The sequence below is a fragment of the Patella vulgata genome, chromosome 3 (assembly GCF_932274485.2).
Source record: "Patella vulgata chromosome 3, xgPatVulg1.2, whole genome shotgun sequence".
Classification (NCBI taxonomy): Eukaryota; Metazoa; Mollusca; class Gastropoda; family Patellidae; genus Patella; species Patella vulgata.
In genome coordinates, this window is record NC_065881.2 from 11,546,018 (window position 1) to 11,618,106 (window position 72,089).

The window sequence follows — 72,089 nt, forward strand, 5'->3', positions numbered from 1 at the left end:
GCACACTGTATGGCGTATGCTCGTCTTCATTAGTCCAGTTTGGAGCAGAACAGTAGGACGTTAAACCCCATTTCATTTTATGCTATAACTGTAAACGTTTGTTGTTAAATGTGCAATATTGTAAATATCAACACCGTGAATGAATAAAAAAAATCGTAAATCTGATCAAGATGCGTAAGAACGGTGTATATTATATTTCTTTTTTCGTTGTAGCCTGCTTACTCTACAAATTGAATAAATACCGATCAATTAACATGCTATGGTTTATGTGTGTGGGGGGGGGGGGGGGAGGGGGGTCTTTTTGTTTGTTTTTTTTTTTTTTTTAGGGCTGGACGATATTTGAAATTTTAATTATTGCTATAAAAATATAAAAATTATTGCAATATACTTCAAGAAAAGATACCCGAAAAGGGAGGCGGGCGGGGGATAAACCCATCAAATAGATTTCTATGAGACGCATGTGATTTAAATCATTGTAAGGTCAATCTTACATATATTTAGAAAAATATAATATACCTTCATTTAAGGAAACATACGGTCAAACGATATAATGGATTATTGCAGTATTCTAATGTTATAATAACATACTGTCAATAAAATTTACATAATAATATAATATATTGATTTAGTGAAATCATTGTTCAGCGCTGTCATACATCTGCATTGTTGATAATATTTTGTCTGTAAAAATAGGCCTATCTATAGTAATAGAACGTTCAATTGTTATGCAGTGTGTGTAATGTAGATATTCTGGAACAGGGATACAATAAAAATATTACAATGTGTTTTACTTCCGTGTCATTTTATAACTTTGTGTATAAAGGTCTGCAGTATGTAAGATAATATTGGTCTGTCCATGTAGAATTGTGAGATTAAGGTTTTCATATTCGAGAAATAATAAAAAAAAACTTTAATTGTCTTACTTAAAATTACACTCTGATTAAAATACAGATCATCTTTGTTTTTTTATACTTTCCATGGTCATACGAGCAGCTTTTGACCTTATGACGTCAGGCATTGATTAATCAAGCAGCATTGACGTTTCTAGTGGTTTACCCAAAGTTCCGTGCACCTCACCCCGCAAAAACTCGCAGTAACAGACCGTTTCATTGGCTAATCCCTCAAATCATCCAGAACGCGGATTATATAACAGCTCTTCTAGATCGGTGTAGTAAAGACAAGTAAAACGAAATTTTGCACTATAAAAACGAAACAAAATAGGATCTGTGGTTTAATGAGATTGTTGAAATTCTATATATCGGTAAAATTACAATTTTGAGCATATTCTCATTGTGAAAGGATAAAAGCCAACGAGGCAAAATAATCATAAGTGTTGGGTAATTTGTCAGTTGAACAATAAAACTTTTATTGTCAGTACTATGTAAATTAATTGTTTTCAACTCATTTGAGACAAAGCCTTTTTAACTGACGGGAAATGAATAATGACTATTATATGGAGATGTGAAGAGGACACAAATTAATCAAGAAATAATAACCACGGACATGTCTAAATTTATCTTATCGTCCATTGATCCTAAAATTCCACATTGCGAACTAATCATCTACCAAACATTTATGAAATAAAAAAAAAATGTTTTTAGAGAAACAAAATAAAATTTACTGATCCTATGAGGTTTTGGAAAAGAAACAACGTTCTCAATGGAGGTTATTTAAAGCTTCTATTTACAGTAAAACAGGATAGATTTATTATACCCCCCCCCCCTCACTCTTAAATGCATGTAATTAAATTCACACATTGGATATACGGCTACCCCAATAATATCTTTCTATTATTGGCCAAAATATGTTCATCTCATTATGTGCCTGTGCAGTTTGCTCCTACTATTTAGATGTATTTCACGTTACTTTCATAGTTATGTGGCATGCCTATTCTTTATAACCTAATTACGGCACCTGATGAATGCCCGACCCCAGAGTGATGCCACGTCCATTTTTTGTGTATAGCCTACAGGGCGCAATTGTTTGCAAACTTTTTCCTTATACCCGAAGTACGGCAACTATAAATTTTGATGGGTGCACGACCACCAGAGTGGTACAACTTCGAATTTATTGTGTGTATTGCCTACAGGGTGCAATTCTGAATGGATTAACTTGGAACATAGCATACGTTTTCCTAATATCCCAAGGACGGCAACTATAGATTTTGATGCATGCCCGATCCTCCAGAGTGGTACAACGTCGAATTTATTGTGTGTATTGCCTACAGGGTGCAATTCGGAATGAATTAACTTAGAACATAGCATACGTTTTCCTTATGCCCCAAGGACGGCAACTATAGATTTTAGTGCATTTCAGACGCACAGGCGCGGTGATAATACACATTGTTGTTAATATTTTTTCTGTAAATACTATACAGGTCGATATTATTAACAGATTTGATTCAAATTCGGCATGACCAAGCAGTAAGTATAATGCGCTGCCTCCCTAAACAGAAGGTCCGCCCCGGTCTTCATCCAGGTAGGCCCCTATTGGAAAACCCCCGTTATGCACTGGCCAGCCCTTAGTCAGGACTTAAACCCGATTGAACATCATTGGGATGAAATTCAGAGAAGACTTAATAAAGTCGTACCGAGACCAAACACAGCCGATCGATTGGGCCAGGCTTTTCTTAGAGTGTGGTTCCAGGTGCCAATGGTGTTCATCAATCTTTTGGTCCCCTCCATGTACAGACGCTGAGCTGCTGTTATTGGCACTCGCGGTGGACACACCAGATACTGATATATAGACTGTGCACAGACTCTAAACCTTCTCGTAATGTCTCGGAATGGTGATGAATTAATCACTAATGTTGTTCACAAAAAATTGCCTTGATCCATTTAGTAAGTCGTTTACTAGAATGGTTTGATTAAAGTGCCTCTCTGATTTTAAAATCGTACTGACGGGTTTGTTTTTTTGTTGTTATTTTTTTTTGGGGGGGGGGGAGGGGCTGTTTAGTATATAAACTTTTCAGTACAAGAGACGACCGGTCCCACCCTCTCCACACAAGACAAACAATATTGCTGCTGATAAAATTTTATTAAACATAAAACGTGTGGGATGACCAATTACAGTCATTGGTTATTAGTTGAAATTTATATAATAATGTCCTTTTGTAACTTTAATGTAGGATAGATATACATTTTGAATAAAAGAAATACTGATTGAAATTTAAAATTTAGTAATAAGAATATATTTATGATAATTTATGTTCCGAGACAAACATAAGACAGCTTGGAGTTGTTCACACACATCATCTGGTGAATTAATCGGCTAAAATAAATAAAAAAAGATGATTGGTAACAATGCGGATATTAATTGGAATCTTCTAGCGGAGTGGGAACAAGTTCCAAAATGGGGACTTCTGCTGTATGGATCATTTGTACATTTGAAATAGAATGAAATAAAATAGTTTAACCACTTTACCGCACCAACTTTTGGTCTTCAAAGGAATTATTAGTGAGCACTCGTCACTTCAGTCAGTTATATAGGGGGTAACTCGTGTTTTCCTTTTACGTTCGTCACTCCCGGTAGTTGAAAGATTGATTACGCATCTATCCAAGCGATTAATGATCTCTGTGATAAAATAATTACCCCTCTCTCTCTCTCTCTCTCTCTCTCTCTCGATTAGATCTAACCTTCTCTCCTTATCGACCGGGGTTCACCGTGGATCACGGAATAAGACGCAAGCTCACTAACCAGGATTTCTTCGGATCGATCCCAGTCTTTGCTGAAAAATGTCCGTGTTTTTCCCAAAACGTAATTGAAAAAAGTAATTGAATGTCATTAGATAAGAGAACACGAGAGAAAAAGATATAGTCCGTACATTCCTTTGTGTTTATTCATTCTATACTTATAAAAACATGGTAATGCACGGACTTTTCGTATTTTTCTTCCATGTTCTCTTATCTAGTGACAGTCAATTTTTTCATGAATTGTCAGATATCCTTTCACAGTCTCACACAATAACTGTTCGTCTTCGAAGGAATTATTAGTGAGTAGAAATTCGCCCATGTATCTGTTATCACCCGTCACTTCAGTCATTTATATAGAGGGATAACTCGTGTTTTCCTTTTGCGTTCGTCACTTCCGATTGTTGAAACATTGATTACGAATCTATCGTAGCAATGATCTCTGTGATAAAATTATATGTGGAACGTGTTTAACCAGTTCTATCACATATGTAATAATGACTGGCTGGCACCAATATTGTCCTTTAAGCCTCTTTTCATTTTACAATTAATGCACTAAGGGGGATAACTATGATTATTGATTTTTTTGGGTTCAGACCACAGTAAACTCAGTGATCTACCAATTTTATATCGATGTGCCAATATGTGATAATGACTGGCTGGCACCAATATTGTCCTTTAATCCTCATTTCATTTCATTTCCACGCGATTGTACAAAAACTCCTATATAAAGAGTATTCGTCAAGGCTTTCGTGATCTGATTACAGTGACAGAGTTATATTCTTATTTACATGTGACCATTCTATGGAATGTAATTACTGCTTATCGAGCGACGTTTTGACTAGATGTTTCTAGTCTTTATAAAGCAATGATAAAATATAAAATATAACTACACAATACAGAGAAACCAAGTAAAAAAACGTCGCTCAGTAATAATCAGTAATTGTGACCTGTATACTCCAGTTCAGTTACTATTAATGCCATTGGAACAATTTAGTCAAGTTCTTAGTATCAGTCGAAAATATGTGCTTGTATCTTACACCAAGCACCAGGACAGCATAAGACGGTGCACATTGTTGTATCTAGTAGGCGTCTATACGATTTGTAATCAAAATAGAAACAATTATTTTCTAGTTTATATCATCCAAAATAGACTACATTATTTTGAGAATCGATCTTCTGTACAGCACTAGTGGGAAAGTTTAATCTTACGTGACTTAATTTGTGGAAAGCATAGGAAACTGATGCCTTCCAAAATTAACTCGAACGCATTAAAGAAGTAGTTGACAGGGCAACACTGATTTCGTATAAAGGGGAATTAATGTAAATTGTTTAAAATAATATAATGGAGATTTGTTTGTATATTATGTATTAACATAAATGTTCGTTTTGATAGAGATTGTATTTGATTATTGTAAATACAGCAGGTTGCTAGTGTAGCGTCCAATGGTTGTATCCACAAAGACTCACTTGTGGAACCTCGGCTACTGATCTGTTATCTAGGGAGGGATTTTTTCTAAGCTCGCCTGGGATCACAACGCTCTTCGGATGGTAAAAAGTGACTATAAGGAATCCCTTCCCAAGTTCTTGACCAGGATCTCCAATAATTGAACGAAATACGACTGCAATGTCGCCTTGTACACAGTCTCCCCTTATAAAATAAAACCACTTTCAGAAGAAACTCAAATTATGGTCGACACATACCCACACGTGTACACGATCAGCAACGATATATAACATCTGGTAAACTGACACACACGTAATAAACGAACAATAATATGATCTCTAATATAATAACACCAGAGACTAGAGGTAGTAAAACATCATTAAGCAATAAAACTTAGCACCCAACACTTAGACTGCATAAAAAATATCTCAACCAATCATGGCAGCTGAAACATATTTGTTACTTAAAATACGTTACGATTCTACACACACCACCTCAGGTGTTGGTATTGGCAAAACTGTGACAGGACTGAATTCCGTATCACTTGATTGCAATTCTGTCAATTCGGAACCTTCTGAACTGACAATGGAGCACCCCCATTGACAACTTCAGGCAACGAGTACCATTGGTTGATTTCTCTGCCGCTCGCGCAAGACAGGGCAAGATCTCAATCAAGCGTTGTGATTTTTGACAATGCGGGATTTTATACAGATTAATTTCTCGAACTCCTTAGAATTTACGGTATTCTTATAGTTACACCGTAATTTTTCAACCTGATAAGTATTCCTCAGTAGTGACGAATTTCTCCAATTTAGAACTTTGAAATTTCCAAATGCAGCAGTTGAAAATTGTGAAACGATCGATTTCAATACTTTCGTTGTTTGGTTTTGCTTAATACTTCTAATTCCCGCATGTATGAAGGATTTTAAAATTATGAAAATAAAGTTCAGGTCTAATACTGTCCGGAAAGATGATTAATTTTGCAGAGTTAAAATTAAAATAGTGTTTTAGTAGGTTTGTTTTTATTTCCACGACGAGTACACGTATTAACGACGTGTGCATACTTCAATTTTATTTCAATCATTCGCCTGCGCGTAGGGGTCTTTAGCAGTGGGAGGAAACCGGAGGTTGGACAGGCGACCCTACTCCTTGTCACGTACAACGTCAATAAATATCCAGATGGACCGCTTTCATTGTCCACCCCACGGACGACATCCCTGACAAGAAAGACCCGAACAAGAATAATCCCGAGGGTTCTTCTAAATCCATACCGGGATTCGAACCCGCGATATTTTATAGTCGAGAGCCCCCTTCCTCCGACCCCTGCCTGTTCGACTCTACACTTGATAAATAAGAGATAGAGAAATGCGGTTTAACGTACACTCCCCTGCAGCAACAAGGTTATTTCGGGACTAAAATATGGTTCAATTTTATCTGAATATTACGCTTGTGCGCGGGGGTCTTTAACTTTTGGAGGAACCCCCGATTCTGGACAGTCACTCTACTCCTATTCACGTACAGGTGGGGAATCTAAACCACTTGACTGAATGGCAGACCTTATGATATAACAACACGCATGCCTTACCACCCCCACCCCTCTCCCCCACCCTTTAATAAATAAGAAGAGACATAAATATGCTTACCCTCGCATACCCCGCACTTATAAGGACATTTTTTTTTAAGGCTGCTGAAACATTAATATGCTTACCCTTGCATACACCACACCTAAAACCACAGTCTTTTTTATAGCTGTTGACAATATCACAATGGTGTTGTTCGATTAGACTACACCATGTTTTATCAGGATCACATTCAACTGTAACAAAAACAGAAATACCATATTCCTGAGGCAATAATCCGGGGTTTTAACTCTTATGGAGCTATTACAATGGAGTTTTTCGATTTGACTACACCATGTTTCATCAGGATCACATTCAGCTGTAACAAAAACAGATTAGAGTGGGTGTTACATCAGGGAAATACCATACTCCTGAGGCAATAGTCCGGGGTTTTGACGGAGATTGTCTGTTTTCATCACCCAATCTATTCCATCCTCTCCTCAATTCTACGGAAGTTGTAGTTGGATATATTCAGATTGTTGCAACCAATGGTGCCTTTCCTAAAACATTGGACAATAATTGATAAAAAAAACCTGGGGGGGGGGGGGTGCTGTGACTACTGTCTGCCCTGACTGGGGCTAATAAAGACGGGCAAACGCCGTACAGTGTGCTATGACGGAAATTTTGCCCGGACCGCGGTGCTACGGCCTACTCTTATATCGAATTCCAAATGCCAAGGAGTCAATGTGTACACGGTAACTCGGGTTTTCGTCCTATCCGAACGACTAGACAGCTGCCTTGTCAGTCCCTCCGTCCTGCACCCCTGACAAGGGTACAGGCAACGATTCTATGCGGAACTGGGTTTGCTTGATGTCTTTTTTATCAAACGCCTTTCAGTACTAATAACTGTTAATAATAAAGCAAATTTTAAAAAAAATGAACGGAATTTTCTAAAGCCGATGTAACAAAAAAAAAATATAAATTAATATTACTGTAAACAATAGATTTTTACGGCTTTAAGAGTTGATAGATGTGTAGAAAATTTCACGTGCGATGTCTATCTATTAGTATTTATAGCAATATAGAGTGATCCACGTACAGAAAAATATGCAATAAACAAACTATATTTGAGGCTTATTTTACCATACATGATAAGACTTACATTTAAAAACATTATATTATTCATGAACAATTAAAGTATTGCTAAGTGAGATTTTTGAGTGATTTAACCTTTTCAAACTTTGTTTTCATCGTGTTGAAATTTTGACCAACCATGCCGCGTTGCAGCGGCAGGGTTTTTTTTGTCACAAAGAGTTAAGGTCCCTGGTCACATTAAAATCTCAACAAATTGATCTGAAACTAGTGAAGCAAATTTTTTAATTTCCGTGTTTGGGACTCTTCGTTTTCTTTTGTACACGCAAATGGCCATTAAATTTAACATGTGTACGCATGCGCAAACGCTTAGTTATTATTATTTTTTTAACAATATGTTGCACGCCCTCAAATTTCTTAATACTACTGTTTATAATACTACAGTGACAATTAAAATACAAGTTTGCCTGGATATGAAAAGATCGACGTTTGACACGAATTGTTTAAAGTTGAGCCTGATATAAACATGAACATTGATTTCTTTTCTACACCCAGTACCAGCGGACATCGGTTTGTTTATAATGGCATATAATATTGTTAGTCTCATAGAGAAATGAATATATTGCGCATCATAATGTATGTTGAACAATGTACGAAGAAAAGATATTTTTGAATTATTAATAATACATTAACAATCGAACTGTGTAGTTTTTTGATGGTGATTTAAAATTTAAGTTGGTGTAGTTGGAGAGAGAGGTTTAACGTCGACTCGACACAAACTAGGTCATTTCGGGACTATAACATGGTTCAATTTTAATTCAATAATTCCACGAGGTTGGACAGGCGACCCTACTCCTCGTCACGTACAACCCGGGAATCGAAACCCCGTCAGGCGACTGTTAATTCGAATATTAGAGAAAAAAACACTAAAAATTAATTTTTTTGGCTAGTACTTTCATCGTTATCAAACGAATCGTCAGGCCATTTTAATGCGTTGAGAATTAGATCTTTTATACATTTTTCTTTTTTAAAATATATATATATATATAAATATAAAGTTAAAAATATCTAAAGAAAGTACTATTGTTTAATTGTCTACATGTTTCGTCTGAGCTTGTCAAGATATACAATAACAATAAGTAATTATTTTGAAATGTTTAATTTGGGTTTAAATTTGTCAATAAAATGATTTACTCCCACTGTGCCAGTTTTATTGTTTAGGGATTAATCAAATAATTAACGATAAAACAGTGGGGATTAGTTAGGATTAAGGGTTAAGGGTTTACCAGAGGATTAACAGTTTAAGTTAATATTTTATTCCATTTTAAATCTACCTTTTTTTACACATTAATATACTAAAATACAATATTTAAATTTGTTAGCATATAATGTACAAGTTATCATTTAAACATTTTATTTAATCAAACATTTTCCTATTAATAATACATCTTCAACAAAATACATCTTACAATCCAACTAAATGGGAGACAGCATCCCCGTACTCGATGACGGTGTGATGCCCTTCATGGAGGCACCGCTTTTTAGTTACCAGTCTGTCTTCCAAGTGCCGGTACTTCCTTTTTCTGGGTTTGCTAGAGGCACCAGCAGCAAGCTGTTTCAGAGTTACAGCGACGAATGCCTGTTCTTGCTTGATTAGATGGATAAAACGAAATATGTTGGGGTGGCTGGTTACCAGTTTGTTCATTTTCGAATGCCACCCTTCAACGTTGTTGGTTGTGCGTGGGCCAGTTGTCTGAAAATGGTTCCACATATCTCGCTCACCTCCTTCCACCCACTGCTCAGTCACGTAATCGGTAAACTCGCGTACTCCGGGATATTCCAAATCAGATTCTTCTAGAGCATTCAGCCAGTAATCGTCTATGTCTCTTTGTCGTACCAGTGGAAGAGCTGCTGCTCTGCGGACAATCAAATTTTAAACCATTGGATTTTCTGCAAAAGCCACCTGAAATTAATAAATAGATAAATTAGTTCACAGTGCTGCAAAACAGTATGAATCATTTACAATGTATAATTACTTCTTTCCAATGCTTGTACATTTGAATAGTGCCATAAAGGAATATTGAATATATACGTTGGTTTTAATGTAGTATACCAGTATGGTTACATGTATATTTACCTGCAGACCGGATCTCTGTGCTCCTACCAGATTGCCTGTCGAAAATGGAATATGCAGCCCTTTAGTTGGCAGTCGAAGACGCTGGCAGTGGCGTTCAGGGCAGCATCACACCAGGGCGCAGATTGATGTTGTATTGTGCAGCCTTCTCATTTATGATGGTGAATAGTTGCATGTAAGTCGACTGTTTCTTGTCTGGTAGCAGAGCGTAGACCAGTGGAACAATCTTGTTGTGTACAGATGCATGAATGGTGTACATCTGATAAAAGAGTGATGGACAGCTGCTGAAAGTACCATCACATAAGTATGTATCCGCTGCTGCTAGTTGTCTCAGGTTGTCCAAAGTGGCAAAGATCATCAATTTGTTGTAGTTTTCTGTGTGGAGGAGGAAGTCTTCGCCGTCTGTTGTCTTCTGGTATTCTTCAGGTAAGTTGATGTTGTTCCTGAACTTCGGAAGACAGGGCAGCGTCTTCGCTCTCGATCGGTACAGGGAAGATTCTGCGGAGTGAAATAAGGGAACATGTTGCACGAAGTCCTCTCGACTAACTCTTGAAACAAAACAAAAAACGAAAATAAGAACTAAATGTAACATTTGGTGAATGGAATAAATATTGATATAAACATGTAATAACTTAATATAAACTTGTAATAAATTGATATAAACTTGTAATAAATTAATATAAATTTGTGAAATAAATTCATGATAAATTGATATAAGCTTGAATATTAATTTGAAATGCAAATTGTTTGATAACTTACTTGTAAGTTCTTCCTGATAGAGTGTTGGTACTGGTCGATGGTCAGCCTTTATAAGATCCTTTAAGTTGGCAAGGAACTTGTCCACCGCAATCTTATCGTTGTTGGCCGGGTGGTTGTGGCAATCTCTGTATGTGGTGATCAGGTTGTCGAGGGTATTGATGGTCGATGGACAAGTAGTCTTACAGCATCTCCAATGGACCCTATCCCCTTTCCTCGTTCGAATTCTAAATTTATGCCCTCTATACACCAGATTTTGGCCACCCTGAGCATTTGGTATGAAACTAACATCTACTTGAACGTTTGCCATCTTGTGATATCTGTCAGATCAATGTTGTTGACAGTGGTTCCATATATATAGTGTCCTCTGAACGGGTTTCACCACTTAGGTAAGTTTTAACAAAAAATTGCTTATTATCATGATAAAATAAGATGAACACAGTTTACATGCCATATGCTGAACGAATTATCTGTTGAACACAGTCCTCTACGCCATAAAATTGGCCCACTTGATTAAGCCAATTAAGGCTGTTAATTAAAATCCGATAATCCAGGGATTAAAAACTGGCACAGTGGGAGTACCCCAATAAAATATTGTTCCTTCAATCTCATTTTCATGGGATCTGAATACGGCATCTTAAAGAAACGGTATATTTTGAACTCGCCCTTACCGAAGATATCAAGGTGCTCACTTAAAGGGACCTTCCTTAAATTTGGTTCCCTGATATGTTGTCTATGAACCGTTACTCTGTTTTGTAACTTGTTCGTGCAACCGATTTAAAGATCGGCACAGCCACTACATTTTATGACATATAATACATGAGTTACTTTACAGTTCATACTTTCATTGACAAAAAATTCTTTTCCACTGTCAAATATAAATTGGCTAGGCGTATCTGTACCGTCGTGTTTAACAAGGTAACTAAATTTCAAAGACTACAGGAATTGAGAGAATTTCTGCTACCCCGCAAATATCCCTCCACATTAATTAATGACGGAATTCGAAGGGCTAGTAAAATACCGTTAACGGAATTAAGGCAGGTAAAGATAAAAGATACAAATCACAATATAATTGCATTTGCCACCACCTTTAATCCTCACAATCCTAATTTTTCCAGCGTAATTAAAACACATTTTCCACTACTTCAACAAGATAAAAAAAATGAAAAAAACTTATTGATGCACAAACGTTTATACCGTCAAAAAGACAATATAAAAACCTTAAATCACTGTTAACTAGGGCTAAATTTGTATCATTCAGTCCAATTAAGGAAGTTGTAAAATGGGGAAGGGATAATTACGACAAGGATTATGTTCTCTCGGGTGGCATGTTAATAGGTTAATTTAATAATATTTAGAAGCATTGTGTGACACTACGGCCCGACAGATGTGTAATCAGGAACTTCCAGACAACGGCCCGTGATACTATCGTCTAGGAATTTCTTCGACTTCACATCATGATAACTATTTCCAATGTTAAATTAGGACTGGAACACTTTTTACGTTAACTATGTTTTTATATCTTTATAACATCCATAATACAGGAAACTACGTACACAGCTATGATATGAAATATGAGTTCTCTTTCCCGAGCTTGTGTTTACTAGATTACGATTACCATTATTCTCTTTAACCCACCATTTCGTAAGGACAAGTTTACTGACGTACCCCCTAACATCATATGGCTCTCCTACGACTTAACAGGGTGCTCTAATCCGAACGATGTTTGTTTCCCAGCCTAGGAGGCTTTTGGTATAATCGACCTTCCCCCGGGAACGGTCTCAGTGATATCTAAAGGAAATTCAACCGCGCACGTTCGTTATAAAGAGGTTACGTGCATGAGTCATGTATCGAGCCCCGGGAAATTGACCAGGTGCTTCCTTTACCGGATTGGTCAGGTGCAAAGATGCTACCCTAGATCTCAACACAGTGTACTTATTTGGCACCACGATTCTAACACATGGGATTACCATATTTGGATTATCAGACTATGATGTCATTGCCCGACTTTATACCACCAGACACATTCTTGTTAGCCTATTTCGTGTTGTCAGTGGTACTAGCTAACGATGACAAAACATGAACCAGAACACTTCTACAGAACTTATTTAACCTCTACAGTAAATAGACCCCATAGTATTATAATTGTACCAAACCAGAGGTTACTTGTAGTGAAGTACCCTTGTGACCCAGCTACACGGAAATGGAATATGAATGCTATCCGTCGTTGGTCTGTTATTGAACATTTGACGAAACATCGTAGATCAAGAGTTTCGTTGAGATGTTACTGCAATGTTATCGCGCAACGAAAAGAACCTTCTTGGATTTGTGAAGTTCGCCGGAAAAACTCCTGTAGTTCTTTCGGGACTAACATATGGTTCAAGTTTATCTGAATATTACGCTTGTGCGCAGGGGTCTTTAACTTTTGGAGGAACCCCCGATTTTCGACAGTCACTCTATTCCTAGTCACGTACAAGCGGGAATCAAAACCATATCACTTGACTGAATGGCAGACCTTATGATATAACAACACGCATGCCTTACCACCCCACCCCTCTCCCCCACCCTTTAATAAATAAGAAGAGACATTAATATGCTTACCCTTGCATACACCGCACTTATGAAGACAGTCTATTTTAACGCTTCTGGAGCTATCACAATACCTTTTGTCGATTCGACTACACCATGATTTATCAGGAACACAATTAACTGTAACAAAATCAGATTATAGTGGGTGTGTTACAAATGGGAAATACCATATTCCTGAGGCAATAGACGGGGCTTTGACGGAGTTTGTCTATTTTCATCACCCAATCTATTCAATCCTCTCCTCCATTTTACGCAAGTTGTAGTTGGATACTATTCAGATTGTTGCAACCACTGGTGCCTTGCCTAAAACATTGGACAATTGATAAAAAGAAACCTGGGGAGTGGTGCTGTGGCTCCTGTCTGCCCCGACTGCGCTAATAAAGACGGGCATACGCCATACAGTGTGCTATGACGGAAATTTTGCCCGGCCTACGGTGCTTTGGCCTACTCTTACATCAAATTCCAAATGCCAAGGAGTCAATATGTACATGGTAACTCGGTTTTTTCGTCCTATCCGAACGACTAGACAGCTGCCTTGTCAGTCCCTCCGTCCTGCACCACTGACAAGGGTACAGACAAAGATTCGATGCGGAACTCGGTTTGCTTGATGTCTTTTTTATCAAACGTCTTTCAGTACTAATAACTGTTAAATTAAAAAAAAAGTATTAGTATTTATAGCAATACAAGGTGATCCACGTACAGAAAAATATGCAATAAACAAACTATATTTGAGGCTTATTTTAACATACATGATAAGATTTACCTTTAAAAACATTATTCATGAACACTTAAAGTATTACTAAGTTAGATTTTTGAGTGACTTAACCTTTTGAAAGTTTGTTTTCATCGTGTTGAAATTTTGTCCAGCCATGCCGCGTTGTAGCGGCAGGTTTTTTTTGTCACAAAGAGTTAAGGTCCCTGGTCACATTAAAATCTCAACAAATTGATCTGAAACTAGTGAAGCAAATTTTTAATTTCCGCGTTCGGGACTCTTCGTTTTCTTTTGTACACGCAAATGGCCATTCAATTTAACATGTGTACGCATGCGCAAACGCTTAGTTATTTGTTGCTGTTTCTTTTACCAATATGTCGCACGCCCTCAAATTTCTTAATAATACTGTTTATAATACTACAGTGACAATTAAAATACAAGTTTGCCTGGATATGAAAAGATCGACGTTTGAGATGAATTGTTTAAAGTTGAGCTCGATATAAACATGAACATTGATTTATTTTCTACACCCAGTACCCGCGGACATCGGTGTGATTATAATGGCATATAATATTGTTAGTCTCATAGAGAAATGAATATATTGCGCAACATAATGTATGTTGAACAATGTACGAAGAAAAGATATTTTTGAATTATTAATAATACATTAACAATCGAACTGTGTAGTTTTTTGATGGTGATTTAAAATTTAAGTTGGTGTAGTTGGAGAGAGAGGTTTAACGTCAACTCGACACAAACTAGGTCATTTCGGGACTATAACATGGTTCAATTTTAATTCAATAATTCGTTTGTCGCGTCGGCGTCTTTACCTGGGAAGAAACCGGAGGACCTGGAGAAAACCCACGAGGTTGGACACGCGACCCTACTCCTTGTCACGTACAAACCGGGAATCGAAACCCCGTCAGGCGACTATTAATTCGAATATTAGAGAAAAAAACACTAAAATTATTTTTTTTGTCTAGTACTTTCATTGTTATCAAACGAATCGTCAGGCCATTTTAATGCATTGAGAATTAGATCGTTTTATACATTGTTTCTTATATATATATCCCCCAAAATACTAATATTTGGGTGCAATAATCTATATCTAAATAACTTTTACATTAGTGCCAAGAAACCTGTGGAAAGGGCAAATTCAAGGTAGCACCAATATATAAATTGGATTTCATCAATGAACAGTTGCTGGAAGCCAAAGAGAACAGAATAATAAAATTATTCTCTCAGAAGCTTTATGGTCGAAGATGAACATTCACGTTATAAATACATAATTCCCCTTTGACATACTGGAGTTAAGATCAATTAACATCAAATTCGAAACAAGGATTATGTTCTCTCGGGTGGCATGTTAATAGGCGCACGGACTCGAACATTAAGGTTTGATGCCGGGGGTGCGACGGGGCTTTCGGGGAAGGGATGGATTACCTGAAAATAAATCCTGCCCCATAGGCTTGAGGCATGGCGACGAGATATATGCCCCCACCCTTCGATACAATTTTGAAAATGTGTCCCGCTATAACCCTATTTATATGTTTTTGAAACCGAAAGCCCACTCGATGCAGACCTGAACTGCAGTCGCCGGGACCCAGAAATGTAACTTCCAGAAAAAAAAATAAATAATAAGTTTTCAAAACCGTCACTGTGATCAAATATAACCGCCAAGAACTGCGATGCAGTGATGACGGGTTTCACCGCGGTGCCCCGTTACACTTTAACTGGCGCCACTAAAATATAGAAAAAGGACGAAACTACATGAGGTTGAAGTTGAAAATAAGGATGCAACTTGCAGATTTTTATTTGATACCGGATCCAAGTTTCAACCATCGTACAGTCATTTTATGAGAAATATTTGAAATCTTCAGATGACCTTCATGAAACTTCATTTCTCACTGTTCGTGTAGCAAATAGACTTAAACTGCCTTACATTGGGATTATCCAGGTAAATTTAACAATAAGCATTGCACCAAATCAGAGGTTACGTATAGGATATATCCGACATATACAACGCCATTTCACCCTTAAATTTAATAGGCAACAACGATTGGATAATTGCTCGATAGTTTCCGCCAAATAGCGAAAATTAACGAAGTAATCACGTGCATGTTTTTGTTTATACGTCGCCATTTTGGACTATTGAATTGAAAGCAAAAACAAAATGGATAGTAATACGAAGTCAGACGAATAATCAATCCTTTTTAGCCAACATATTGACGATGGAATAGATGTGAATGCAAATATCGATGAGGATCTATCCAAAGCCTGCAGAAAATTTGGACCAAAAGGCATTATTTTCCAAGAATTCTGACAGTGAACCATGATTGAAGGTTTTCGGTATGTTCAGAGAAGGATTTGACCGACTGTTTTAAGTGGACTGTACCCAAAAATACTTTACAAAGGAACTCTTGGGCGATAAATACTTTCAAGTCTTGTAGTGTTTGGAGAAATAATCGCAATGTGGACGAAAAGAAAATTCTGAAAGATGTCTTAGACATGGATAACCGATCTAAATACATGTATGTCGATAAGTACGCCGTCTATTTCGGTCCTGAATGTTAGAAACTGTACCATAACAAATTTTTAATTGTCAAAAGAATAAAAATTTATTTCTGTGTTTTTTTGTATTATTTCGATCATCTACGTCATCAGCGGTTGATATGAGCCGAATATATTGACCTGAGATGATGTCATTAGCGGTTGTTATGAAATATCAACCTGTCATGACGTCATCAGCGGTTGATATGAACGAATATATCAACCTATGATGATGTCATGACAGGTTGTTATGAGATATAACTGCTATGGACATCAAAGTAAAAACTACCGCCAGTTGTATATTTGTAGTGAAGTACCCTTGTGATCCAGCTACACGGAAATGGAAACAAGAGGTACCAGGATTACTATGTATGAATGCTTTCCGTCATTGTTGGTCTGTTATTGAACATTTGACGAAACATCGTAGCTCAAGAATTTTCGTTGAGATGTTACTGCAACGTTATCGCACAACGAAAAGAACCTTTTTGGATTAGTGAAGGTCGCCGGAAAAACTCCTGTAGTTCTTTCGGGACTAACATATGGTTCAATTTTATCTGAATATTAAGCTTGTGGGCAGGGGTCTTTAACATTTGGAGGAACCCCTGATTTTGGACAGTCACTCTACTCCTAGTCACGTACAAGCGGGGAATCGAAACCATATCACTTGAGAGAATGGTAGACCTTATGATATAACAACACGCATGCCTTACCACCCTTTAATAAATAAGAAGAGACATTAATATGCTTACCCTGGCATACACCGCATTTATAAGGACAGTATTTTTTAACGCGTATGGAGCTATTACATTGGAGTTTTTCGATTTGACTACACCATGTTTCATCAGGATCACATTCAGCTGTAACAAAAACAGATTAGAGTGGGTGTTACATCAGGGAAATACCATACTCCTGAGGCAATAGTCCGGGGTTTTGACGGAGATTGTCTGTTTTCATCACCCAAATCAATTCAATCCTCTCCTCTATTCTACGGAAGTTGTAGTTGGATACTATTCAGATTGTTGCAACCAATGGTGCCTTCCCTAAAACATTGGACAATAATTGATAAAAAAACCCTGGGGGAGGGTTGCTGTGACTACTGTCTGCCCTGACTGGGGCTAATAAAGACGGGCAAACGCCGTACAGTGTGCTATGACAGACATTTTGCCCGGACAGCGGCGCTACGGCCTACTCTTATATCGAATTCCAAATGCCAAGGAGTCAATGTGTACACGGTAACTCGGTTTTTCGTCCTATCTGAACGACTAGACAGCTGCCTTGTCAGTCCCTTCGTCCTGAACCACTGACAAGGGTACAGACAAAGATTCTATGCGGAACTGGGTTTGCTTGATGTCTTTTTTATCAAACGTCTTTCAGTACTAATAACTGTTAATAATAAAGCAAATTAAAAAAAAGTATTAGTATTTACAGCAATACAGGGTGATCCACGTACAGAAAAATATGCAATAAACAAACTATATTTGAGGCTTATTTTAACATACCTGATAAGACTTACCTTTAAAACATTATTCATGAACAATTAAAGTATTGCTAAGTTAGATTTTTAAATGATTTAACCTTTTGAAAGTTTGTTTTCATCTTGTTGATATTTTGACCAGCCATGTCGCGTTGCAGCCGCAGGTTTTTTTGTCACAAAGAGTTAAGGTACCTGGTCACATTAAAATCTCAACAAATTGATCTGAAACTAGTGACACAAATTTTTAATTTCCGTATTCGGGACTCTTCGTTTTCTTTTGTACGCGCAAATGGACATTGAATTTAACATGTGTACGCTTAGTTATTATTTTTTTTTTTAACAATATGTTGCACGCCCTCAAATTTCTTAATACTACTGTTTATAATACTACAGTGACAATTAAAATACAAGTTTGCCTGGATATGAAAAGATCGACGTTTGAGGTGATTTGTTTCAAGTTGAGCTCGATATAAACATTAATATTGATTTCTTTTCTACACCTACACCCAGTACCAGCGGACATCGGTGTGATTATAATGGCATATAATATTGTTAGTCTCATAGAGAAATAAATATATTGCGCACCATAATGTATGTTGAACAATGTACGAAGAAAAGATATTTTTGAATTATTAATAATACATTAACAATCGAACTGTGTAGTTTTTTGATGGTGATTTAAAATTTAAGTTGGTGTAGTTGGAGAGAGAGGTTTAACGTCGACTCGACACAAACTAGGTCATTTCGGGACTATAACATGGTTCAATTTTAATTCAATAATTCGTTTGTCGCGTCGGCGTCTTTACCTGGAAAGAAATCGGAGGACCTGGAGAAAACCCACGATGTTAGACAGGCGACCCTACTCCTTGTCGCGTACAATCCGGGAATCGGAACCCCGTCAGGCGACTATTAATTCGAATATTAGACAAAAAACATCGTTATCAAATATAAATATAAGATCAATTAATATCAAATTCGAAACAAGGATTATGTTCTCTCATGTGGCATGTTAACAGGCGTACTGGCTCGATCATTAAGTTTTGATGCCGGGAGTGGCGACGGGGCTTTCGGAGAAGGAATGGATTACCTGAAAATAAATCCTGCACCAAAGGCTCGAGGCATGGCGACGGGATTTATGCCCCCCCCCCCACACCCTTCGATACAATTTTGAAAATTAGACGGCCACAAACGCGTTTATTCCTGTCATTGCAAGTGTCCCGCTATAACCCTATTTATATGGGTTTGAAACCGAAAGCCCACTCGTGCAAACCCGAACTGCAGTCGCCGGGACCCAGAAATTTAACTTCCAGAAAAAAGTAAATAATAGGTTTTCAAAACCGTCATTGTGATCATGTATAACCGCCAAGAACTGCGATGCAGTGATGACGGGTTTCACCGGTGCCCCGTTACACTTTAACTGGCTCCACTAAAATATAGAAAAAGGACGAAACTACATGAGGTTGAAGTTGAAAATGAGGATGCAACTTGCAGATTATTATTTGATACCGGATCTCAAGTTTCAACCATCGTACAGTCATTTTATGAGAAATATTTGAAATCTTCAGATGACCTTCATGAAACTTCATTTCTCACTATTCGTGCAGCAAATGGACTTAAACTGCCTTACATTGGGATTATCCAGGTTAATTTAATAATAAGTATTGTACCAAATCAGAGGATACTTGTAGTGAAGTACCCTTGTGATCAAGCTACACGGAAATGGAAACAAAAGGTACCAGGATTACTATGTATGAATGCTTTCCGTCAATGTTGGTCTGTTATTGAACATTTGACGAAACATCGTAGATCAAGAGTTTCGTTGAGATGTTACTGCAACATTATCGCGCAACGAATAGAACCTTTTTGGATTTGTGAAGGTCGCCGGAAAAATTCCTGTAGTTCTTTCGGGACTAACATATGGTTCAATTTTATCTGAATATTACGCTTGTGCGCAGGGGTCTTTAACTTTTCGAGGAACCGCCGATTTTGGACAGTCACGTACAAGCGGGGAATCGAAACCATATCACTTGACTGAATGGCAGACCTTATGATATAACAACACGCATGCCTTACCACCCCCTCCCCCGTCTCCCACCCTTTAATAAATAAGAAGAGACATGCACGTGCTTACCCCTGCATACACCGCACTCATAAGGACAGGTTGTATTATAACGGCTGAAAGTATTACAATAGAGCTTTTCGATTCCGATACACCATGGTTGATCAGGAACACATTCAGCTGTAACAAAAAAAGATTAGAGTGGGTGTTACAGCAGGGAAATACCATATTCCTAAGGCAATAGTCCGGGGTTTTGACGGAATTTGTATATTTTCATCACCCAATCGATTCAATCCTCTCTTCCACTTTTCATCACCCAATCGATTCAATCCTCTCTTCCACTTTACGGAAGTTGTAGTTGGATATTATTCAGATTGTTGCAACCACTGGTGCCTTGCCTAAAACATTGAAAATTGAATAAAAAAAACCCTGGGGGAGGGTTGCTGTGACTGCTGTCTGCCCCGACTGGGCTAATAAAGACGGTAAAACGCCATACAGTGTGCTATGGCGGAAATTTTGACTGGACAGCGGCGCTACGATCAACTCTTATATCGAATTCCAAATGCAAAGGAGTCAATGTGTACAATGTAACTCGGTTTTTCGTACCATCCGAATGACTAGATAGCTGCCTTGTCAGTCCCTCCGTCCTGCACCACTGACAAGAGTACAGACAAAGATTAAATGCGGAACTGGGTTTGCTTGATGTTTTTTTTTATCAAACGCCTGTCAGTACTAATAATTGTTAATAATATACATGTATCAAATTTAAAAAATAATGAACGGAATTTTCTAAAGTCGATGTAACAAACAAAAATATAAATATTACTGTAAACAATAGATTTTTACGGCTTTAAGAGTTGATAGATGTGTAGAAAATTTCACCATACATGATAAGACTTACCTTTAAAAACATTATTCATGAACAATTTAAGTATTGCTAAGTTAGATTTTTGAGTGATTTAACCTTTTCAAACTTTGTTTTCATCCTTTACCATTCATATTTTCAACTTTTCGTCCCTTCAAAACACGAAAGTCGAAAAGTAGAAGTTACGACAAAATGTGAGGTGACAGCACGCCAAAATCGACTCGAAAATAGGAAATTAAGAAATAATACACTGCGATAATAGCGCCCCTCGTTTTTTCCTAATTTCTTATTTTCGACTTGCATTTTGGCTTGTGTACCTTCTTGTCTACCTTTGTATTTATTGATGTCAGTAAGGAGGCGCGAATATGCATACCAAGCCATACTGCAACTCGAAAAGTAGAAATTAGGAAATAAACACACGCGCTATTAGCGACCTATCATTTTGGCTCGTTGTCGTTCTGACGACTTTCGGAGTTTCGCCTCGGAAGTGGTTGTAGTCTTAATAAATGCAATGCGAGTTAACAAAATAGTCTGTATGATAAAGTCTGGTATTGAAATGAAATGAAATGAAATGTGATTTAACGTCCTACTGTTCTGCTCCTAACCTGGGCTAATGAAGACGGCATACAGTGTGCTAGGAGGGAAATTTTGCCCGGGCAGCGGCGCTACGACCTACTGCCAAGGGATCTTTTACGTGCACGCAAATGTGTACACGGGTCCTCGATTTTTCGTCCCATCCGAACGACTAGACAGCTATCCTTGTTAGGCCCTCCATCCTGCATCACTGACAAGGGGAAACCACGCCGGAAAATCTGAATGAACTTTCTTTGCCAATGCAGGGATCGAACACCCGATCTCCAGGCTAGCGAACCAGCGTTTTACCCACTTAGCCGCGTGATCCGATATTAGCGACCTATGATTTTGGTTTGCTGTCGTGCGGTCGACTTTTCGCCTCGGAAGTTGATGTAGTCTCTACTCTCAAGGTCACATTAGAATGCGCGCATTGATAACTGAATTTTATTTACTGTGGCTTCATACCGCATATAAAATATACAGGTTTTCCCGATTGTATATTATTATTTTATTTCAAATTATATTATCACCATGGGTAGGATATGTAAGAACGAGTCGAATAGTGACGTTTCAGTACCGCCGCCAAAGTTATCTAATGATTGTAAGCATGTCTTACAAATAAAATTAAATTTCTATGAGGATTCAGATTCTGGATCATTACGCTACCTGCAGTTAAGAATTGGCCTACTGTACATACACAACTTTAAAAAAAGGAAATCCTAGAATGAGACTGGCATGTAGAGGCTGAATATATATTGTTCAGTAGATGTGGAAATAACTAAAAACAACAAAAACTAGAACTGCGGAGCAGTAATGACGGGTTTCACCGGTGCTACGTTACCCTTGAACTTATATCACTTTAAGTGCCACGTTACCCTTGAACTCATATCACTTCCAGTACCAATGAAACCGATAAACAGATTTCCACATAAACATTGCAGACTTGTTATAAAATGGACGCAGAATCAACCAAATCCAGCAATATCAATCCTATTTATACATTTGTTACCATGTGTTACACGTGTAAAAAAAAGTGATCCTGTTACTAACTTACCGCTAAGTTACCTGACATTCTAATGGGAAATTAAAAAGGATAAAAATTTTAAGTCTTAAGAAGTGATCCTGAGAAAATTGGTTGTTTCTCGACAAGGGAAGATGCTAGAAGCAATTTTTGGACATCTATATGATCGTATTGATCATATAGATCATAATAATAAGTATAACTCACTTCAAAAAAAATGTTTGATTTGAGGGCCAAAAATACATTATTTTGCCAAAATGACATTACTTCCGGGGATAATGAAAATGTTAAATTAGTTCTATGAAATCATAAGTGGCATAAGGTATCACATGGTGACTTGTAGGAAATGGTCTATTTCTCTGCAACCGTACAGGTTAGGAACCTTTTGTGGTATCTGTATGATCGTACGCGTTTATCCTATTTGTTGATTTGAATCAAATATCATAATTTTAAAATGATTACAAATAAGAATCATTTGAATAAAATATCTCTTTTAAAGGCTAAAAATACATTTTTTTCCCAAATGATGTCATTTCCGCTGACGGTGAAAATGTTAAATTGGTTTGACCTAGTCAAAGTTAGCACAAGGCATCGAATGGTAAAAAAATGAAAATCGAATAATAATTGACTCCTTTACAGGCAAAAAAAGGGTTGTAAATAGCTTAATTTTATACCGTTTTTCACCTGTTAATCGAAATAGCCCGAAAGCGAAATCGAAATTAAGAAAACCGAGTCCGATGTTTTGTGCACATGGCTCATCCTTTTGGTAATATCAAATTTTGAAAAAATAATATTTGTGGTACCGAACTGTCAACATTATAGTTTTTGTTAAAATTATGTCGCTTCCGATGCCGACAGAAAACTCTATCGGTAACAAAAAAATGACATTTTGGAAAAAGGAGCATATGAATTTTGTGAAAATGTTAAATTGGTTTGACCTAGTCAAAGTTAGCACAAGGCATCGAATGGTAAAAAAATGAAAATCGAATAATAATTGACTCCTTTACAGGCAAAAAAAGTGAAAAGTGACGCGTGAAAAAATTGCCTATTTCTCGGCAACCGCTCATATTACAAACTAATTTTCACATACATTCTCTTCGTATGGATTAGTGCTACGAGTTTATGAAAGTTGCGAAAAAAAATATTAAAATATGAAAAGTCTGAATGGGTTGTGAATAGCTCATTTTTTCACCTTTTTTCAATAAGTTGTAAATAGCTTAATTTTATACCGTTTTTCACCTGTTAATCGAAATAGCCCGAAAGCGAAATCGAAATTAAGAAAACCGAATCCGATGTTTTGTGCACATGGCGCATCCTTTTGGTAATATCAAATTTTGAAAAAATAATATTTGTGGTACCGAACTGTCAACATTATAGTTTTTGTTAAAATTATGTCGCTTCCGATGCCGACAGAAAACTCTATCGGTAACAAAAAAATGACATTTTGGAAAAAGGAGCATATGAATTTTGTTTTAAACAAATCGAACACTAAATAATCAATTTAGGACCGAAAAACTGAATTAGCCAATGGCGACTAACGCAAATTACCGAGTCAAAAATTGTTCATATTTTTGCTCAAATCAGATGACCCTATAGCCCTGGATAAAATACCATAAAGACATATTCATTAATAAAAAAATTTTTTGTAAAAATTTAAATTTTCAAAATTTCGCGCCTAATATTTCCGAAGTTTCATCCAAAATCAAATATCTAAAGACAGGTAGCTATGTTCCTTGTCTCTGGCTATGTCAAAATGTATGAAATGTTAAAATCCGGCAATTATTGTTAATATTATGGCAATATTTAGAAAAAAAACAACTTTGGTGATTTCGGACATTTCACATTGTCGCAGAATGTTCGAAATACATTTAATTTCTAAGTCATGCCATCTTTCCTATGTAAAACCAAGGATATCGGATTGATTCGATAAGTAGTTTCTGAGATATACTCAAGTAAAAACAATCATCACTAGACTTGCTTGCAAGACTGAAGGCTTTCACCGTGCCAAGGCGTCACACGATCGCCAGATGCATGACAAAAGACTTTCCTCACCACTCCCCCACCCCCCACCCCCCAAAAAAACAACCCAATACACTAACATAACTCAGATATTGACACGTTCTTTGTATTCGCATTGCGATAGAGAAGGTAATTGAAAAATAGAGTTGAACAATTCACATCATGATAATCCTAGATCGGTAGAATCGAACAGACGCCGCCAATCCAAATATGTAAGCGAAAACTCAAAATTCCAAGAAATAACAATTTTAGTAAATTTTCAAATTTTGAAGAAAAAATGAGAACGACATGGTATTTCAATTCGGCCGTTATCGCATCCGCAATATCCCAAGCTGTACAAAAATATAACTTTTTCGAAAATCGGTTGGGAATTCACATAATTAGGGCCGGTTTTCAGTTTCGTGCACGTTAAAGATTTACACAACTTACGGTCTGTCCACAACTTTCGCAATAGTTATAAGTAATAATTGTTAAAAACAAGGGAAAAATCAATATTCAGAACACTATCTGTTAGTTTCAGAGATCTACACGAATTGTAAATGGAATAAAAAAAACAACAAAAAACAGTTTTCCGAATGGGACAAAAACAGTCTTATAGTCTCAGATAACAAATAAAACCCGAAATCACAATTATCAACCTCAACTTTCCTATATATTCAGAAAGGGGCGACTTTCTTATAAATAGCTGCAGCAGGGAGATTTATTTTAAATGGCATAAAGAGATGACGTCATGTACACAAAAAACTGGGATATTAATTTCAGGAGCAACTGTTTTTTACTGATATGAAATATTTTCACTCTAGAAGCACCAGTGCCAGATATTGGTTAACAGTAGAACACCCTTAGTTCAAATATTGCCACTTAGAAAAATAGCTCTCCATATTATACGTATGCAGAACGTTCCGATTATGACCCTATCGGACTTTTGTCGATATACAGTGCCATTTGTTTGGCCACTCTTGATACTTTTGACCGTTGTACGGTGGTTTCATACCGGGCGGGGGGCGGGGGGGGTAACACGCGCGCGCTGTATCATAAAGTCTGTCATTGAGTCGACTGGCGTGGTTTCGAATCCCCGGTTGTACGTGACAAGGAGTAGGGTCGCCTGTCCAACCTCGTGGGTTTTCTCCGGGTCCTCCGGTTTCCTCCCACCAACAAAGACCCCTACGCGCAAGGGAATTATTTAAATAAAATTAAACCATATGTTAGTCCCAAAATGACCTAGTTTATGTCAAGTGGACGTTAAACCTCATTTTTCTCTCTCTCTCTAATTGTTCATACCTTTCTAACCAGGATGGGGGGGTTGGATGGCTAAGTGGTTAGCGTGAGCGCGCTGTATCATAAAGTCTGTCATTGAGTTGACTGGCGTGGTTTCGAATCCCCGGTTGTACGTGACAAGGAGTAGGGTCGCCTGTCCAACCTCGTGGGTTTTCTCCGGGTCCTCCGGTTTCCTCCCAATGCTAAAGACCCCTACGCGGAAGCGAATTATAGAAATAAAAATAAAGCATATGTTAGTCCCGAAATGACCTAGTTTGTGTCGAGTGGACGTTAAACCCCATTTCTCTCTCTCTCTCTCTCTCTCTCTCTCTAACCAGGGTAATTATATAACTGTTAAATTAAACAATGGATAACTCCTACCTCTTAAATGATTTATATAATTAGTAAATAATTATTATTATGTAATGATTGTTGTTTTGTGACATATATAGTATAACCAATATATACATTATACTTTTATAATCAATATGATACTAAGCATTAGTCGTTTTTATGTTCTTGTGATTTGAATTTCTTCATGCAATATTTGTAAATCGCCAGTAGGATTAAATGTTTCTTATATAGATACATTATGAGTCAACTGGCTAGGCTTCGATTCCCCGGTTGAACGTGACAAGCCTGTCCAACCCCGTGGGTTATCTCCGGTTTCCTCCAACTGCTAAAGATCCCTACGCGCAAGCGAATTATTGAAATAAAAAAAAGTAAACCATATGTTTGTCTCGAAATGATCTCTAAACATGCTCGTACAGCGGCGCTAGTCTTCTTTTATATAGAATTCCAACCGCCAAGGGATCTTTTACGGTCACACCAATGTGTACACGAGACTTCGGAATCGCGTTCATGTCAGCTACTCAAATATGTAACTGGTTCAAAAATTGATTGAATATTCAATGAAATATCGCCAATTTTCTGGTTTCGTGCACGTTAAAGATTTGACGTCACTAATTAAAATTTAATATTAATTACAGATAGAGTCCATGCTCAAACAACGTCATGCCTTTTATCACAGGTGCAATATTCGATACCACTGTACGATACTACTGCAATCGCTTAATTAATTGGACTTTCTTATAAACAGCGCGAGCCGTCGATTTCTGTCCAGATGATTACCGGTATAAGATATCTTTGACACAGAAGCAACAATATTAATTCAAAGGCTAATTATTACACACAGCAATAAACTATTTCTGTTACAGGGTCACTAAACCCATATTTTGGAAAGAAGAAAACACTCATAGTGGAAATAATTTCAGTTCAAATATCATCAATCTTGAATAGGCTCTATACGTTGACAAAACGTACAGATTGCATCCCCCACTTATGTTTCGCTTAACAATGAAAGGTGTCGTGTTCAATTTTCGGTCCCTTTGTTCTGCTACTCTTGAAATTTGGGACTATTGTACAATCGTTTTATGTATAACACTACCGATAGGCCTCTCTGTAGAAGAAGTTCCAAAAAAGAATTATATTGTCTTTTCGAGAAATAGGCCTCTAAAAATGCTCCAAATCGTAAAAATACAACGTTTTCGATTTTCGATCTCTTTTTTCGGCTACCCCTGATATTCAAAAAATGATACAGTGGTTTCACAAAACAGAGTAGCCATTAGCCTCTCGATTGAGAAAGTTTTTAAAAAATCGTTGGGAGGCTTTCCGAGAAACATGCTTCCAAAATTGCTCGAAATCGTAAAAAACGTTATTTTTCAAAGTCACATAACTTTTTAAATTTTTGATAGAAACATGCCGCTTTAGTACAATCCGATAGACAATTCAATTGGCTATTAAACGATATAAAACTTTAACTAATCGCATACTCTCAAAGCATGCCAAGTGTCCATGACTATTTATCCTATCACAACCTGCATAGGTATTTCCATTTCAATATCCCCTACTTTTTTTGAAGAGTATATATTAAAGCTGAAATTCCAAGATTTGAATTTGTTGAAGGTACCATTAGAAGATTCTTATCACATGATCTTAAAGAGCGAGACAGTCAGAAATTCTTTTAAGAAACCTTAAAGTATCATTATTATAACATAAAATATCAACAGATTATATAAAATATTAACAGATTATAAATTATCAACAGATTATATAAAATATTAACAGATTATAAATTATCAACAGATTATAAAATATCAACAGATTATATAAAATATCAACAGATTATAGAGAGAGAGAGAAATGGGGTTTAACGTCCACTCGACACAAAACTAGGTAATTTCGGGACTAACATATGGTTTAATTTTATTTCAATAATTCGCTTGCGCGTAGGGGTCTTTAGCAGTGGGAGGAAACCGGAGGACCCGGAGAAAACCCACGAGGCACAGGCGACCCTACTCCTTGCCACGTACAACCGGGGATTCGAAACCACGCCAGTCGACTCAATGACAGACTTTATGATACAGCGCGCGCACGCTAACCATTCAGCCATCCCCCCCCCCCCCCCAACAGATTATATAAAATACCAACAGATTATAAAATATCAACAGATTATATAAAATATCAACAGATTACATAAAACATCAACAAATTATATAAAATATCAGACAATACATGAAACCCAAAATGCTCTTCGGGAAAAAAATTAGCGGTCACCGATTTGACATAGTCACGAAAAATGACAAACCGGTCTCAATTCACCCCAACCAACCAAATCAAGACATTTCTGATCTCATTGTCACGCCAATAGAACAGACTAAGAGCGATATTGAAACTACAAATGAAATTAAAGTGTTTAGTCTAACAAGAGAAAAGATTTGGATTGACAAATTGAAAAACACTGTCCCACCAGGTTTGGATATTCATACGGCTAGCGCAATAGCCCCTTTTGTAGTTCCATATAGCGCAACAGCAGCAAGTGCATCTAAAATCATCAAAAAACACTATACTGTTCCCCAGGAAAATCACCCGAAATTTTCACGCAGAAACTTATAATTGCATATTCTAAAAATAAAAATCTGAACAACTTAGTGCACAGTAATTTGGACTAAATAACACTAGTCCTCTTCCTAAGCGTGTCACGAAATTTTGAACGGCACACTAAGAAAATGTGAAAAAAACACGTGATCCCAGCTGAGTATTCACTGGTGTCTAGGACTAATCTCTGTCTACGGTTATATTTTGTCTGACTTACCATCTTTTTATTTTGCAAAATTCAAATATTTTTCATATTATATATTTAGCCAGGTGTACCGTTATTTTTTCATTTGTTCCAAGTTGTGCTGTTGGCAAAAAAAGGGATGAGAACCACTGCCCTGAAAATCCAATCCTTAGTAGGAAACACAATAATGTGGCTCTCAGCCGAGAGCCTCAAATTTATTCTTTTTTCTTCAGAAACAAAAATACCAGAATACCACAAGCGACAGCTAAGGAAGATCATCAGCGTCAGCGAAATCAACTTTGTATATAAATCTAATGTATTATATTATGTATTTTTAATAAAACTAGGAAATATCACGAACCAAATTTTCATCATCCTAGGTCAGTGCTTATGTGACGACTCAACCTCTCCCCCACATTTTTATACCTACAAGCCCGCCAACAAACACGTGCCCAAACTTTATTTACATCTCCGCGACCTTGACAAAATGATGAAAATTGAGCTAGCCTTATCAAATAGATTTAGCCCTGCAGACACATAATCATTGTAAACCGGAAATAGTCAAAACAAGTCCGTGCCAGACATAATCTTTGATTAACCTCTTTTTTAATACGACTGAATTCAAGCCAGGAGATTATCTATTTTAAGAGGGTTTTTTTATAATTAAGCGAGCAATAACCAATTTGAGTGCATTAGAGTGAATTAAAATGTGAAAAAATAGATATTTTCTAAAAAAAAAAAATGCAAATGGCGATTTAACGCATTAAACTGGATTAAGTTGAAGTTCACAAACACTTGGCTGTGCTCTTGATTCCTGTTCAGAATGGCTCATCGATAATAAACTGTCGCTCCATCTCGGTTAAACCGAGTGTATTCTCTTCGGGCCTAAATGTAAACTAAGAAGTATTAAAGAGTTTACAATAACCTGCAATAACCATACCGTAAAAGCAACAGATAACCTTAAATATTTGGGTCTACGTTTTGACAAATACTTGTCTGGTGAGGACACTGTTAACAGCATTATTAAGAAAGCAAATTCAAGATTGAAGTTTTTCTGTTTCGCTATAATAAATGCCTTAGCAAAAAAACCAAAAATTTATATTGTTCTGCACTTATTCAGTGCCACTTTGATTATGCATGCTCAGCCTGGTATTCTGGTGTGAATCAATCACTTAAAAATAAATTGTTCAAAATAAGGTTCTTAGATTTGTGAATGGGCTAGGACGTAGAGATCATGTTTCATATTCTGATTTGAATATACTTAATGTTGAAAACCGAGTTAAAACTCAATCACGTACATAAGATTTTTCATAATAATTGTCCATCATACCTTAAATCAAAATTCAAATGTGTTAGAGATACTTATCAATATGGCACAAGATCTAGTTTATTCAATTTTGCGGTTCCAAAATGCTCGGTTCGAGATCAGCTCACATCATTTTATTATACCGCCATAAGTGTCTGGAACGATTTACCGAATGATATTAAGTCTTTAGATTCACTTTACAGCTTTAAAGCTGCAGCCAAGAAGTATTTATTGTTAATACAATGTTAATCTGTGATACTACAAGTTTGATAATCTACTATTAATAAAATTGGTTGATGTATAACATGTAGACATAAATATATTTTATTATTTGTGATACAATGCTGTGATGGCATGTTTATTAAATTTTGCCTCCCAATGATGACCTGACGCGACCTTGGCAACTTTGGACCCCATTGGAAATAAGCAACGGATGTTATATACGTCAGGCTTTATGGGCTATCCTAAGTAAAGGTCTCTTCATGACACCATAGCTATCATATTTCTCTATGCTTGTCTCATATGGCATCCCACATTACAATGTAGCACATAGTTCTTATTTTCATATACATATCTGTATTTATTGTTGTCACTTTCCCAGTCGTGTAATGCGACACTAGTTCTTATTATAATACATTAATTTATTGTCATGTTGTAACCTTTACTTGAAGAATAAATAAATAAATAAATAGTCAACATTAAGCAAAATCTGATTAATGGCGACATCCGATGATCTAGAGGGTTGTTTATAAGTTTGACATGTAAATAAATGTCTATATAATAGTTTATATAACTTTCGAAACCAAAATAAAAACCTACAATGGCCAGTTTTAGCTCTTACATAATACATCTTTAATAAATATTGATCAATGGCGACATTTTTGTATATTCTGACAATTACTAAAATATTTAAAACTTACGTTGCCCTTCCGCTGTGTCAGCTGAAATGATGACTGCTTGAAAACACAAACAAAATGCCAAAATAATTCGCAACATTTTACCAACTTTAAAGTACTGTAACTCAAGGATTCTGTTTTGCTTCAAGTTGTAAACGTTGTAACGTCAGGAATCTGTCTGCTACGACTGGAGTTTGTTGATTATTGGCGTCATATTTATAGTAAAATCAGTTACATAACTTCACACCTGCATTCATTAGTCAACCGGCAGGATTGTTTTTTGCCAATAAAACAGTTTATTTGATGACTAAAGCCGTTTTGTCATTTTAATATTCGCCCTATCGCCCGATTTAAATATGTTTTAATTATTATTCAAATGAGTCTCGTTTGTTAATAAACATGTAGAATGGAATGGGGTTTAAAGTCTTACTGTTCTGCTCCGAATGGGCTAATGAAGACGGGCCATGCAGTGTGCTATGAGGAAAATGCCTTCCTGGAAGCGGCACTAAGGCCTACTCTTATATCGAATTCCAACTGCCAGGTGATCTTTTACGTGCCCGCCAATGTATAAACGGGACCTCAGTTTTTCGTACCATCCGAACAACTAGACAGCTGCCCCTGTCAGACTCTCTGCACCACAGACAAAGGGGAGACCACGTCGGAAAATCTTGATGGACTTTCTCGGCCAATGCAGGGATCGAACACACGACCTCCAGACTAGCGAGCCAGTGTCTCACCCACCCATAAGCTACAAAACACAATAAATTATATAAGATTTAGTATAAGATTTAGTTAGAGGGATAAATTGACACACAGACATGTACAGGTGCACTATCATCGAAAAATATCAAATTAGTTGCTGCCATTATTAGAATGATATGAAATAGAATCATTTAATATATCCTGTAAATAACGACGCAAAACAAACCTGAATAGAATTTAGATACAGAGATTAACAGTATACACGTTTACATAGTACGCTGATCGTTTCTAAACAATAATTCTGCTAATGGTCAAGATATATTTCATGTGCAGTAAAACGATATCGTATTTTAGTTCTATCCGATCCGAATTATAAATCTGTGTCATTAACGTAGTACCAGACCCGGTCCGATCTACAGATTGTCAGACACGCTCCGTACAATAGCAGATCTACACTCGGCTTGACTCGGTCCGAGAAACATCAAATTTTCCTGTGCTCGGCAAATAGGTCGCGCTGGCCTTGATCATATCCAGTTTATATATACTAAACAGCAAAATAAAAAACCTGGAACCACACTCTTAGAAATGCCTGGCGCATTTCATCGGCTGTGTTTGGTCACGATACGATGTTAAGTCTCGTCTGAATTTCATCCCAAAGATGTTCAATCGGGTTTAAGTCCGGACTAAGGGCTGACCAGTGCATAACGTTGACACCGTTCTGCTGTAGAAAGTCCCGAGTAACTCTGGTAGTGTGGGCACGGGCGTTGTCATGCTGGAAAACGTTGTTTCGATGACGTCCAAAATGTGGTATGACGTGGGGTCTGAGAGCTTGACGCGTATTCTATGATTTCGGCTGCAATTTGTAATTAATGAACAAAGAAATACATGTACATATCCTACAAGACAACGTGGAAGTAATTAGTAATGGCTGAGTCACAAACGAAAAAATATTAACTGAAAAAACAAAACGTGTAGAGGTGATTAAACCGGCGACTCTCGTTCCATTTTTGGGCAGTGGCTAAATACCACGCTCCAAAATACCCCGCCCGTCCCTGTTGCTTCTATACAAATGTGACGTGTTACGAGATTTTGGTACCACGTACTTTTTAATTATGGTGATTTTACCTTCTTAGAAACTAAAATTGCAAATTACATTAATCGTGTATTCAGTTTCGATGTTTTTGTACTATTTATAGACCATATTTACACTTTTAAGTTTGATATATACTCTTAAAATACATTTGTAATGTTGCTAAATACATGCTCCATTAAGAACTTCCTCTACTTCCTTTTTCAAAGACCCTGGTGGTTTTTGCAACACAATCAGACACCTCAACCGCCCTGGAAGATTTGCGTCGTACGATGTGGTTGACCTGTTTACCAACGTTCCCCGCCAAGAAGCCATTGAAGTCCTCCGCTCCCGAATAAATGCACTAGAGGTACACCTAGAAAGCAGGTTATCAACTGACAGCATCTTGGAATTAGTTCCGATGTGCATTGATTCTACCTATGGGGGACAACATATACAAACAAGTCAACAAGTCTGCGCTAAGAACCTCTCCCATTACCCCAATTTGTTGGCTGCGCCAGGTCGATGATACATTTGTTGTGCTTGAGGAAAATGATGATCCAGTCTCCCTACTAGATCACCTGAACAAACAACATCCCAAAATTAAATTTACTATTGAAACAGAAAAAGACGAGACTACCATTCTTTGATGTACAAGTTATAAATGTTAATAATCAAATGAATACAAAAATATACCGCAAACCGACACACACAAACCAATATATTAAGTACAACTCCGGTCATCCCCACTACATCAAAAGAGCCCTTATATCAACCCTAGCACGCAGATCAATTAATATTTGTGAACGGTACTACAATTGGTTGCCCCGCAGATAGTTCGCGATCTTATATTCCAAGAACTACATACTGGTAAAGTGGGGGGTCATTTCGGACGAGATCGCACGATTGACGTCATCAAGCGAAGATTCTATTGGCCAGGCATGACAAAAAGTATAAAACGATGGTGTCAAATCGTTCAGCTCTGACTGTAGCAGATAAATTAATGACTGAAATATTTTGTCGTTTTGGCTGTCCACAACAGATACACTCAGACCAGGGGCGGGAGTTTGAATCTCAATTATTTACGGCCGTATGTTCAAAACTTGGCGTCAACAAAAGTAGGACAACGCCCTATCACCCACAAAGCGATGGGCTAGTAGAACGTTTTAATCGTACTTTAAAACAGATGTTGACTATATTTTGCTCCGAAAATCCGTCCAACTGGGATGATTATTTACCGTTTGTACTCATGGCATACCGTAGTACGGAACATAAGTCCACCAAATGTACACCTAGTCTGCTAATGCTAGGGCGAGAACTAACATGTCCCATCGATTTAATGTTCGGTACACCTCCAGATCAGTCCGATTTTTGTCAAATTGAATACGTTCATTGGTTAACTTCTGCCATGAAGTCGTCGTATAGTTTTGTTCACGAACAGTTAAGAATATCGGCATCACGTCAAAAAGAGGGATATGATAAGAATCTGAAAGCGCGGGAATTTGAAATAGGGTCTTTTGTGTGGCGGTGGTACCCACCTTCTGCAAATCAAAAATTTGGCTATAAATGGAGAGGACCATATAAAGTTCTAGGGAAACTCTCTACGGTTACTTATGTGATACAAGAATCGCCAAACCATAAAGCAATTTCTACCCACGTAGATAACTTAAAACCATTTGAGGGGTCGGAACTACCGGAAATTTGGAAAAATACCAGTTCATCTGAATTTATCGAAGGAACCGTGAACGGTTTCGCGGATGGGTCAGATATTACTCCTTCCTCAACATTTACTCGAACGCGTAGTGGACGGACCGTTAAACCAAAAGTGATTTTTCACCTTCTTAAAAGAAGTAAATATAATATACCGTATATATATATATATGTATTTTCGCAATAGGCATAAAGCTGGTAGTTTGTTGTTTTGTCTTATGCGAGTGAAATGCGCTGAAATATCATAAACCAAATAGTTAAAAAAAAAATGGGTGGGGTTTGTTAATACTACGGAAAGTTCGTGGTAACATTTTTGTTATGTTTTTACTCTAGTTTGCAGACATAAAATGGAGTTCGAAGTCCAAGTTGATCCTGAGGAACTTTACGAGTTCCAAAACTCTTTAAGAGAACCATTTCCGGAATCGGGCATGGCCTGCAAAGTTCGAGGGTGTAAACAAATACTTTTTACAAAATTAGGAAAGTATCTAGAACATTGGCGTTCAGTTCACGTTAAAACCACAACCCTCTTTGCTTGCCCTGTGTGTCATCGGCGCTCCCGGAAAAGAACTAGGGCCATGAAACACAAACGATTGCATGGTGTGTATGAGTTGAACCTTGAGGAAATAAAATTTCCAAATGTTAATTTTATCGACCCGGAAGATGTCCTCCCTCCACGCCCAGGTAATCTGTGTGAGGAGAAAGAAAGCATGGAAAAAGAACTTCCGTCTGATGATTATATGGTTACACCAACGACTCATCTAACCTAATGGAATGCTCGTGACGTACCTCTTGAACTGTACCAAGCAGGAGAACAGACCATAATGATGGACCAGTCCAGTAAAGAGATTCTCTACGCTCCAACTATCGATGACGAATTCGCGGATTATCCGTATTAAATTTCATGACATTGTCCATTTCGGCAACAGAGAATATTTTTGTATATATTATTGTAATGCATTTGTATTTTTGTTTTTGACAAGTGTTCCTTAAAGAAATGAATACTTTACGTCACACGGTCTTCAGGGTGGGGGAATGTTGTAGTGTCGCCCTTTTTGCTAAATGTATTTCAAACGACTCGCCCAAACTCATCAACTTCTCTACTTGCTTGGCGTATTTGAGCCAATCAACTGTCATGCACGTGCATGCTTCGACTATAAAACTGGGTGCGTATCATACATCGGGGGAGTTTCAGTTAGCAACTCCCTAGGTAAGGTAACCTTATCATATACTATTCAAAAAAAGTAGGGGATATTTGATTTTTAAGTGTTATTAAAGTCACCTAATGAAACTGACGAAGAAACAAATGACAAAATGAAATGAAGTTCACATTCATCGATTTATTCCAAATGATCGTTAGACTAAGTAAGGCACAGACTGACCATTATAAGGGTAAAATGATACCCGGGGTCAAACAGCAAAGTTACCACAGCATCACAACCAAGTCAGTAACGGGTAAATCCTCCTCTGTTTGCCAAACAAGCATTGATCCGACGTGGCATACTCCTAATGAGACGTCTAAGGTCATTTTGGTCCAGATTGTCCCATTCCTGTTGCAACGCAGCAGCAAGTTCTTGGACATTGGCAGAACGTTGTTGACGTTGACGTAACCTCTGTCCAAGCATGTCCCAGACATGCTCGATGGGGGAGAGGTCGGGACTCAGTGCTGGCCAAGGTAATGTGGTGATGTTCTGTTGTTGGAGGTAACCTGTAACGATCCTGGCCCTGTGACATCTTGCGTTGTCATCCTGGAAGATGAAACGGCGGCCATGACGTCGTGCGAACGGCACAACATGGACTGCCAAGATGTTGTCCCGGTAGTACTGGCCTGTAACACGCCCTGCAACAACATGTAAAGCCGTTCTTCCAGCAACAGTGATGCCTCCCCACACCATAACATAACCACCCCCAAATCGATCATGTCTGATGACGTTAACGTCTTGGAAGCGCTCGTTTCGACGACGCCACACCCTCCTACGTCTGTCCAAAAAATCAACAGTGAACCTTGACTCATCTGAAAACATCACATTGCTCCAGCGTCGATTATCCCAGTGTTGACGATCCCTACACCAACGACGTCTTGCTTGAATGTGATGATCTCTCAAACAAGGGATCACGCGAGGACGTCGGGCGCGAAGATGACCCCTATGCAGTCGATTCCGAATCGTCTGGCCACTCACTCTCACACCAGTGTCTGTTTGAAGACGAGCGCTGATCTGATTTGCTGTGATGACACGATTTCTCAAGGCCAAGGTACGGATAAATCGATCCTGGGCTTGAGTTGTCGCCCTTGGTCGACCTGAGCGTGGTCTGTCCTGTACAGATTGTGTATCACGGTATCTGGACCATAGCCTGCTTATGACAGACTGAGAAACATTCATCGTCCGCGCCACAACCGCCTGTGTTGTGCCGATCTGTAGCATGCCAAGGGCACGTAACCTTTCATTTTGGGTAAACCGACGCATATCAAAATTTGTTTTCTGGTCACTAAAACAATTAAACTGATGTTTCCACCCTGGAATTCAATGCCACAATGACTGTAACATTCAAAGTCAGAGTCGTGCAAATCTTGGGTTGGACCCCCATGATGATCCCAAGCATCACCTGCATTCCATGCGGTAGCTATTGGTGCGTTTGGGCGTCACATGTAACTGGAAATGTTTCTTCTGTTAGGTTCTATAGTGACTTTTTTCGTAGTCATTTGCATATTTTAGTATTATGCCCCCAAAATCAAATATCCCCTACTTTTTTTGAATAGTATAATTAAGACACAGGTTGGTTGTCAAAGTCGATAATCGCCTCATATCAACCAGGTTGTGTTGATTTTCATCCGTTTCATATTTCGGTTTGATTGTTTTAGCGCATTTCTTACTCTTAGATAATAGTTCTGATTCGGGGAAAAATAGTATAATTTATATCTACTTGTCGCTTCGCTGTGGGGAGCGCTAAATCGATACTCGTACTTAACCATATCGTAATTTGGTCACTTGATTCGTGAGGAAGAATTCGGTGATTTCGTTTTTAATGGTGTTCTAGCAGTTTAGACATGGCGTTCTACTGTCAGACATTGGAGATATAGGCATTGCGGCCTTTTCACTTGATTCGTGAGGAAGAATTCGGTGATTTCGTTTTTAATGGTGTTCTAGCAGTTTAGACATGGCGTTCTACTGTCAGACATTGGAGATATAGGCATTGCGGCCTTTTCACTTGATTCGTGAGGAAGAATTCGGTGATTCCGTTTTTAATGGTGTTCTAGCAGTTTAGACATGGCGTTCTACTGTCAGACACTGGAGATATAGGCATTGCCGCCTTTTCACTTGATTCGTGAGGAAGAATACGGTGATTTAGTTTGTAATTGTAGGTTAAGGTACTGTACAGGATCGATGAATCGATTCACCACAGTGGGTTAATTTATTCCGTATTTTGAGAAATAGACTTTGGCGTATAAATTTCATGATTTCTATTTAGTATTTCGGGCAAATCAGTTAGTCGAGAAATTAAGGGCACACGTCACATTTACAGAATCCATTGCTGTTTAATTTATAATAAAAAGTATCAAATTATATCTTGTTTATTGTTTGTTTCACGACCTTAGCTGCCGCTGCATCCAGTATCCGAACCCTGTCCTACTACACTATTAATGCCATTGGAACAATTTAGTCAAGTTCTTAGTATCTGTACTTTTGTCGAAAATATCTGCTTCTATCTTATGGAAGACCAAATGGGACAATATTCATGATTCTTGTTTCTACATTCCAGTTTGAACATTTTAGACACGAACGCAACATTCTAAAGTAATGATTCTTGTTTCTACATTCTTATGGCAACATTTCATGCACAAAATCAACATTTTAAACAAAAAATTGACTTTACGTTTCATTTTCAGCGTTTTATCGGTAACTTTTATATATCATTAAATATTAAAATTAAAAAATAATTTCTTAATTTTACACGACAAAGAAATCAATTCATTGGTTTCTGAAAGTATCTAAAAAAAAATCTGGAATTTTGAACTCTTATGAAAATATTTTCAACGTTTCAAAAAGTCTTGAAGTTAAAATCTTGAAATGAAAATGTCCAGAAAAATATAATGAATTATCAACATTATTACACCAGGGGGCGTTAGCGTATGTGTACAACTTTGATACAGACTATAGATTAGAAATCAAAAGTAGACTTTTCCACGAGTGGAAGTGGGCCCCTGTTGTGTTTACAGTAATTAGTTGCATGAAACAGAAATTAAGCTCGAGATATAATAACAATACAAATAACTTCTATAATTTAAACAGCTAGAAAAATTAGCGACTACTACTTCCGGTTTAGAAGTTATGCTACTTCCGGTTCATGGCTACACCACGTCAACCGCTAGGTATTTATAGAAATGCCAGGGCGTATGGTTCTAGCTCACCCACCATGAGATCCCGATGCTGGTCGAGAACGTTACTCGGGGATTTTCCAAACGGGGGTGGGGGGTTGGATGGCCGAATGGTTAGCACGTGCGCGCTGTATCATAAGGCCTGTCATTGAGTCAACTGGCGTGGTTTCGAATCCCCGGTTGTACGTGACAAGGAGTGGGGTCGCCTTTCCAACCTCGTGGGTTTTCTCCGGGTCCTCCGGTTTCCTCCTACTGCTAAAGACCCCTACGCGCAAGCGAATTATTAGAATAAAATTAAAACCATATGTTAGTCCCGAAATGACCTAGTTTGTGTTAATTGGACGTTAAACCCCATTTCTCTCTCTCTCTCCCTCAATCGACGATTTTAGTAGAATACACTAAGCATATATCTAATATTTTAAAAAGTATACATTCTGCTTTCATGTAATAAAACTGGAAAGGTTTAATCAGTAGTAGGACCGCATTACAAAACAGTATACTAATTGTTTGATATGGCGGTCCACTTAGGGTAGAGATCTATTCTCGAAGTAAGTAGATAGGTCTCTATGTGCAGAATGAGTATATCACAGATCTCGTTATTAGAAAACTACGTGCAAAATATCTTGCAACATAAGCTACAAAAATGAAGTGAAATGAAAGGGTTTAATGTCCTACTGATCTGCCCCGACTGGGCTAATGAAGACGGGCATACGCCATACAGTGTACTTTGAGGGAAATTTTGACCGGGCTGCGGCACTATGTCAGACTCTCCTTTCTGCACCACTGACAAGGGGAAACCACGTCGGAAAATCCCGATGAACTTTCTCGGTCAATGCAGGGATCGAACACCTGACCTCCAGGCTAGTGAGTCAGCGCATCACCCACTTAGCCACCATAAGCTACAAAACGCAATATGTAAATTATATAAGATTTAGTTAGAGAATTAAATTGACACGCAGACATGTACAGGTGCACTATCATCGAAAAATATCAAATTAGTAGCTGCCATTATTAGAATGATATGAAATAGAATCATTTAATATATCCTGTTAATAACAACGCAAAACAAACCTGAATAGAATTTAGATATAGAGATTTTAAAACAGTATACACGTTTACATAGTACGCTGATCGTTTCTAAACAATAATTCTGGTAATGGTCAACATATATTTCATGTGCAGTAAAACGATATCGTATTTTAGTTCTACCCGATCCGAATTATAAATCTGTGTCATTAATATAGGGCCAGACCCGGTCCGATCTACAGATTGTCAGACACGCTCCGTACAACAACAGATCAACACTAGGTCTGACCCAGTCCGAGAAACATCAAATATTTTTGGGATTAACCCACGCTTAATTGTACCCAAATTGAATATTTAACATTCGATTAAAGGTGTATTATGGGAGATTAGATAAAGAGTTGACAGTTCTCGCCGTAATAGTTAAAAAGTTGATAACGTAAATAGAATATGCTGAAAATTTCAGTCACACTGCTCCACTCTGAACCGAGATATTACTTTTAGGCTAGTCTCGATCATCAATTATCCGTCACAAAATATATTCCAATCCTCTAAATATCGCAGGCTAGCGATGGCATCGAGAGTTGATTATGGTCTGGATAAGTTAATTAATGTCTATTTTTTTTTTGGGGGGGGGGGGTGTCGATCAGTGTTGATATTTTTTGATATCAAAAAAGACGAGTAGGAGATTTTATTTATCACCCAATCCTTTCTTACATGCATAAAAATAATTCTTTGCTATAGACTTCACTTTTACTGAACCTGATTACATTACGGCGTAGTGATACATAATTTTTTGACAGCAATTGCAAAGGCCTTTATATTGACCCAGCGTTTCCATCAAGGTCAATTAAATATAAATAATTCATTTTTAATAAAAAAGAAGTTACGTTTAATTGACCTATAGAGGTTATAATTTTTTTCCGATTTCAAAAACATTCAAATATATCACCGTTACACCGTAATTTTGGCTAAGTTCGAATTTCGTGAAAATGGGACTAAACCTACTGGACAAAATGGCCGCCCCTCTTACGCAAATAGTGTATAACATCTGGTTAATCAAAGTTGTGGACTCTCTAGTGGTCAAAATTTTGATTCAATTTTGATGAAACTTGAAATACATGTTTATATTGGTTCCTTTCGATATTCGCGCGTATCGGATCATAACTTCCTGAATTGTGGCCCCTGATTGTACGAAAAATCACGTTTTTAGCTTGTGATCCCTTTAGAGGTCACAATTATTATCAGAGAATCTCCTACCAGTCTTTTTTGATATCAAAAAATATCAACACAAGTTGATAAAGTAACAAAAAACGAGGCTCTGCCAAGTTTTTTTTTTACTTTATCAACGAGTGTTGATATTTTTTGATATCAAAAAAGACGAGTAGGAGATTTTATTTATCACCCAATCCCTTCTTACATGCACAAATAGATAAATATAATTCTTTGCTGTAGATTTCACTTTTACTAAACATTACGGCGTAGTGATACATCAATTTTTGACAGCAATTCAACCATTGCAAAATCCTTTATATTGACCCAGTGTTTCCATCAAGGCCAATTGAATAACAATAGTTCATTTTTAATAAAAAAAAGAGTTACTTTTAATAAGAAATGAACTGTTGTTTGAAAATAAAAAAAGTAGTTCCTTTTCAACTGACCAATCAAATTCATGTAAAGCGATATCTCCTTGATTATGAAATATATCACACAAGCGATATCTACTGTAGAAGGTATTATTGGGTGATAAATCACCGTTACACCGTAATTTTGATTGATTTTGGATTTTAAAAACCGTTTAAATATATCACCATTCCACCATAATGAATGTTGAATTCGAATTTCGGAAAAATCGAAATGAAACTGCCCGACAAAATGTCCGCTTTTTTTTATGCACATTGTGTAAAAGTATGCAATACGAAGGTTGTTGACCCTCTAGAGGTCACAATTTTTATCCGATTTTGATGAAACTTAAAACATATCTTTACATATCTCAGTCCCTTTTGATATTTGCGCATTTCAGACCATAACTTTCTGGATTATTGCCCCTGATTGTACAAAAAATCCTGTTTGTTTTTAAATTGTTCTCTATCCATCTCTTGCAAAATGTGAGTGTATCCTGCCTGGCAGCCGCTGGTATTTATTCTAAGTAATACTTTCCTCGTTATATTATATTAACTTCATCATTTTTTAAGATTTGTTACAATAATAGGATTTATTTTAGTCTTCATTGCACAGATAATCACTAGTTATAACAAGATAGTTATTACAAGTTAAAGATACATTATGGGAGATAAGATACAGAGATGACAGTTCTCGCTATAATAGTTAAAAACTAGATAGTGTAAAGGTAATTTGCTGGAAATTTTCACTCAAATTGATCCACTATGAGCCAAGAAAGAAGCGGGTGAAATTTTTGCATAGTCTCGGTCATCATTACTAAAATCATTAATATAAACAGCATAGTCTCGATTATCCACTTTTTCTGATTTAATTATCAATAGCCGTTAGCGGCATATAGGAATCTAATCCAGCCAACATCGAAGGCTAGCCTTGACATCGAGAGTTTATTATGGTCTGGATAAGTTAATTAATGTCTAATTGATAATTTAGATAACATTTCAGGCCTAAAGAAAGACTTGTAATAAGCAGATTTTGCTCTTGCATAATGCATGTTTAATTACCCTTATCTATACATACTATGGTAACTCAAGTATTGTACTTGCTATTACTTTCTGTCGGTAGTCTTGTATCCATCAACATAGCTAATTAATTGCTTAACATTACTAAATAGCTAAAAATTCACTTCACCCTAATTAATTAGTCTTGGTAGAATATCACCTCCTTTGATCTTGTTGTTGTCCTGTGTGGTTTAAGGAATTGTTGCTATAGAATTTCTGTATAAATTAGCATCATAATATTGTATTACTGTATTAGCTTGAGAGAATACTCTTCGAAACGTCGCCCAAATAAATAAATAGTTGTTTTTTCCATAAGTATGTGTTATAGTTTATTGCTCTATCCAGTTACTAAATACCTCTCAAAGATTACATATTAATTAATTGCATGTTTATTTTTTTCAAAAGTATCGCGAATTCCAACTGTCAAGGGTTATTTTACGTGCATTCCAATATAAACACGGGATGTGGGGTTTACGTCCCATCCTAACGACTACACATTGCCCCTTGCCAGACTCCCTCATAGCACACTGTGTGTCGTATACCCGTCTTCATTAGCCCAGTGGGAGCAGAACAGTAGGACGTTAAACCCTTTTTCAATTCATTTCTTCACCTCGACTAGGCATTTAGTTTTGTAAACAATTTGGCTAATTTATTCTTTTACAGTTCATCGATTGTTTGTTTAATTCGCCCATTAAGTATTGTTTAATGGTCGAGAGCGAGACATTAAGTAATATATTGTAACAACATGAGGGCCGAAGGCCCGAATGTTTTGTATTGTTTAATGGTCGAGAGCGAGACATTAAGTAATATATTGTAACAACAAGAGGACCGTCAGGTCCGAGTGTTTTTACAATATATTACGCAATGTCTCAGCTCGAGACCATTAAACGTCTTAAAATACAGACATTCCGCACGTGCGTTTACAGTGAAATACGTCACTCGAGTCTAATATTTGACAAGGTACGATTGGCAAGTTGCCCGTACGATTATTTGAAATAATGGTACGCCAACATCAAAGGGTGACGTCACATCTGTATTTTAATACAATATATTACGCAATGTCGTAAGCTCGAGACCATTAAACATCTTAAAATACTGACACTCCGCACGAGCTTTTACGTCACACTAGTCCAATAGGTTACATCTCACTGTGCCCACTTTTGATTAATCCAATTAAGGTCTAATTAGGATTAGTGTATTAAGCGGATTAGGATTAGGTGTTATAGGTAATTAGATGGAAAAAAACAAATATTGAAAGTGACTAAATATTCAGTCTTATAATTGGTGAGATGAACTCACTGTAATCGTTAAAGTGATGAATTTTATTCAAAAAATGACACTTGAATATAATATGAATTATGTTCAGTAAGCCTACACATTACACGGTCTTTATAAGGACACACAGAAGTCAGTCTGTCATATTTCATCATGGCAAACGTTCAAGTAAACATCCAGTACATCCCCAAAGCTCAAGGTGGAGAAAACTTAGTCCATGAAGAATACAAATTCCGAGTGAAGAATAGGAAGGCAGAACGAGTATACTGGAGATGTTGTATAAAAGGTTGTCCAGCAACCCTGAACACCCACCAAGGCTTTATTACCAAATATTCCAGAAACCACAACCATGTTGCTAACCCACACAAGGTGGCAGTCGACAAATTTCTCGTTGCCATGAAAACCAAGGTGCAAGAGGAAACCAAACCAGTCTGTGCCATCTATCAAGAAGAAGTATCGGGTATGTATTTATCTCTAATGTTGTGTGCCGTTGATTTAAATGATTCAACGTTAAAGCATACTGAACATGTTCTTCCGTAACAAACCAATCGAGTGTCTGGTCGAGTATTAATGATATAATAATATGTATAATAAATATTTTCTTTTTGTATGTATGGCTGCATGCCCTTGATGATGCATCACTCCAAGATGCCAGAGTGTTGCAATTTGCAGATTACGTAACTGAGTTCTGGGTGGAGGGGCAGCATGGCAGAATGATGTGGAACCATTTCCACACTGAAGGTCCACGCACAACGAACCATGTTGAAGGATGGCATTCCAAGATAACATCCATTATTGCCACCCCTCACCCAAATATTTTTAAGTTGGTGGCTTTTTTTAAGAATGAACAAGCTTACTCCGAAGTAACCATTCTCCAGTTAGGTGCCAACGGAAAATTACGGCCTAAGAGAAGAAAGTACAGGCAGCTAGAAACCCGACTCCAAACTCTGAAAACAGATCTTCAGAACGGTATAAAGACTGTATTCGAGTATGCCGATGGCGTAGCCCGTTTAACTACATCTCACTGGTATGAATAAAGTACTATTGGCAAGTTGCCCGTACGATTATTTGAAATAATGGTACGCCAACATCAAAGGGTGACGTCACATCTGTATTTTAATTATTAATAACAGTTATTGATCACAATAATATCTCTTTGTAACTTAACAATGTAACAAAATATTTGACAAAGGAATAAATGGTATAAAAATCGAATCTAAAACCACTCTATATACATCGATTTTAGCAAAGCCGTAAAGCTGCACTACTTTGTCACGGTACACGATTCAAAGATAGAAGGTCCGGCGGTGCAAGATGGTTTAAACACAGGTTTAACAATTTAAGGTACCTTTTCAGATATAATATTGATCTGTTATAATATGCTATTCGGGTTTCTTAAACGAGTCGAGGTAAGTCGAAATAATTTGTTGTTGTCACTTCGTCTTTTACTATATTAAATGTACAAAATGTATATTTACATTACGTAATTTCATACGTTAATGATACCATTGAATTTGTTTACGTTGATTTCAAGAAAGGAAATAGTCCATTTTGTTATGGCAAGCTATAATAATATATTTATATTTCATTAAGTTAACCTAGACTTGAATAATGTCCACTTGTTGAACTTTTTTGTTCTTTGGTTGCCATCTTAAACATACATTATGCAAGAGCTAAACCTGCCCATTGCAGGTCTTTCTTTTGGCCTGTTTTCCGACGTTGTTTCCCCTTGTCAGTGGTGCAGAACGGAGGGCCTGACAAGGACAGCTGTCTAGTCCTTCGGATGAGACGAAAAACCGAGGTCCCGTGTATACATTGGAATGCACGTAAAAGATCCCTTGGCAGTTGGAATTCGATATAAGAGTAGGCGATAGTGGCGCTGCCTGGGCAAAATTTCCCTCATAGCACACTGTATGGCGTATGTCCGTCTTCATTAGCCCAGGATAGGAGCAAAACAGTAGGACGTTAAACCCCATTTCATTTTATTTCTTTTGGCCTGAAATGTTTTCTAAATTATTAATTAGACTTATTAACTTATCCAGGCCATAATCAACTTTCGATGGCATCGGATTTCTCCGATATTAAATAGATTAGAACAGTTTAGCCATGATTTGATTTAAGCTAAATTGGAGGAGCGAGACTTAGCTTCGAACAACCAGTACGGTGGGTGAAATTATTGCACACTTCTTGTCAAACCTTCAAAGGCTAATATCTTCACTCGCAATAGAGTAATTTAAATGAAATTATCACATTATTCATTTTACATTATCTATTTTCGAACTATTAAACATACATTATGCAAGAGCTAAATCTGTATATTGCAAGTCTTTCTTTAGGCCTCAAATGTTATCTAAATTATTAATAAGACATTAATTAACCTATCCAGAACATTGCCTGCGATCTTTAGTGGATTATGAGCCGATTTACTGCATAACTTTCCTTCAAGATTTAACGATTTAATGGATAATCGAAACTATGCTGTTTATCGTACTGATTTTATTAATGATGATCGATGCTTGGCGAAAATTTCAATCTCTTATTTCTCGGTACATAGTGGATTAATTTGAATGAAATTTTCAGCAAATTGCCTTTACATTATCTAGTTTTTAACTATTATAGTGAGAACTGCCAACTCGTTATCGAATCTCCCATAATGTATCTTTAAAGAAAATATGGCAAGCTCTAATGTATCTTTAATTAATATCATTGTATGAGAAATGTGAATGTATGTAAGACTGAAGATAATTATCGAAATTAAAAACACGAATTAGAATTCAATATTGGATCATTTCAATTAATATTGATGTTGTTATCTTGCCGTGCAATTATAGGATCCAAATATACAATAATTAGCGCACAATCAACATTTTTAATCAGTACACAAGTCGCGTATTCTGTGATTTCGGCTGCAATTTGTAATTAAATGAAATGAAATGAAATGGGGTTTAACGTCCTACTGTTCTGCTCCTATACTGGGCTAATGAAGACGGGCATACGCCATACAGTTTGCGATGAGGGAAATTTTGCCCGGGCAGCGGCACTATCGCCTACTCTTATATCGAATTCCAACTGCCAAGGGATCTTTTACGTGCATTCCAATATATACACGGGACCTCGGTTTTTCGGGCATTATCATCTTGAAAGATGAAACGTCGACCTGCACGTTGAGCAAAGGGCAGAACTATCGGTGCCAGGATGCTGTCACGGTAGTACACACCAATGACCTTTCCTTGAACAATTTGCAAGTCCGTTCTGTCAGTCATGGTGATTCCTCCGCACACCATAACAGACCCACGCCCGAATCTGCCATGCTGTCTGACGTTAACGTTAGCTTGACGGTCATTTGCACGCCTCCAAACGCGAGCACGCCTATCGGTGAAATCAAGAGTAAATCTGGATTCGTCTGAGAACATTACACGCGCCCATCGACGATTACCCACCCCCAAATTCCTACGCTGCCTACACCATTGACGCCTGTTTGCCGTGTGCTGGCGAGTTAATGGAGGTCGTCGCGCATGATGCTGCATGTAGCCGATTTCTAATCGTTTTTGGTGTAACTCTAATTCCTATAAATTGGTACAAGTTTACAGAAAGCTGATTGGCCATTTGTCCTCGATTCGATCCTGGGCTTGTGTAGTGGCTCTAGGACGACCTGAACGGGGTCTATCATCAACATTGTGTGTTTGTTGGTACCGGTTCCACAGTCTGCTGATCACAGACTGTGACACATTTAGCATGTTGGCTACTGCTCGCTGTGTAGAACTCATTTGAAGCATGCCAATAGCACGTAGATGTGCATCATGTTGAAGACGTCTCGTTGCAAATTAAACGTAACACACTAAAGCAAAGATGCACTAAACAGTAAATCTTATGCAAGAACCCCTCCGACGTGTATGGTGCTATTGTGTGTCGCACCTGCAGCTCGGTAGTTCTGTTGGGGCGATAGGTTCTTCATCTGTGAACATACTCTCAAAGCATGTCAAGTGTCCCGCGTAGGTATTTGCATTTCAATATCCACTACTTTTTTTTTAAAGAGTATAATTCAATTCAGACAGTCGATAATCGCTATTTAGATACAATGTAAAGGTTATTGTAACCCATTTAAAAATACCCTACGTGGTATATTTGAATATTGGGTAGATAGGAAACAAAACCCTCGTCAGACCGGGGTGGCGTCCTTACTGCGCAGCCACCCGATTAGATTTTATTACATACTTCGAGAAGGTATTTGTTGAGTAATAAAACCTTCTAGTAGTTTATCGAGGGCTGGCCGTCCTTACCGCACGGTACAAATATTATCACCACTAGAAGCAACAAATTCTAGAACAAGCCAGAACTCATACCAAAATGGCCGCTTAATACAAATGAGTATTTAGGGGAATACTAACCCGAACCCTAACCCTTTTAAGAGAAGTAAAAACTAAATTAGACTCAAGTTCAGTCTTTTAAAAAGGGTTAGGGTTAGGGTTCGGGTTAGTTATCCCCAAAATTCTCATTTATATAAAGCGGCCATTTTGGACTCCGGAAACACCCGAACCTCGATAAACTACTAGAAGGTTTTATTTGTACCGTGTGGTAAGTACGACCAGCCCTCGATAAACTACAAGAAGGTTTTATTACTCAACAAATACCTTCTCGAAGTATGTAATAAAATCTAATCGGGTGGCGCAGCTACGGCGACGCAATATGGTCTCAGAGCGCTCCAAGATCGCCATAAGCGTGGTAAAAGCGTAGTGGAAACGCCAAATATCGTGCTATGGTCTGACCATGGTCGTCAATGATTGGCGAGTCACGGCGTTTGTTTTGCGCATTTTCAAAACAAACGCTAAGGTTCGGCGATCTGACTAATCATATTGCGGGACATTATCTTTCTAAAAATAACTGAGGAACTATGCATAACAATGTTGATATATAGTTACTTCACTTTTCGACATAGCAACAATAGAAAAAATCAAGCTATGAAATATTCACACAAGCTTGGTTTGTATTCGTATGTCATTTGATATTTATCACGAATGGTTTAGGATATCTTGCTAATAATACGTATCGTCGGATTCAGTTTGTTACATAATTCCCATCCGTCGGCTTTTTGGGTAGAAATCATGGAATAAGCTTTATTTTGTAGGTTTTGATGTTTGAGTATAAAAAAAACAATGTTGACATTTTTCTGAGTAGGTCTTCATAGTATGGGAGACCATTATTTGAGGGTAGCCATTTTGCGATAATATTCCAACTTATTTTTTTTTATTTTCACCTTATTTATAATGTTATCGATATATCAACTGTGATTTGGCAATGTATTAATATTGACAGGGTTCATGACTATGCTTCAGATTGTTTCCATCATTTCATTTCCAAGATGGCGTCCACTTTTGGCGGGAAAATCGGACGATGTGCTGATTTCGAATAAGTAGTAGTGTTTGGTGTCAATATGTGTTTTCGGGACCATAGATTCCATTCCTGACATTTACAACCTTGTAAAATGATCACATGTTCATATACTTAGCATATTTCCAAGATGGCGGTCATTTTTGGCGGGATAATAGGACGATATGCTGATATTGATTAAGCAGTCTTCGTAGGTGTTAATATATATATGTTTTCAAGGGCACAGAATCCATTTCGGCCAGTAACAACTGTGTAAAATGATTATTTTGCACATATGACGGCCATTTTTGGCGGGAAAATGGAACGATGTGCGGATATTGATTAAGTAGTCGTCTATGGTACCAGGATATATTTTTTGGGGAGCAGATTCCATTATGGGCGTTTACAACTGTGTAAAATTATCACATGTTCACATATTTAGCATATTTCCAATATGGCTTTCATGTCGGGCGGGAAAATTGGACGATGTGCTGATTGATTACGTAGTCGCGTTTTGTTGTCAATATTTGTTTTTCGGGGGCGCAGATTCGATTTCTGCCATTTACAACTGCGTGAAATAGTGGTATGTTCACGCATTCAGCATATTTTTGTTTGTGGCGGTACTTTTTCTAAACACATTACTATTATCCCGTCAAAAATGACCGCCATCTTGGAAATATGCTAAGTATATGAACATGTGATCAATTTACAAGGTTGTAAATGTCAGGAATGGAATCTGTGACCCCAAAAACAAATATATTGACACCAAACACTACTACTTAATCGAAATCAGCGCATCGACCGATTTTCCCGCTAAAAATGGGCGCCATCTTGGAAATATCATGAAATGATGGAAAACAATCTGAAATATAGTCATGAATGCCGCCAATATTAATACATTGCCAAATCACAGTTGATATGTCGATAACATTATAAATAAGGTGAAAATAAAAAATAATTTGTTAATATTATCGCAAAATGGCTACCCTCAAATAATGGCCTCCCATACTATGAAGACCTACTCAAAAAAATGTCAACATTGTTTTTTTGTAGTCAAACATCAAAACCTACAAAATAAAGCTTATTCCACAATTTCTACCCGAAAAGCCGACGGATTTACATTAACGATCGGACTAATATCAATAATACAAGATACCTGATATATTTGAATTTTAATAATTCAGACGACAAAGCGAAAACAGATGTAATTGATACTCAATAAAATCAAGTATTCCCAATAAAATGCTAATCATTCGGCCACTTTACCCCCCTTAACATTAAAGGAAAAAGCAATTCGATACATCCATCGTCTTTCAATAGCTTTCTATTGCATATAAAATAGAAATGCCACAGTAGTCAGCTAATGTTCTCGGATTATGTGATTCACCAAATACTAGTGTTTATTTACTTTTATTATTCTTTGGGTAAGAGGGGGATGGGATGACCGATTGATTAACGCGTGCACTTTAGATCATAAGTTCTGTCATTCGATTCCCCACTTGTACATGACAAGGATTAGCTTTTTGCGTAGGTTCAGAATCTGGGTGGTGTTCAGGCGTTTGAGGGAGCGTTTTCGAGGTGGGGGGGGGTCAATGTCTACAATAGGTGGAAAATGTGATTATGTTAACATAAATGATGATCATGTTATATATTAATAAAACATAAATTTCAAGGACTGCCCATCTTTAAATAAGTGATTATGATGCCCCTGGACAATTGGTTTGATTTATGGTGAGGTTTGGTGGGTGGTTGCATGTGTGGAAGGGGGGGGGGGGGGAATTGGCAGGAAATAAGTTCACGTTGATTTAAATGATTTTCTTAGAGCTTGGTGAAACATCTCTAAATATGTGGGTGTCCGTGGGGAAGCGGAGGGGGGAGGGAAGCGGAAGGGGGGGGGGGGTTGTGAACAGAAATCATTTTAGTTCAAAATTGACCTTAAAGATAGGTTCCCAGAAAAGTATTTATCAGGTGGTTATTTCCAATAAAAGTATGTCAATTTTGGTATATATGGAAAGTATAGATATGCAATCTTACTAGAAAAATACTGGATTCCCTGAAAAACACTCATCGAGCGTATACTGTACAAAAATGTAAGGGTTCCCCTAATCGACAGTCCGATAATTAGGAATATCTGCACGCCTGACGTCGAAGGTTGCACGCGGAGATTGAGCGCTTGATGTACATGTTGATAAACCTTATGAAGAGTTAGACGTACAAAACTTTCTAAAGATAAAAATCACGGAAAAAGGCGCGGGCAGTGGATAATCTGAGAATTTAATTAGGATTCGATATTTGTAATAAATAGTCAGCGATTAACGACAACATCGTCTTGTGTATGTAATGAATTCTCCTTCGACTTGGCACCCGTTCCTATAGGTACGGCAAGAGGTAAATCACGTGACACAAACGTGACCTCTTTTGATCGATTTTTTATAGCAGGGGTATTCCTTGGCAATCACAATGCTTTGAGAGGGATTTGAAACAAAATTATGATAAGGCGGTAATAAAGAAAGGTCTGTTATTTTGTCACTCAAATTCGATCAAAATGTGTATATTTGGATCATTGTTTACGAGGAGAATGATTGGGAAGTCTATTTTGCCCGGGCAAGAACGCAAAATACAATTTGTTTCATTGCCCCCATTAATTTACAATGCGAAGAGAAGTAGGTAAGCTATTTTGGTGTCCTGTGGTTTGTTGCCAGTTCTAGAATATTCTCGGCACTTTCAATACTAATCTTGATATATTTTTTGATCCATCCAAGATTAGTATTGAAAAGGTCAGTGGTTATGACTACCTGTCTTTCTTTTTCAAGATAATTCCAATTGATCTGCGTGCTAGGGTGGATATAAGGGCTCTTTTGGTGTAGTGGGGATGACCGAAGTTGTACTTAATATATTGGTCTGTGTCCTACGGAAGACCATTAGGGTCAATCAAATGAAAATGTAATTACAAGATAACCATTTTATATAACTATCTTGTAATTACAAGATAGGTTATATGAGGTTATCTTGTAATTCTTGTAATTACAAGATACGGAGTAGTCCATTAGGGTCAATCACAGTTTATATCAAGGTCGCCCTACACTGATTTATCGGATAGCTAGGCAAACGAAGTACTTTTTTATGTTACGGGATCGGCACATTCAGGTCATGCTCCCATTAATATCATTAGCTATTTCGTGCCCTCATTCAAAATCATTCATTAACTTTATACTCTCATTAACTTCATAGTCCAACCAACTTCATACTCTCAGTGATATCATTTATTAATGATTCATTGATTTCATGCTCTCCTTAAAGATACTTTCCCGCGTACAAACTATGTGATATGGTGATATATTTGGACTAAAAACATATTCAAACTAATTAATCACTAATTAATCTATCAAAAATTTGCTTCAAATCCCTCTCAAAACTTTGTATTCGTCGGGAGATACCGCAAGCTATAAATAAACTGTTGTTAGACGCCGTGTTCATTTCTCAGAATGTATTTTCGTTACTTAATGTCCATTTATCGTAGATACTGAGACCTAAGTAAATTCTTAATTATTTTCTGTCAACTACTTTTTCCGTTGACACCCCTCAATGTTCCCCAACCCGACTAACCATTTGAACAAGAAATACAACCGCTCCCTCAGTCAAGCTAGCACACAATAAGCTGGCAGACAGCAGTCGGGTTGACAGTTAGTGATACCCTGATATTTTTGCCCATTGCTTGCCCCATTGGTGTTTTTCGGGTAATCCAGTATTTTTCTAGTAAGATTGGGTGTCTATACTTTCCATATATACCAAATTTGCTATACTTTTATTCGAAATAACCACCCGATAAATACTTTCGGCACAATAATAATAATAAGGGTTCTTATAAAGCGCTAGTCTACAAACAGTACTGTTTGCTCAAAGCGCTAACAAAGTTTACAGGAAACAGTTGTAAATATGACCACTGAATCAAGTAAGTTTTGAGTTTTTGTTTGAAGATGCTTAAAGATGGAGCCGTCCGTAGATGTAATGGCAGAGAGTTCCATGTATGTGCTGCATTATAGGCAAATGTTTTCGGGTTATACTTTGGAACAGTTAATAAACACTGGGAACCAGAACGGAGTGATCTAGATGGAGAGTATTTGTGAATTAAATTACATAGATAGCCTGGTGCTGTGCCGTGTATACACTGATAAGTTAGGGTTAGAACCTTAAAGTTTATTCTTTGTCGAACAGGGAGCCAGTGAAGTGATTTTCAAAGTGAAGTAACATGACAATTATTTTTGGAGATGGTGACGATTCGTGCAGCTTATTCTGAAGCTTTTGGAGGCGATGAATGTTTTCAGCAGAGATATCAGCCAAGAGGCTGTTGCAGTAGTCTAGCCTGGAGATAACTAATGATCTGGTTATGGTATCTTTAAAGCCATGGAATGCCATTTACATTTTTCAGAAACGTTTGGAAATCCAACCCTGAATGTATACCAATTAATTATTAAAGAACTCAAAATCAAGATCGCAACGATAGCTTGGGTTCAATCGAATTAAATAGAGGCGCACGAAAAAGGTTCAGCGAAACGTAAAGATGGCAACGGCTTCTTTGAAAGGGATATAATCCAAAATGACCAAAACTTGTATGTCCGTGTAAAGTTAAAACGAACGAAAACAAAACGGCCAAAAATGTGATAAAAATTTAACTAAATATACGTCAGTGGGTTCTTATTAAAGAGTGTATGGTTCTATTATTTGGAACCTTCAAATAGACAAAAATATATATTAATGTAATATGAATATATATGTATAGTGATTATTCAATTTTTGAAAATTTGTAATTTCTAATCAATTATGATCGATGAATTACAGTTAAAATTGAACGGCAGTCGTTTACGCCTGCTTAGTGCATTCTACACGTTTTTTAAATTATTATTCTGTCGTTTGTGAATCAGCCTTTACTAATTACTTCCACATTATGTTGTAGGATATGTTTTTATTTGTTCATTACAAAATGGCAGCCGAAACCATAGGGAACTGATAATAAAATATTAATTGTGTCTTAAATATTGGATATTAGGATTCTATAGTTTCACGGCAAGATAACAACATCAATATTGATTGAAATTGATTAATATTGAATTCTAATTCGTGTTTTTAATTTCAAATATTATGGAAAATATTGGGATAGAGACTTAGCTCCTTAAAACATACATTCTGCAAGAGCGAAATCTGCCTATCGGAGGTCTTTCTTTAGGCCAGAAATGTTATATAAACTATTAATTAGACATTTATTAACGTGACAAGACAATAATCAACTCCGATTTTCAACAGATTTGAATCATATCTGCTGTTCAATGGCTGTTGATGATTAACCGTAAAAATGTTTTTTGTTTTAGTTCGTTTTGACTTCGCACAGTTTTTAATTTCCTGTTGAAATGGAAAAAAATCGTTAAACTCGGTAACTTCTGCAGACAATAAAAACAGCCAAAAATCAAAATTTAAAGAAGTTTTCCGAAAAATATAAATAGCGTTCTGTGGCTTTAAGGAGAGCATTAAAATTGATATTAATATGAAGTTGGTGGGAGTATGAAGTTAATGAGAGTATGAACTTTATGATTTTAATGGATGCATGAAAATAACGAATGCTATTTATGGGAGCATGACACGAATGTGCCGATTCTGTAACATAAAATAAAGTACGGCGTTGACCTAGCTATTCGATAAATCGGTGTATGGCGACCTTAAAGACCACGTAAGATCAAAAATCTAAATTGCATGTATGTATAGCCCATGGTTACTATATCAACTTTACGGCAAGTTCACACCAACCTGATTAACGTTTAAGTATCCGACACGCCAAAACGCTTTTCGATTTTTCAATTACGACCTTAATCCGGTTGATTGGCTGGTGACGTCACAGGCACTACACATAGGATATACATTATCTACACATAGGATACACATTATCTTACTGTCTGTACAATATAGCACTATCAATACACACGGCAACTGGACAAGCGTCTATTGACGGTCCAATTACCACGTGACTGGCCTAATCATAACCACCGAATTATCGTCTTTCATTGGTATAGATTAGACATTTGTGATTGGAATATTTTAGAGTGAATTTAAAATGCCGTATCATGCCGTAGATCAATTTAAGCTGCCCTTGTATAAAAAGGCCACGTGTCAAATGAAGATAACTCAGTCTGTCAATCAACGCTTGGTATCTTATTATCATGTAACGTTCCATGTACTACGGGTATAGTAAATGAGGTTAAACTTCGCCACGAAAATTGCACGGGATCATTCATGGAGTTCCTGGTGCCGTTTGGTGAGTGATTAAACTGTCAATGCAATTGTAAAATACTTTTATTATAAAGAAGATAACCGATGTTAGACATTATAACCCAATCGTATCAAAAACGTTAATCCATCCATCAATTAAATGTTGTTTAAACGCCAATCAACAAATAATACGAGGCTACTTGATTACAAAAACACCGATGAGCAATAATTATTGGGTATATAGTAATTTTAAACAACTTATTAGTAAAACTTAATTATTTTATACAATTAATGTGTGTGTGTATGATTCTACCATTAGTTCGTTCGTGAGGTATTACGCACACGTTCCACTTAGAGTGATGTCTTTGATGGCGTAAAAAAAGATAATTACCTAATCAACATTCTTAATCCCACTAACACTAACTGCTAACACCAACGTGTAAATTAATTTATGACCCATGCCTGTATAACTTTTATAGTGGATTGATTAATTAATGACAGATATTAACGACACTACACTTTATGTCGAAAAGCGAAGTGCTCGCAGTAAAAACCCACATAGCTGGATCCGTATATTATTTACATATTAAAAGTGTTCGTCCAATAAGTTCCATATTGTACAAAATTAAGAGTTCAAGACTTCAAAAGTTGTAGGCACTCTAAATTGGATCTTAAATTAAAATGAATTACAAAACAAATTATTCCGTAGTCAATTGTTTTATTTAATTCGGGGGATTAAGGAATCCCTCAGGCGTTAAGGAATACACACGCCGGCTGTATATAGGTAATTAAGGAATAAACATTCCGAATATGCATTCGGTCACTGTGACGTCACTGGCGTCTGAGGGGATTAAGAGTGTTTTCGATAATTGGCAAAGTCGTTTATACGGAAGGTCTATTTTTACGACTTTGATTGAAGATAACTGAATTAATTTCAACCAGATTGGCGTGAACTTGCCGTAAAGTGGATATAGTAACCATTGGCTACATGTATCTCATAATTTCCAGGCCCATCTTATGTGCACTTTAAAATAAGTTACTCATAGGCTATCTTGTAATTACAAGATAGGATATCTTAGGCTATCTTGTAATTACAAGATAGTCAGAATTTGTTTTCATTTGATTGACCCTAATGGGCTTCCGTAGTGTGCGTGGGTTTGCGGTATATTAATTTTTTTGTCTTCATATATAAGAGTATGCAATAATTTAACCGTTCTCGTGAGATGCAGAGACAGTGATATTGTGCCACAAGGATTAAAACTTAAAGGAGCTAAATCGCATATATTTGGGATCTAGGAATTAACACAAATGGGTCGCAACACATATAATAATGTAATATGAATGTATATAAACTGATTTACATTCAATCGTTTCTGTTTTTACTGTGAATTGTTATCAGTTATGTTCGGCGAAATACGCCAGAAGTCTCAATTGAAGACAATCTTTAGCGTCTGGTTATTCCAGTCTAAACCGATGGTATTTATTGCGCTAGCTCTCCAGATAAGAATATAGCATCACCATTTGACATGACTTGTGGAATATGTCTAGCCCCGTTCTTTGAGTCCCTTGTTCCAAATGGCACTGAAACGCATTATGGTACACGATTCGTGTACCAAAGACAAAATGTTTATTTTGTCTTGAATATTGGATATCAGAAGCCCATCTTTTCCCTGTAAGATCACAAGACCAATGTTGATTTGAATTGGCAAATAATTCGTGTTTTCAATGTCGAAGAATTTTGATGATATTGAGTTAGAGACTTAGCTACATTAAGGGTCCAGTATAACTCCAATGCTACGAAGAAGATCTTACTTCAAGCTAATAAATCCCTCGATACCAAACCTCATCTCTTAACCCTCTGTGTTTCGAGACAAGAGATGGTCCTATATAGTTCCACGAAGCAAAGCTGAACGCGAATCACATCCGGCTTTAGTAAGCAAATATTTTTGACAATATTTTTCATCAAAACAACGATTGATTATTGTTATTTATAAAATTTCTGCCACATCTAACTGCAATTAAGCAGAAAATCCTACATGACACGGGTACAAATCAACTCTTTTTAAATCAAAGCGACAGTAGATTGTAACAAAGTACTCTATAACTTTCATCAAATGAACGGTCATTTTGGTGCTTAGAACTGTATGACCTCAGCTGGTTTTAGATAATATATAATATTGACTTTTCAACTGTGTATAAACTTCTGTTAAGGCACGACTTGCTTTGATCTAATTAAACATGTAATTAATCCCATATGTCATTTACAAACTACATATGATCAGTAAGCACTGCTCAGTACGCATGTCATGACAAGATAAAAGAGACAATTGCATGTATGACCATGAGTCTATGTATTATCCAAGGGTTTATAATCAGGAGTTTACTGACAGTTACGCAGACGACTAGACGGAGCAGAGAGAGACGGAGAGACCGGCGTATGGACTCACCCAAGTTCGGCCACTGCCTTGGCAGAGGGGCGGAATGGTGGATTTAATATTGTTATATGTGTTCCTGTAGAAATCTAGTTCCCGATGTAGTTTAGTTCATGTTGTATGTATGTAACTGTAGCTGTTTTATATACCTGATGTAAATAAATCATATATTTACTAAACTGATCTGATCTTTGTTATCACTAAAATAGTGTTACAAGATTGCTTTTTCCGACATTTTAAATCTACGTCTTTAACACATAAAAGCGGGACCTCGTGTGCAATAGCGAATCAAAGTACTAACCTGATCAGCGTTGCGCAGGAGTAATACGCCGGAATTATGAATGACCGTATCAATTTCGATAAAAACAACGCTTGATTTATAGACCGGGAGCCCAGGGGGTTAACCTAGCTGAAATGTGTACCAATTTTCTCCTATATGGTATCAATGTATGTATATCTGGTATCATCAGAATGTAAGTCTGCCGGGTTTCTGGTTGTAGGTGTGGTATTCCACGCCCTAAATGCCATGATCCCCAACTAGGCTAGATTAGCTCAAAAGTGTACCACACGAAAATCTTACTGCAGTGTACCGTACATCTTCAGGTATTATAAAAACACTCTGACAGACATTTCTAGTGGTGGGGTACCCCTGACAGAGCTATGTAATTACCAGACATTTGTAGTGGTGGAGTATCCCTGACAAGATTTATCTAATATTTAGACCAAAGCTGTTCAGTATCACCACAGGAGTCATGAATGACCACTGCCAGACAGTTTATGCGGTGGGTTACCCCTAACAGACACGCCCCAAAATGCCACGCCCCCAACTAGGCTATAGCTTCGCAGGCACTGTTCCCGTGTTTTAAAAATTTAGATTTTTAGCCAGGATGCGTAGGATACTAATACCTAGCACGTATGCAAGAGGCGATAAACTGCGATTGCAGGAAATTGATTTTTGGGCCAAAAACATTTTATGGGGATTGATGACATAGTATTATGTAAGATGTGATGGGTTGTTCAAACAATGTTTAGCCGACAAGTATATTATGATATAAGATTTAGGTAACAAGCATTAACACATATTGTCTAGAGATAGGATGTGTGAATCTTCATAATTAAGTCTCATTGTTCTGATTACTAATGGTATTAACTATGGCATACCATAGCCGATGTAAATAAGCCTAGTTTGGAAAACAAGATAAGACGAGGGCAGAGAGAGACGTAGAGAACTTGCCCTCAGACCATGAGGCAAGGGGTCTGCCCTTGGACCCCGGAAATAAGGTCTTCGCAGACCTAGGGACAAGAGCCAGATAGATTTCACCATATGTACCTGTAAATATGTTATCCAGCACTATCTGTACCTGTAAATATACTATTCAAAAAAAGTAGGGGATATTTGATTTTGGGGGCATAATACTAAAATATGCAAATGACTACGAAAAAAGTCACTATAGAACCTAACAGAAGAAACATTTCCAGTTACATGTGACGCCCAAACGCACCAATAGCTACCGCATGGAATGCAGGTGATGCTTGGGATCATCATGGGGGTCCAACCCAAGATTTGCACGACTCTGACTTTGAATGTTACAGTCATTGTGGATTTGAATTCCAGGGTGGAAACATCAGTTTAATTGTTTTAGTGACCAGAAAACAAATTTTGATATGCGTCGGCTTACCCAAAATGAAAGGTTACGTGCCCTTGGCATGCTACAGATCGGCACAACACAGGCGGTTGTGGCGCGGACGATGAATGTTTCTCAGTCTGTCATAAGCAGGCTATGGTCCAGATACCGTGATACACAATCTGTACAGGACAGACCACGCTCAGGTCGACCAAGGGCGACAACTCAAGCCCAGGATCGATTTATCCGTACCTTGGCCTTGAGAAATCGTGTCATCACAGCAAATCAGATCAGCGCTCGTCTTCAAACAGACACTGGTGTGAGAGTGAGTGGCCAGACGATTCGGAATCGACTGCAAAGGGGTCACCTTCGCGCCCGACGTCCTCGCGTGATCCCTTGTTTGAGAGATCATCACATTCAGGCAAGACGTCGTTGGTGTAGGGATCGTCAACACTGGGATAATCGACGCTGGAGCAATGTGATGTTTTCAGATGAGTCAAGGTTCACTGTTGATTTTTTGGACAGACGTAGGAGGGTGTGGCGTCGTCGAAACGAGCGCTTCCAAGACGTTAACGTCATCAGACATGATCGATTTGGGGGTGGTTCTGTTATGGTGTGGGGAGGCATCACTGTTGCTGGAAGAACGGCTTTACATGTTGTTGCAGGGCGTGTTACAGACCAGTACTACCGGGACAACATCTTGGCAGTCCATGTTGTGCCGTTCGCACGACTTCATGGCCGCCGTTTCATCTTCCAGGATGACAACGCAAGATGTCACAGGGCCAGGATCGTTACAGGTTACCTCCAACAACAGAACATCACCACATTACCTTGGCCAGCACTGAGTCCCGACCTCTCCCCCATCGAGCATGTCTGGGACATGCTTGGACAGAGGTTACGTCAACGTCAACAACTTCCTGCCAATGTCCAAGAACTTGCTGCTGCGTTGCAACAGGAATGGGACAATCTGGACCAAAATGACCTTAGCCGTCTCATTAGGAGTATGCCACGTCGGATCAATGCTTGTTTGGCAAACAGAGGAGGATTTACCCGTTACTGACTTGGTTGTGATGCTGTGGTAACTTTGCTGTTTGACCCCGGGTATCATTTTACCCTTATAATGGTCAGTCTGTGCCTTACTTAGTCTAACGATCATTTGGAATAAATCGATGAATGTGAACTTCATTTCATTTTGTCATTTGTTTCTTCGTCAGTTTCATTAGGTGACTTTAATAACACTTAAAAATCAAATATCCCCTACTTTTTTTTGAATAGTTTATGTTATCCAGCATTAAAGTATATTTCTAATAAAATGAGTTTATGTATTATGTTACAATGTGTAATAAGTACTAATAGTATAAGATTATCTTATTTATAAGATGGTACATGCATTAATAAAGAAACTGAGTTTGCCACTAGGAACTAAGGGCATCCAATCGTAGCTAAAATCAAGCACATCAGTATAGCTCAACGTTTTTAGTTACGGTCTCGTAGTTAGTAAATCCCTAGTACGTGAACACATTCAACATCATAAGAATACTAAGCGCCTGGAAGAATTGCGTCGTACGATGTGGTTGACCTGTTTACCAACGTTCCCCGCCAAGAAGCCATTGAAGTCCTCCGCTCCCGAATAAATGAACTAGAAGTACACTTAGAAAGCAAGTTATCAACTGACAGCATCTTGGAATTAGTTACGATGTGCATTGATTCTACCTATGGGGACGACATATACAAACAAGTCAACGGCTTGCCTGTGGAGAGCCCCCTATCACTCTACCATTCTTTGATGTACAAGTTATAAAAGTTAATAATCAAATGAAAACCGACACACACAGACCAATATATTAAGTACAACTCCGGTCATCCCCATTACATCAAAAGAGTACTTATATCCATCCTAGCACGCAGATCAATTAATATTTGTGAACCTGAATTCCTGCAAGAAGAATTGGACCATCTACGCCATGCGTTTTGTGATTTGAATAATTACCCCCCCCCCCCCGCCTTACAAGTTAATAAGCAGATTAATGAAACGATAAAAACCACCAGGAGAGGTCATCAAAAACCTGAAAACTCTCCAATCAGAATAACCTTGCCCTTTTATGGTAATCTTACATACAAAGTAAGCAATCCACTAAAGAAATCGAAACCACATTCTCGGCTCCTACCACTCTGAAACAGATACTCAAAGCCAATGGCAAGCTACAACCAATCCTCCCTATTCAACCTAAAGGAGTCGTCTATCAAGTGATTTGCTTCTGCAATCAATCACATATTGGGGAAACGAAACAATCCATCGACAAAAGAATAACAGAACATGGGTCCAAAGCTGCCACTAATAGATCAGCCATAGCGGAACATCTCCAGAATCACTCACAGCATAGAGTTAAATGAAATAAGGTCCAGATACTCACTGCTAACAAACAGAACAAGAAAACCAGGCAGGTCCTAAAAGCTATAGGGACTTAGGACTGTACATCTCTAGGGCATATGATGTTGTAATTAAGATGCATAATATAATTTAATTATGGTATTTTCCCATTTTGCTCAATAAGTTAACTCATATTGTGGATTGTCTTATTTGTATTGAAATGAAATGAAATGAAATGGGGTTTAACGTCCTACTGTTTTGTTCCGAACTGGGCTAATGAAAACGGGCATACGCCATACAGTGTGCTATGAGGGAAATTTTGCCCGGACAGTGGCACTACGGCCTACTCTTATATCGAATTCTAACTGTCAAAGGATCTTTTACGTGCACGCCAATGTGTACACGGGACCTCGGTTTTTCGTCTCATCCGATTGACTAGACAGCTGTCCTTGTCGGGCCCTCCGTCCTGCATCACTGACAAGGGGGAACCACGTCGGAAAATCGGAATGAACTTTCTCGGCCAATGCAGGGATCGAACACCCGACCTCCAGGCTAGCGAGCCAGCGCCTTACCCACTTAGCCACCGTGATCCCCGTCTTATTTGTAATTATAAATGCATATGTTATGGCCTCACTATTTTAACATTATCAGCTACACCCTATTTATTCAATGCCCTTCAGAAGAAAACCCCCAAATTCCCCTGTATATATCCAAAGCCGCCCCCGACTTTCAGACCTCAAGTTATTCCGGGCATAGAATATACCCCAAAGATCAAAGAAATTTACCGTTACAATGGCCTCACTATCTTATCATTATGAGCTACACCCTATTTATTCAATGCCCTTCATAAGAATAACCCCAAATTCCCCTGTATATATCCAAAGCCGCCCCCGACTTTCAGACCTCAAGTTATTCCGGGCATAGAATATACCCCAAAGATCAAAGAAATTTACCGTTACAATGGCCTCACTATCTTATCATTATCAGCTACACCCTATTTATTCAATGCCCTTCAGAAGAATAACCCCAAATTAGCCTGTATATATCCAAAGCCGCCCCCGACTTTCAGACCTCAAGTTATTCCGGGCATATTCTTCTGAAAGTTTTTCTTTAAACCTGTAACAGGTTATTCTTCCAGGGTAGGGTTTTTTTCATAAGAAAACATGATCTAAAGTTTTTCTTATGGTAATTCTGAGATATTCTCATTTTGCGTACATGTAAACATAGACGGTTTATAAGCAAGATAAAGTCCTCGACTTCGGTTATGCTGGGGAAGAAAGACTTCAGAAAAAACCCTCGACAGAAAAACCTCGGCCTGCCGGCCTCTGTTTGTATGAGTGTACTTTTAAGTAACAGTTATCAGGCTTATTAGCTATAGCAATAAATTAGCTTGTTATTGTTTTAAGAAGCTTGTGATGTGTTCAATCAGTTGATTGGCTTGTACACTGAGCTTCTTTGTTAGTAGATGATAGAAAGAAAAGTGAAATGATTAAATAGATACAGAATAGAGAAAAATAGAAATAAATAAAGATAGGAAGGTGGTATATAGAGTTGAAAAAAGGGGTAAAAAGAAGAAGTTACAAAAAATAGATTAGGAGTGGAGAAATATGAAATAGAAGGAGAATTTAAGAAAATTAGCTTATATCTAATATATAGAAATAAGGTAAAAATAATATCCTAACAATAAAGCACTGAGGAAGGAGGTAAGGAAAAGAAAATAAAGTAAAATAAAATAAAATAAGATAAATTAAGAATGCAAAATATAACGAAAATAAACCTTATACCTTGTTAAGGTATAAAAATAAAAACAAAGACAACCTTAAATCTATTTTGGGACTAGATGATCTTTGTAGTATCTAGTGGTCTTTCTGGAGTCTTAGCTAGGCTACTTTATCTGAGATAAATTTAGTCGATAGCTTTGGAGCTCTGGTGCATTAGGTGTTGATGAAGATAAACGATGTTAGACATTATAACCTAATCGTATCAAAAACGTCTAAATGTTGTTTAGACGCCAATCAACAAATAATACGAGGCTACTTGATTACAAAAACACCGGTGAGCAATAATTATTGGGTAAATAGTAATTATAAACAACTGATGAGTAAAACTTAATTATTTTATACAATTAATGTGTGTGTGTACGATTCTACCATTAGTTCATTCGTGAGGTATTACGCACACGTTCCACCTAGAGTGATGTCTTTGATCTGGTCAGCGTAAAAAAAGATAATTACCTAATCAACATTCTAAATCCCACTAATATTCACTGCTAACACCAACAAGTAAATTAATTTATGACCCATGCCCGTATAACTTTTATAGTCTGATTGATTAATTAATGACAGATATTAACGACACTACACTTTATGTGGAAAAGCGAAGTGCTCGCGGTAAAAACCACATAGCTGGACCCGTATATTATTTACATATTAAAAGTGGTCGTCCAATAAGTTCCATATTGTAAAAAATTAATTAAGAGTTCAAGACTTCAAAGTTTAAAAGTTGTAGGCACTCTAAATTGGATCTTAAATTAAAATGAATTACAAAACAAATTATTCCGTAGTCAATTGTTTTATTTAATTAGGGGGGATTAAGGAATTCTTCAGGCGTTAAAGAATACAGACGCCGGCTGTATATCGGTAATTAAGGAATAAACATTCCGAATATACATTCGGTCACTGTCACGTCACTGGCGTATGAGGGGATTAAGAGTGTTTTCGATAATTGGCAAAGTCGTTTTTACAGGAGGTCTATTTTTACGACTTTGAGTGAAGATAGCTGAATTTATTTCAACCAGATTGGCGTGAACTTGCCGTAAAGTGGATATGGTAACCACTGGCTACACGCATTAAAAAAAAGTTTTTTCCCTCATCTTATGTGCACCTTAAGATTTCAAACCAGACAAAAGACCCGCTTCTATTTTTAACGAATTTTACTTATTTGTTGTCAGGATTATTATGGAATCTACAGAAATTAGTTTATGATATAACCATGGTGATGGAACAATACAATGGTGTCTACTGGCTCACTCTTCTAGCAGGTATTTATGTGTTACCAAATACAACCGTTTCCTCCCCCACTCCCCACCCACACATATCCCCCGACACATTCATTCTCGACTCTAACCGTTCTAACCTTGTACGTAGGTAATCATCCTCCAGACCTCACGCCAAACTTGACTTTGAACCCCCGTGGCTCGAATTCCTGTGCGTTTATCCCGGCGTTGGAATGCATGAATGAAATGTTGCGCTAACATAATACGTTATTTATTCGAGACACCACAGAAAAATATTATATCCAAAAATGAAAAAAAAAAATATCACAGTAAATTAAATTTAAAATAAAATCAATCTTTTATATGCATATTTAAAACATAAAAATGAAATGAAAGTATATATACAATTAACATTGATGATAAAACTTTGTCTCTTTTAAAACGCCTAAATTTAGAATGATTTCCTGTAGGGTTTATGGTACCTGTGATAGGAGAAAGGCAAAATCTTGCACTGAATAAAACAGCATACCAAAGTAGTACGTACACCACACATTCCGTGATCGGATACGCTTTTAGAGCTGTGGATGGAAACACGAATGGGTCATATGCGTCGGGAAAATCATGTTCACATACAAGTATTGGCCTTGGAGATTGGTGGGAAGTTGATCTAGGAACAACGTATGATGTTAAAGAGGCGATAGTCTACAACAGAGGAGAATGCTGTCGTAAGTTGTATTAAAATATTCATCAACCATACAAATTAGGTCATTTCGGGACTAACATAAGGTTCAATTTTATTTCAATAATTCGCTTGCGCGTAGGGGTCTTTAGCAGTGAGAGGAAACCGGAGGACCCGGAGAAAACCCACGACGTTGGACAGGAGATCTTACTCCTTGTGTCACGTACAAGCAGGAAACCGAACCCCAATTTCGATAATGATAAAGTCAAAATACCCTAAATGACAAAGTCAAATGTCACATGTAATTTGGAGGACATCACTCGATTCACCGTTTTTAAAATGGCCAATCTCGCTTATATTTTGGAGAATAAAATTGTGTTAAAAAGTTTGTGTTAAAAGCCCTTAAAATCATCTACCTTGGGGCCGAGCTACTAACTCTATATAATCCTTGAGAGGCATATAGCGATCGCCAGGTTAGCGATAAGCCGGGGTTAACATTGCATTATGTAAGAACTAAATCTGCCTATTACGGGTCTTTATTTAGCTTCAAATATCATACAAATGATCAACTAGATAGACATTTATTCACACGACAAGACTATAATCAACCCTCTACACTATCGGATGACCGAGATTTAAATGGATTAGAATACAATCGACATGGAGGCTGCCAATATGAAGGAGTAAGTCATAGCGCCGTTGTCCGAGACAAATTTCCCTCAGTCATAGCACATTGTACGGCGCATGTCCGTCATCATTAGCCCAGTCGGGGCAAAACAGTATCACGTTAAACCCCATTTCATTTTTTAAAAAAAAAAAGATTTTATTTCATATAGTATATTTATAGAAGAGAGACTGAGTAACTAACAATACGACGTAAAACCCTATTTCACTTTATTTTATATCTTATATTTATAGAACACAGACTAAGTAACTATATTATGTTTGGAGGTGTAGATTGTGGCCCTTCTAATACCAGTAAATGTTATACTCAATGTTATCACCAACAAACAGCAGATGTTATACAAGTTCTTAGACCAGATAACTGTACCACTAGGTATATTAAAATAGCTACACAATTAGATCAAGTATTGGCCATTTGCGAGGTGCAGATTTTCAATGAGCTAAGTAAGCAATCCTTTCTTTAAATTTACTTTGCAACAATCGAGGTTCTTAGACCGGTTTTCTGTGTAAATAATGCATCATTAATGAACAGATATTGCATGATTAATGAACAGGGTGTCACACGATTACCGTCCCAACAGTGTCTTGAACATAACAGGGTGGTCTTGAAGTATCTTATCATTCTCTCAAACAGAACTGTCTCCATTGCAGTTCACACACTAACGACCAGTTTTCACAGGACGCGTTTGCTTCGCGTATATGAAAAATGGACCTTAGTGTGACTGAGAAATGCACTTTTCGCATTCCGGTTTACAATCAGCAAAGTAAGTAACACTTTAAATTTACCTTGTGACAATCGAGCTTCTTGTGGTGACTGAACAGGAACTTGTGACCTTCAGATTTACAATGAGCTCAGTAAGTTTACGTTTCGCTTCGACTACCCAGATGCTTAGGGGGGTCTTTAGTAGTGGATTGTACAGACAAGAGATTAGAGTAGGACGTTAAACCCCATTTCATTCCTTATGGTGACTGAACTTTCAGCCTTCAGATGATTTGCAATGAGCAGAGTGAGTTGCCCGTGATTCTAAATTATTTCAATAATTCGTTTGTGCTTACGGTCTTTGGAATACACAGACAAGTGGTTAGACTTTGTGGAAGCGACTCGACTAAGATACAGTTCGGGGATTAGTACTATGACATTGTTTTAAAACTGATTTTTCATTCGCAGTTTTAGATGAATCAACATCTGAAGCTACCACATCTCTGAATACAGTAACTGAAAACGTCATATATTCCTCAACAGAAGAAAACATAACCACGACAAATATTGAAAAAACAACCGACAACGGGGTTTATTTTTCAACCGACCCTGCATTATCAACTGGACAGGCCTCCACACAGAAGGTGACAACGTCAAGTCCAAACAACAGCACACTACATAATTGTTGGATAGACAGTTTAATAGAAACTTTGTCACAGAATTCTGGTATTTTCAACACAACCGTCTCTTGTGTACGATATTGCCCCCTGCTATCTCTAAGGCCAGAGGAAATCAAAATTATAAAGCAGTTTAAAGTGGATATTAAAAAGAACCTAACTGTTGCTGTTGAGAAGCTATCCAGAACCAGAAGAAAGAAAACCAGCGCAGATGACACCCGACCTTCTGCGGTGTATTGTGGATATTTCGGAATTGTTATGATAGTTATTTCACTTGGTGGGTTTGTTCTACCAGATATATATTCTGTTTTATCATACTTTTATCAATATCTTAAACGCTAAATGAATGAATGCATGAAATGTGGTTTAATGGTACGTCAGTGCCAACCGGGATATATTGCGCCAAACATATGGTAATTTATTCGAGACAGGTGAAAAATGTGAATTAAAGATAGGTTGCCAGGCAACAAAACATACGCCCAAAGCAGCTAAATCGTCCGACGGTCGACAAGGGTTGTCACATATTTATTCTTTTGTAGATAATTAGGGGAAAATAATAGACAATTTCATACCGATGACATTATAATCTTCGTTGTTTGAAGGTTCACAAGGTTCTAAAAACTCAAACAAGGGCCGTAACTCTGGAAGCAATCTACAGAAATTGTTCAAATTCGACAGGCTTTTTTCGTTTTACTAATTCAAATAATGCATATAAATTTCATACAGATCGGATGATAACTTTTTTTGTTCGAAAGTTCACAAAGGTCAACAAGGTAAATCAAGGGCCATAACTCTAGACGTAATTGACGGAAATTGCTGACATTCAATAGGCTTGTTCGTCTTCATTTCACTAATTTAGGTGATAACTGAAACTCAATAGGCTTGTTCGTTTTACTAATTTAAATCATACATAAAAATTTCATACAGATCGGATGATAACTGTTGTCATTAGAGCGTTCACAAGATTCAGCAAAGTGAAACAAGGGCCATAACTCACGGCGTAATTAACGGAAATTGCTGAAATTCAATAGGCTTCTTCATTTCACTAATTTAAATGATGCATATCAATTTCATACAGATCGGATGATAACTGTTGTCATTAGAGCGTTCACAACATTCAACAAAGTGAAACCAGGGCCATAACTCTAGATGTAATTAACGGAATTACTGAAATTCAATAGGCTTCTTTGTTTTTCTAATTTAAATGACGCATATAAATTTCATACAGATCGGTTGATAACTTTTGTCGTTAGAGCGTTCACAAGGCGCAACAAAGTGTAACAAGGGCCATAACTCCAGAAGAAATTAACGGAAATTGCTGACATTCAATAGGCTTCTTCATTTCAGTAATTTAAATGATGCATATCAATTTCAAACAGATCGGATGATAACTGTTGTCATCAGAGCGTTCACAAGAAAATGTATACGATGGACGGACGGACCGACGGATGGGGGCGACGGCAATATACGACCACATTTCCATGTGGGCGTATAAAAACGTATGACCAGTTCGAGAGCGACACAAAGCAACTTCATCCCTTAACAGTACTACTCTTATACAACACGAATGGTTGAGAACACATCGGTACATCTTCGGTATCCCCAGTGGTCTCATTCCGTTCTACTCCATTAACCCCTGGATTAATCTATAGGGGAAACACGTTTTCAAGTTATCCGCCCTTAATAATTGTGCTATTTTAATCGACCAATCCCAATTATCGTTAATTGGAAAGGGAGTTAGCAAATGGAAGTAACTCTCCTTTAAGAGACAAGTTTATGAATTGACCAGAAGGTAGCCTAAATGAGGGAAGTCCAAATTATACTAAATGCGTATTTATTAACAATAAATTACAATTACATGTAGTATATAATATGTTAATGAAGACCGCACGTTTATATATGTAGGTTCAAAAGTTATAGTGAGAATCAAATTGACAAGTATAAGTTCAATGATAATAAACATAACAGAATGAAACATTTCAGACAAAGAACCAACAGTAACAATAACATTTTAGACAAAGAACGAACAGTAACAATAATAACAAAAGTCAAACATATAGAGGTTATACATATAAATGAATTAGAAATATATACCTTATTTACATTAATCATTCAGTAAATGGTTTGGTCGTTCGTTCCTAAAGTTTTACGCCCATTTCCACCAAAGGTGATATCGTAGACAAATCAGTAAATGGGCATGAATATTGTTATCTACCCTTAAAAAAACAAACGCAAAACGACTGTTTTGTAAACTGTTTTTTGATTGGTTCGTAGACCTTGGGGCTACAATCAAGGCTAGGGCAGATAATTTGAAATCGTGGAAACCATATGGATTAACCCAAGGTATAGTAGAAATGAAATGAAATGAAATGGGGTTTTGTAGCACTATCGTCGTTGCGACATTGTTTTTAAATTTATAGACAAGGAATAGAGAAATAAGATGGGTTAAACAACATTTTTTATCTTTACAAATTATTCTCTATTGTCAGTATATTAGCTATGGTATGAGTTTATTTAAAACCCAAATTAATTGTTTATGTAATAGCGTGAGAATAACAGGAAAGAGGGTCTGAGTTCAAGGATAGATTGTGTCGAAAAACATGTGACGGAAAATTACGATTGCATCATTTGGTTTGTTTGACCAATCTCTATATTAGTTAAAGGTTAAAATCTGATTAGAAACTAAATATTTCAAATTTAACAGTATAGAGAATAAATTATAGTCATTCATAAGTTTTGATAGACGGGTTTAGTAAACATTATAATATCATATATCGGGTTAACATGGCCTGTAGTAAATTTGAGTAAAATTAAAGTTAAAGTGAGGGTCTCTAGGGAGTAGGTTTTAAAAAAAAAATTGGGGGGGGGGGGATATAACTAAGGGAAAATAATGATAAGGAAACGGAATAGGGAATAAAGTAAGGAAATAATGTTGTCTCCGGATCGCAGTGGGAAGACGGCAGATCTAAGGATGATGTTTGTGAGTGATTAACTCTAGTTTCCAAGATGGCCGTGCTTTCTACTGTGATTCGTTAATTTGTGTTTTGTGTTGTTCGTATATAATATAATTTTGAAGCTCTAGTCCAAGGTTTCAAAATTAAGTAATTTAACTTGTGAATAAAAATTTGGATTGTGTTAAAAAATCCCATGTGGTTAAAATCTAGGGATGTTGGTAATAATTTTCTGGGAAAAAAAACTAAAATTATTGGCTCGTTAAATTGTGAGATTATCGCAAAGTCATTAATACGAGTTTAATACGAGGTTAAGGTAAGAATAGGACACTTTTTCTTTTTAGAAAAGTGGAGGTATACGGTAGATTTTGTCCGTATATAATTTTGTGTAATTAAATTTCGCTTTAGAAACGTAATATAAGCGTTAAATATATATTTGCTAAATGCTATTTTGTCATTAATTCAATTTTGCTTTAAATTGTTAATGCGAGGTGATTAGAATGTGTAATTTGACATTAGGTCGGATTATTATACACAATAGGTTCTAACACTGTGTTAAATTTGACGTGTGTAAAAGTCACGTGATGCGTTAATATATAGGATAAAGTTAACTATATGTGTAGTTAAAGGCTAGGTATATTCTTATCGTCATGTTTGTATGAATACAGGCTGGTGTTCCAAAGGAGTGAAGTGCACGTCACTTGCTTTGAACATAATTATAAATAATGTTTATATAATACTAATGATGGAATAGGTAACACGTGGCCTGTTTCATGTATTGGTTTTTAACTAACATACAAAATGGTGGATTATAATGATTAGGTCAAAAAGGTCACATTACTGACTAAGAAATATAAAATAATACTGAAATTGTTTTGGCGTAATTCTAAAACACAAACGGAAATTATAAAACAGAAACGTAATTCTAAAATTGTCCATTACTCAGTTCAGGTCAAGAGGTCAAAGTTAGTTTGAATATTTATAATTAAAGAGACACATCAAAGTTTATTAATGATTAAATAATGTTAATTTTAATTGAGAGTAAGATTTGCTAATAATTTTCGGAATAATATATTAATAATAATGTTAGACTAATAAAGTTTTAAAGATTTAGGAATAGTTAGTTCTTGGTCTGATGGCAATGACATGTTTGATTGACGGAAAAAAAAGAAAGTTTCAACTTGATACTATGGTAGCTGAAACAGACCAATAGAAATCCAATAAGAGCAAATGGTTTACCAATTTACCAAATTGAGATATCCTGAGACAGAATTTAAAGTGAAACCTGGACTTTATAAATATTACGTGATGTGTTTTAGTGTTTTGAAATTAGGACACTTGAAGATTTAAAAAAGACAATTTGTGTTTTCTGTGTTTAGGCTTAGTCAATCTTCATAGG

General features: G+C 37.2%; 1 long non-coding RNA gene across 1 annotated transcript; it reads right to left on the reverse strand.

Annotated features, from left to right (window-relative positions):
* Positions 1-3,060: 3,060 nt before the first annotated feature.
* On the reverse strand, positions 3,061-31,292 carry LOC130012287 (uncharacterized). The gene is made up of 6 exons (XR_008787694.1): positions 31,144-31,292; positions 20,134-20,241; positions 17,278-17,385; positions 13,279-13,386; positions 6,845-6,952; positions 3,061-3,270 (listed from the first exon to the last, which is right to left on the reverse strand). It is a non-coding gene; the product is annotated as an uncharacterized LOC130012287 (long non-coding RNA).
* Between the last annotated feature and the right edge of the window lie 40,797 nt (positions 31,293-72,089).